The sequence below is a fragment of the Dendropsophus ebraccatus genome, unplaced genomic scaffold (genome assembly GCF_027789765.1).
Source record: "Dendropsophus ebraccatus isolate aDenEbr1 unplaced genomic scaffold, aDenEbr1.pat pat_scaffold_820_ctg1, whole genome shotgun sequence".
In the NCBI taxonomy this organism is placed as follows: domain Eukaryota; kingdom Metazoa; phylum Chordata; class Amphibia; order Anura; family Hylidae; genus Dendropsophus; species Dendropsophus ebraccatus.
The window spans coordinates 2,831-73,983 of NW_027210419.1; the positions used below are offsets into that span (position 1 = coordinate 2,831).

Here is a 71,153-nt window from a genome sequence, read left to right on the forward strand (position 1 = left end):
CACCAGTTGATTTGAAAGTAAAAGATTTTCGCTGGACAACGCCTTTAAGGCCAAGTTCATACAATGTTATTGTTTATTAAACAACGGCCGTTGTTGCACATTAACCCCTATGGAATCCCAGCTATAGTGTATACGCTCTGTATACACTACGGCCGGGATTCAATGCGGCCGCACAAAATAACTTACATTGTGTGCTTTGGCTAATTAATATGCGGGTACAACCGAATATACTCGCATTCCAATTAAGTTGAAGTGATGTTCAACCGGTCGATACTGCAGTATCGGCCAGGTTCGACATCTCAGAGAGAGGCTGTTCTGTGACGAGGCCGTGTCACAGAACGGCCGCTGTTTTGCCATGTGGAAACATGGCCTTAAAATGTCTTGCACATCTCCCTGTGTTAACAGGAGACGTGTGGATGATAACAATATATTTAAATGGACGCGTGAACAATACAGTGATCGTCTGTGCGGCCCAGCCCGGGCAATTACCTGTGCTTTCTAAAGGCTCTCCAAACGAGCAATGGAATCCGCAGCAAGTTATCAGTGTGATTTCCGTAGTGTGCCCATATCCTAAGGGTATGTTCACACAGTGTCACGGCTTTAAGGCCCTATTCCACCAACAGATCCGACGACAGATTATCTGCCAAAGATTTGAAGCCAAACCCAGGAGTGGATTTGAATAGAGGAGAAATCCAGTCTTTCCTTTATGACCTGTTCTCTGTAAATAGTCTGTTCCTGGGTTTGACTTCAAATCTTTGACAGATAATCTGTCGTCAGATCTGTTGGTGGAATAGGGCCTTTATTCTATGAGCGGAGAGCGACGTAAGCGGAGGCTCCCCAGCCCTCCTATAGAGACACTGTGTGCCATTTAGACACTGGCGGAATTCTGCCGCTTTTACTCAGTGTGAACATACCCTAAGGGTAGCTTCACACGTACTGGTTTTGCAGCGGATTTCCTGGTACTGTCACTTCAATGGGGTTACATACCCGCAGCAGTATTTTCAATCAGTGCACGGCACTGTTACCCCATTGAAGTGACAGTACCAGGGTTCACAGCGGATTTCGCAGCGTCAAATTCGCTACGAATCTGGTATGTGTGAAGCTACCCTAACTATTCCTGATCTGGAATAATGGGCCTATTACACGGGTCGTTAGAGGAGCAAACGAGCGCTCTCGTTCCCCGCTCGCTGCCGCCGCTATTCAGCGTGGCTGCAACGAGCGGGTGAGTGCGGGAGGGGCGGCGGGGAGCTGCGGGGGGGGCTGCCCGGGGGATCGCTGATCGTCCGGGCAGCCCATAGGATATAGCAGCGCCTGCTGCCGACGCTCCTATTCAATGGAGCGACAGCAGCAGATCGCTGCTATATCAGTCGCTTGTTTTTTCAACATGTTGAAAAACAAGCGACTGCAACGACTGAAAGATGTCGGCTGATCGTTGCACTCTATTCCACGGGACGATTATTGTCCGTAGCGGCCAATATCGGCCGAATACGAACGATAATCGTTCCGTGGAATAGGGCCTTAACTCTTTTTCCTGAGATGATGTATTGGAATTACATAACATCTACCAGCCTTTGGATATTCTGGTAGACCCCAGATAAATTCCATAAAGGGTTAAACAGGGATTGGAAATAAAATGTTATTAGCAATAAGACTATAGGGACAATGCAGATGACCTGTCCTTATTGTGCCAAATTTTACAAAGCCATTTTTCCTATATTAAGCTTGTGTTTTATATATTCTAATAAACTTTATTTTTTTTTTTTAAGTCATTTCGTAGTAAAATACCTGCGTGTACTGGTTAAATATTCATTATAAGCCATATGCATTGAACCTTATAACATGAGAAATCATACGGTCTGGCTGCTAATGGTTATAATGTTCCTCGCTAGGTCACAGGAAATACGGAGGACTCTGTTGCTATGACTTTCCCCCATACACAATAACAGGTATGAAGTAGATGGAGACATGATCAGGATCACAGTCCCTGAGGATGCAATTAGCTCCCAACTATTTACATCTATGAACCACAATTATCTCCAGCATTAAAGGAAAGTCACGGCATACAGACATTAGATGAGACCTCAGAATGGGAGCAATGATCCAGAAAGATTAGATGAAGGTCCCTCTAATGCCGGACTATCAGAGATTTACTGGCGATCTCTGGATGCTACTATCGGCTGTGCAATTTGTTGTAGGAATATCTATTATGATCTGTCACATTGAAATGCAGTCCTATCTGTGGGTATCCTATTATAGAGAAAGAGAGCTGTACAGATGGCTGCCGCCAAGGAGAGCGCTATACAGCAGCCACTGTGGCCTTTGGTGGTTGTGGTATTACAGTGTATAGGGCTGGTGTGTCTACCCAATACAAAACTGTCCTACACTTTGTGAATGGTACAGGGATAAGCCCATACTACTTGTATAACATCATTAATCCAGTCATTGTGTCTCTGCATCAACAACACAGGCCTAATATCATCTTCATGGAGGACAAGGCTCGAGGTCACACTATTATGCAACAGGACGCTGGTTGACCTCAGGGAGATCAACCAAAACTCCGCAGAGACACCATCACGTGTCTCGACATCAGTGTATTCTAGGACGTTGCCCCCTGGGAAATCAAATATGCAAAAACACTGCAGAGACACCATCAGTAAACTAGCCAGACCTTCCTCCGGGAAGGAACAACCGAGCCAAGGAATATCTCCAGACAAAGAAACCACCAAAGCAAGGTATCCATCCACAGACAGCTGTCCTTCTCTTGGTTGTTCTTTCCCGGAGGAAGGTCTGGCTAGTTCAATGACGTCGAGACTCGTGATGGTGTCTCTGCAGTGTTCTTGCATATTTGATTTCCCAGCGGGCAATGTTCTAAAATACACTGATGTCGAGACACGTGATGGTGTCCCTGCAGTGTTTTGGTTGATCTCCCTGAGGTCAACCAGCATCCTTTTGCATGCACTAGGCACTAGGTACTAGGCATTGCTCCCACTAGCCAAAATCCTATTCCACACTGATGAGGGGCAAATACCCCAAAACAGCTGTCTGTAGATGGATACCTTGCTTGGGTGGTTTCCTTGACTGGAGACATTTCTTGGCTTGGTTGTTCCTTCCCGGAGGAAGGTCTGGCTAGTTCAATGACGTCGAGACTCGTGATGGTGTCTCTGCAGTGTTCTTGCATATTTGATTTCCCAGCGGGCAATGTTCTAAAATACACTGATGTCGAGACACGTGTTGGTGTCCCTGCAGTGTTTTGGTTGATCTCCCTGAGGTCAACCAGCATCCTTTTGCATGCACTAGGCACTAGGTACTAGGCATTGCTCCCACTAACCAAAATCCTATTCCACACTGATGAGGGGCAAATACCCCAAAACAGCTGTCTGTAGATGGATACCTTGCTTGGGTGGTTTCCTTGACTGGAGACATTTCTTGGCTTGGTTGTTCCTTCCCGGAGGAAGGTCTGGCTTGTTCACTGACGTTGAGACACGTGATGGTGTCTCTGCAGTGTTTTTGCCCACTATTACCGAACGGCTGCGGGAGATTGGCTGACCTCACACGGAGCGGCCTGCATGTCCTCCAGACCCGAATCCCATAGAAAACCTAAGGGAGTCACAGTGTAGAGTCTTATAACTTTGTACCCCAGAACCTCAATGACCTGGGGACCGCCCCTCAAGAAGAGCAGGATGTCATGGGCCGGCGGCAGCACCCGGCATACTCGGGCAAGTGGCGGGGCCCACGACCGCCCAAGGGGCCCCGACACTTGCCCCAGCAGTGAGCCAGACGCCCGCCGCATCACCGACCCCCCGGGGGGGCGGGTGCTGCCGACCCCAAGTCCGGGGGAGGGCTGGAGGGGCTGGGGAAGGACCTGCCGTGTTTGCTGCACTGGGGAAGGACCTGTGGTAACGTCATAAGGGGGCAGGGCTGAGAACGGGAGAGGATGCAGGTGGATGAAGGACCTGTGATCATTGTCATGTAACATGAGGGGGCGGGGCTCACTTATACCTTCCCTCTGTATGCTGTGAGTTTTAGTCCTACTCTTATATCTCCTCCTGTAATGGCCTCTGATCTCCCATAATAACAGGTTGTCCATGCAGGGAGGTTTAGTACTCCTCTTAAATCTCCTGTGATGTCCTCTGATCTCCCATAATAACAGGCTGGATATGCTGGGAGTTGTAGTAATCCTCTTAAATCTCCTCCTGTAATGTCCTTTGATCTCTTATAATAACAGGCTGGAAACGCTGGTAGTTGTAGTCCTATTATATCTCCTCCTGTAATGTCCTCTGATCTCCCATCATAACAGGCTGGACACGCTAGGAGTTGTAGTTCCCCCTGGTATACCTCATGTAATGCCTCCTGATTGTAACTCCATTCTAGCCTGCTCTATGGTGAACAAGCTAGAATACAGACTCCAGGGGGGCGACCTCCTTCTAGCAACTCCATTCTAGTCCATTCTAGCATGGATGCGCTCTCACCAACAGGCGCAGAGCGATGACGTCATCACGCCTGCTGGTGGATCCACAAGGCGCACACAAGGGAGAAGAGGACCCGTCCCCCGGATTAGTGAGTATGATTTAATTTTTTTATTTTCTTGTGCTGAGGGAGATAAGGGGGCATTTCTATGGGGGCAGGGGACATTACTATGGGGCAGGCAGAGCAGGGGACATTACTATGGGGCAGAGCAGGGGACATTACTATGGGGCAGAGCAGGGGACATTACTATGGGGACAGAGGGCATTATTACTATATGGAGGGCACAGCATGGGGACATTATTACTATATGGGGGGCACAGCACGGGACCCACAAACCTCCTTACTGTACTGCACATGACACCAAACAGTGGAGTTACTACTATATGGGAGCCTATGGGTGGGAAAAAGGGAAGGAAGTTGCTGGAAATGTGCGGAGCCTAAGATGTTTATCTGACAGGTCCTGAAGAGATGAATTGCAGCTGGAAGAAATCATCATGGTGGTCTGGGCCAGGTGGAGAGGAAACGGAGAGCGATCGCCTCAGATCAAAGAAGACGTCACCTGTGAGTTACTGAATTACGTTTTTTTTTTCGGTATTTTGTCAAACTTTATTTGGTAGGTGTGCTCCGAGGTGTGCCCCGAGATGTGCTATACAAAGGGGCCCGCTGAGGCTCTCTCGCCCGAGGGTCCACAAAAACCTGGAGCCGGCCCTGCATATGCCCCATGATATAATATCACTGGAGTGGAAACTTTTTATGTTTTCCATAATTCAACAGAACTAGTAATTTATTCATTTTACCCAGTGCTAATTCTGGAGTCCAGTAGGCGGTCCTACTAAATGATTGGCTCTAAAACACGGCTCCTTCATACTGGAGTTTATCTTTATGTTTCTATAGAGCCACCCACACACTACAGGCAGTCACTAATAGTATTGATGGACAGGCTATTAATACTGCACTCCTATCTAAATTCTGTATTTCTATTTAACCCTAGTATTAAATCTGTAATAATAAATGTAATCTTAAAGGGGTATTAACATCTCAAATTTATGTAATGTTTACAGAATGAACCAAAATGTGTATTAAATTCAGTTTCCACCTCTCTGACCCATACCTATCTGTAGAACTAAGGTCCTCCAGCCTGGTTGAGGGTGCATAGATTAGAAAACAGCCAAGCAGACTATTTTACACCATGTCAATAACTCCTATTGATCTGTCGGCTGTAAATCATGCTCAGGACTGCAAATAGCTGGGAGATAGCGCAGATGATATCTGTCTCTTAGCTGTTGGCTCTTTGCAGGGTTATAAAATCATATTTTCCTTCTAAGCTTATAAATTATAGAGGCTAGGCTGAGCTGCAGCATGCAAGCATCCTTCCTGCCCGATCTCTACTGTCATGAGTGCTGTAGGCCAGGCAGGGAGGGAAGAGGTGTGCATGCTGCAGCTCAGACAGGCCTCTACAACTCTTGGGCTTAGAAGAAAAATGTGATTTGACAACTCTGCAAAGGGTCATCAGCTAAGAGACAGATATCATTTGCATTTTCTGCAGCCCTAAGCATGATATAGAAAGAACAGATTTTCTTTAAGGAAATGGTTAATTGGGCTACACTTGTACCACAAATCCCATTTACTTCTATGAGAGTTATAGGAGTTACAGAAACAGTGTAAAATAGCCCCCTTGGCTGTGGTTGTAATCCCAGATATTGCAGGCTGCCTCAACTATAATGGATGAAGCCAGGGGGCGCTAGTCCCAGACACAAGTGTGGGTCCCAGGTTTCTACATTACACCTAATGTACGCTTATTCCAGGAATTGCTCCTAAACTGCTATTATGAAGGTGTTCAGCACCTAATAAAGGCAAATGTCTGAATCAGTGGCAGAGAAGCAGCCGAGGGGCTATTGAATTCCCTGCTTTTGTTTTGTACGTAGAATCACGGACGCCAAAATTCCATTCGGAACTCCCACCCGCTGACTCCCCGCCAAATCCCACCTACAATGTCTTTCAATAGGAGGGCCCGTGTGCCTCCTCTCTCCACGCAAAGAATTGACATGTCAATAGGAGGTGGGATTCGGCACGGAGTCCGCGGCCGGTGGTTCCGAGTGAAATTATGGCACTTTTTTCCGAAGTATGAACGGGCACCAAGATGAGGATAAAACACTTGCGCACTATATTGTAAACCACCAGCCTCAGTGAAAGCCAGGGGCATAGTTAGGATTCATGGGGCCCCATAGCAAAGAACTGTAGGCAACCCCCTGGGTAAAAAACACATACTCACCAGGCTTGCCCTGTCCTAACTTCTAACTTCTCCACGAGCACACGGATGATGTCGCTAGTACACTGCCAGAGCACTGGGGGAGGGAGCAGCCTCTTGTGACCAATGGCCCCTCACTGGGACAATCGTGGTGCAGTTTTTAACTGTGAGTGCTCTGAAACACAGAGTTAAAAGGCCCACTGCACAGGGGCCTGGGGTGCTGAAGCACGTAAAACTGGGAATATGGGCAGTTTGGGCCATGGGCCCCCTGGGAGCTGTAGGCCTGGAGAATAGCCCGAACAGCCCATATTATAATGCACCACTGGCCAAGCGAACCCCCCTTAGTGCACGGGCCCTTCAGCAGTTGCATGGTCTGCCTTCAGGTTAGCTGCGCCAATGATGGAAGCGATATATATTCCTATATATTACCCTTTAATAAAAGAATCTTAGAACTAACACTAAACAACTAAATACATAACAATCTCTGGAACTATAAACATAAAATGTGACAAATAAAACAACACAGGTTTAAATAGAAACGCTCATCAAACTCAGGAAGGACATATGGCTTACAGAAGTAACAAGCAAAATTTAAAGGGGTTATCCTGAAATAACAAATTCATAAATTAATAAACAAATTCAATAAAAACACCAGGGACAGCACGAAAAAAAAGCTACATTCATTCAGATGTTCGCCGGAAGTGAATAGGGAAATGTAAAATGCTTTACCATGCTATGTTGTTTTTAATTACCTTTTGGAGTCATAGACCTTTATAGGATCGAAAAAACACAATGAAAAGATGCATCTGTATATGTGCATTGGTGTTTTTTTCTAGTCTATTTTACTCCCACACATTTTTCACTAGGAATCCTAACTTAGAACACTATTTAGAGGGCAAAACGCCACAAAAATCCTAGCGGTTGGACCTCAAATGAACAAATAAGATACGGGATGACTCTTAATGTTAGGATAAAAAATTTAGGCAAAAAAAAAAATAATAATAATAATAATAATAATAATAATAATGATAATAAATACTCATATATAATAAAAGGGGACCATGGTTTAAGGTGTTGAATTTGGAGGAGAACCCCGCCTGCATACTGTACATTTCTTATAAAACTTAAAAAAAAAATCCCTTTAAGGATAAAATTGGACTGGCCCTTTAAAAAGCATCACTCTCTCTTGAAGTCCCATTGAATCCCCCCTGCTAACCATTCCACAAGACACAGAAGCAAAATAAGGATGATATTCACACTGATCCGTGTTTATAAGCAGCGTTTTATTGATTACCGTGCCGGAGCTGTTTCTTCACGTCACCCACGTAGTGCTGAGAAGTTCTTGTCACTTTCACGGGGGCAGCCATCTTGGAGCAGAAATGTTTACATAGTAACCAATCGCAACGAGGTCGTTCTTTGTTGCTAAGGGGCGGGGCTACTCGGCAAACGGTTGACCAATGACCGTCGTGCACCTGTCAAGTTCGCGAAGAGCAGGAGAAGACTGCGCATGCGCGTCATCCGGGATGATATTTTAACTCTTACAGTGCCGACGTTCCTGAGCTGTGATAGGTGCTTATGATTCTATATCTGGGACGGGGAACCCTGCAGGACTGCGGCTGTGACATAACTACAATTTCCATCATAAAAGCTTTGGATATGCAGACATGATGGGAATTGTAGTTTTGTAACAGCTGGAGTGCCGCAGGTTGCCCATCCCTCTAAATCAGCGCCAAACTACAACTCCCAGCATGCCCTGCATACGCCTAGTAGAACTAGTGAACTCAGCTATAAAATCACACATTATAAACAGTGTAATGCAAAGGACATATATCATGTATGTCAACTTAGGAACCCCCAAACTCTTCCAGCATGGTCAGTGCTTGAAATATACTATGTACATTACATGGATAAGAGGTGCATTACCTGTGTAGAATGTAAATTATTCCTTTGGTGAAGGGGGAGGAAACCTTGGCTCTCTAGCTGTTGCAAAACTACAACTCCCATCAAGCCTGGACAGCCAAGGCTGTCCAGGCATGATGGGAGTTGTAGTTTTGCAACAGCTAGAGAGCCAAGGTTCCCTACCCCTGTTTTGGTGGATGCATGAAAGGGTGTATAAGGTCAGGTAGTCATAGGATAGATAGGGAGGTCACATGATGCCCCAAGCAGGGTGACACTGACTGAGTAAAAGAAAATAATAAATGTGTGCTGGTCCAGTCCAGGGAATGAAGAATCCCCCCTAAAACTTCAGCTAAACAAGTGAAAAACAGCCATTTCTATTTCTGATGTTAACATTTCTACCTGCCACTAGGGGGTGCCCAGAGCATGAACAGCGCCTCTGCATGGTGGCTAAAGGCAAACAGAACTCTCAGCATTGGAACTGGCATTTTATGGGGGACCTGGGGAAAGGCTTTTTAAATGCAGATAATGCCATATTTGCCTAATAAACCCAATTACAGAGTTTCTTAAAATCACCTGTACTATTTATTTTGGCAAAAACAAACAAACGACAGTGACACTTTAATCTATGACTGGTTTGTACAGAAATGGTGAGGTGCTTCAGTGAGTGACATATGTATAGAACCGACTCTCCGACTCAAGAAACAAAACTTCTTATTTAATTATTAAAAACATGGATTGGCCGATGGGTTTCGAGTCTACTGACCCTTAATCACGGCTGTGGTGAGAATCACTTATTAGACGTTGCATGCATACATATGCCCCACCATATACCAATGCAATGCAGGTTAAGGGACTACCGGCAGCAGCAGCACATGGTACACATGCCACAGTGGGGGATCAGGTCCCCTTAACCTGCATTGCATATCTACAAGGTGGGGCATATGTATGCATGCAACGTCTGATAAGTGATTCTCACCACAGCCGTGATTAGGGGTCAGTAGACTCAAAGCGCATCGGCCAATCCATGTTCCAATAAAGATGTAAGAAGTTCCATTTGTTGAGCTGGAGAATCAGTTGTCGTTTCTACTGTTCTTTCTAGGCCCTAGTATCCTCCCTGCCTAGCCGAGGATGCTTGCATGCTGCATCTCAGCCTAGCCTCTACAATTTTTAAGCTTAGAAAGAAAACGTGATTTTATAACTCTGCAAACAGCTAAGGGAGGGATATCATCAGCGCTATCTCCCAACTATCTGCAGTCCTGAGCATGATTTACAGATGACAGATCAGTAGGAGTTATTGACATGGTCTATCTGCTTGGCTGTTTTCAAATCCCAGCACCCTCAACCAGGCTGGAAGAGTCAGAAAACCCGTTCTTTTGAACACATTTTAGATGCTATAACCTAAGTTAGACCAGGTAGGTAATGTATCTGATCAGCAGCAGTCCAACTGCTGAGAGCCCCACCCAGTGCTTCTCAATTCCATTCCTCAGGCCTCACCAACAGGTCAGGTTTTATCACCTGTAAAATACTAAGGAAATCCACAAAACATGACCTGTTGGTGTGGCCTGAGGACTGGAATTGAGAAGCACTGCATTAGATCATACTTACCTGTCTGGGCTCCCTCAGTGCACTCCTGATTGCCTCTCTGGGTTCCCGGCTCAGCCAATCACTTCACTGTCTTGCCGCAGCCAGTGATTGGCTGAGCCGGCCGTCACTGAGCGGGGACCAGGAGACACAATTTGGAGGGCGCTGGGGGAGCACAGAAAGGTAATCATGGTCTCTTTATAACTTTTAATGTGATAGAAGCTAAGACGTTAAAGAGGTAGTACCACCAATAGTAGAGATCACTGACAGGCAGGGGGATGTGGGAACATAATAAAAAAAAAACGTTCTCATGCCCCTCAGCGCCCACTCCATTCTCTTCGGCAGCCGCCCGATGACATTTTCCCATCCGGGTGTGTCACATGCCTGGCTCCTAAAATGTCACAGCCCGCTGATGGATTGCCCGTTCAGCCACTCAGCGGTGTCCTGCCCCTGTCATTGGTTGCCTAAGCGTGAAATCCATCAAGGGGGAACATGACGGTGCAGCCACAGGAGCTGCAAGAGGCCGGCGGCGGGAAGATATCAGTAAGGCAGCGCTATGGGGGCACGGGGATAGGGAAGTATACGGGGATAGGAAAGTATACAGGGATAGGGAAGTATATGGGGATAGGGAAGTATACAGGGATAGGGAAGTATACGGGGATAGGGAAGTATAGGGGATAGGGAAGTATACGGGGATAGGGAAGTATATGGGGATAGGGAAGTATACAGGGATAGGGAAGTATAAGGGGATAGGGAAGTATATGGGGATAGGAAAGTATACGAGGATAGGGAAGTATACAGGGGTTAGGAAGTATGCGGGGATAGGGAAGTATATGGGGATAGGGAAGTATACAGGGATAGGGAAGTATACGGGGATAGGGAAGTATACAGGGATAAGGAACAGAGATGAGAGAACCGGGTTCGGGTTCGAGTCGATCCGAACCCGAACGTTCGGCATTTCATTAGCGGTGGCTGCTGAACTTGGATAAAGCTCTAAGGTTGTCTGGAAAACATGGACACAGCCAATGACTATATCCATGTTTTCCACATAGCCTTAGGGCTTTATCCAACTTCAGCAGCCACCGCTAATCAAATGCCGAACGTTCGGGTTCGGATCGACTCGAACCAGAACTCGGTTCGTTCATCTCTAATAGGGAAGTATACAGGGATAGGGAAGTATACGGGGATAGAGAAGCATACGGGAATAGGATAGTATAAGGGGATACGGAAGTATACAGGGATAGGTAAGTATACTGGGATAGGGAAGTATATAGGGATAGCCAAGTATACGGGGACAAGGAAGTATATGGGAATAGGGAAGTATACGGGGACAGGGAAGTATACAGGGATAGGGAAGTATATGGGGATAGGGAAGTATATGGGGATAGGGAAGTATACGGGGATAGGGAAGTATAGGGGATAGGGAAGTATACGGGGATTGGGAAGTATAGGGGATAGGGAAGTATATGGGGATAGAGAAGTATACGGGGATAGGGAAGTATACGGATATAGGGAAGTATATGGGGATTGGGAAGTATAGGGGATAGGGAAGTATACGGGGATAGGGAAGTATACAGGGATAAGGAAGTATATGGGGATAGGGAAGTATACAGGGATAGGGAAGTATATGGGGATAGGGAAGTATACGGGGACAGGGAAGTATATGGGGATAGGGAAGTATACGGGGATAGGGAAGTATATGGGGATAGGGAAGTATACGGGGATAGGGAAGTATACAGGGATAAGGAAGTATACAGGGATAGGGAAGTATACGGGGATAAGGAAGTATACAGGGACAGGGAAGTATACGGGGATAGGGAAGTATATGGGGATAAGTATACAGGGACAGGGAAGTATACATTCTTTATTATGTTCCTGCCTTACGGCAATTTCTACATTTCATGGGACTCCTGCTTTATCTTACAAGCCTATGACACTATATACCGCGTTTTTCCAAAAAGAAGTCAGGGTCGTATATTGTTTATTTTATTTTTTAAAAAAGGGCTAGTTCTGCATTTGGAAATGTCCCGCGGACCCATAGGATATGAATAGGGCGCTGTCCACACACACAATTTTAGGGATCTGCCAGGGTTTCAGCAGTCCGATCAGCCTGTTATGTCCTATGCTGCAGGTAGGGAACCCTGGCTCTCCAACTGTTGCAAAACTGCAACTCCCATCATGCCTGGACAGCCAAAGCGTTAGCCATGGCTGTCCAGGCATGATGGGAGTTGTAGTTTTGCAACAGCCGGAGAGCCAAGCTTCCCTACCCCTGTGAAATAGAAACCGCATAGGACATGAGCAGAGCACACAGGAGCCCAGAGTAATCGATCACTGTGAGGGCGCTCGGCTGCTTCTGTCTGCAGGTGGGCGGGGCTTGTGACGTGTAGCTTCAGGGGCTCTCGGCAGTTCCGACTCAGACAAGAGAAGACAGGTATGAACCACTCAAGCGTTTTCTGATATCCAAGCCCAGGAAACCGCACCTGTAGCCCGCACACACCACTCTGCCGCCATGTATCCGTGTACACAATAGACGCTCGTTTCATTTTCCGGCTAACCAACCCTCGCCCTGCCTCGTCGGCATATACCTTACGACAGGCGGAAGTGAGTTGGTTAGCGCTGAGGCATGCTGGGAAGTGTAGTCAAACGGTGTATTTCCGTACGTTATGATTCGGTGCCGGAAAACTACATTACCCAGATGTCACTGCGCTCTTAGGGGAAAAAGACTTGAGCTCACCCTATTCTGTGTGAATATTCGGGGTAAGGCTGCTGGTATGTCGTGTTACTGTCGGGGATGTGGTGTCCTGGTGATAGGGTGACATTTGTAGAAGGGGGTGTAGCTGGAGGGGGTCCACCTAGGCACATGTAGGGTGTCATTGCATGTGACTGACCTCCAGTGCTGTAGCCCAGCTTCCATTACCCATCTTACTGTTTGTATGGGTGACATGGGCGGTGTATATGCCCTTTTGACCTTCAAGATACCACATTTAATGACAATTTCTATTATTTTGATGTGAAATGTGAGGCTGCTGGGTCATCCTGTGACTGAGACCTCATCAGATGCTGATGGCGAGGGCTACGGGTCAATGGCTGCCGTCTGGGGGACGTGTGAAACCATGGCATTGGTGACCGGAGCCTGTGCCTCCAATGTGTTCTGTATATTCAGCTCACTGCCATGGTAGTCATAGGTGGGTACTAGCTGGTGACGCCAGAGCTTAAAGTGACTGTACCACCAGGCCCAGGCTGAAGTACTGGAGGCGGCCGACCCACCCTTAGTGGGAAGAAACCCCAGCCCCTCCATGACGTGACTACATTAGAATCAATGGAACCCTATCATAGAGACGCTAGGGTTTCCTCCCATTAAGGGTGGGTCGGCTCGCCTCCAGTGCTTCAGCCTGAGCCTGGTGGTACAGTCACTTTAAAGGGAACCAATTAGCACATTTTTGCTGATTAAAGTGACTGTACCACCAGGCCCAGGCTGAAGCACTGGAGGCAGCTGACCCACCCTTACTGGGAGGAAACTCCAGCCCCTCCATGACGTGACTCAATTAGAATCCATGGAACCCTATAATAGAGGGGCTGGGGTTTCCTACCACCAAGGGTGGGTCGGCCCGCCTTCAGTACTTCAGCCTGGGCCTGGTGGTACAGTCACTTTAAGCTTCCAGGGGTGCTGCACTAGTCATGTGGGTGGTGTCCTAGTCACAGCTCTCAGCCTATGAGCAGGTAGAGAGGCCTGTTAGAGGCAAATCACTTTGTTAGCTTATCAGCGTTTTAGCTCCTCTCGGGTGCCTGGAAAATCTGGATCCAGTCCTAGGAAACTTCTTCCACTTTTCCAAGACTGGATCCAGCTTTTCCTGGCACCTAGGGGGCAGTGGCAATGAGTTAAAGGGGAACTATAAGCAGGTTAGACAAAACTAACCTGCTGATAGCCCCCTGATTGTGTACAGGGCATTGAGGAGGACGGTATGTTTCTTACTAGAGATGAGTGAATCGGGTTCAGGTCCATCTGAACCAGTATGATCGGCATTTGATTAGCTGGGGCTGCTGAACTTGGATAAAGCTCTAAGGTTTTCTGGAAAACATGGATACAGCCAATGACTATATCCATGATATCCACATAGCCTTAGGGCTTTATCCAACTTCAGCAGCCACCGCTAATCTAATGCCGAAAGTTCAGGTTTGGATGAACTCGAGCATGCTCCAGGTTCGCTCATTTCTATTTCTTACCTTCCTCCTCGGTGCAGTTAGTTGAATACACAGCCTGGAACCCTGCACCGCCCCATTGCACCTAGCTGGCCCACTCCTTCTAATGATAATCAATAGATCGGGCCGGATTGGCACTATGGGGGAGGGCCAGTGCGCCTAACAGTGCGCCGAGACGTGGATTCAACTACTAACTGCACAGGAACAGTGCTAAGGAGGAAGGTAAGAGACATGCCTTCCTCCTCAGCGCTTGTGCATTAGGAGGCTATCAGCAGGTTAGATTAATCTAATCTGCTGATAGTACCCCTTTAAAAGGCAGATGGCTGATAAGCAGACTGCCAAGCTGCCAAAGCAATTTGCTTTATTACTGTATATTTGCTCATGTCTGTTCAGCACAGATGGGTTGATTGGTTCCCTTCAAGGGTGCCTTTACACGTCCAGGATCTGCAGCGGATTTCACACTGCAAGTTTGCAGGGAAATCCGTTGCGGATCCATGTAGTGTGAAGGTCTATGGGGGTTACATATCCACTGAGGATATGTAAGCCGGCCTTTTTAACCGCCCACAGCCCCTGGCCCGGAGCATACATTACCTGATCGGGGCCGCGTCTGTGCGAGGCTTCCGACTCCCGTTGGTCCCTATCAGCCAATCAGTGCTGATGGGGAGCGAGGGGAGCCGGAAGCCTCACACACATCTGCGGCGCCGAGCAGGTAATGTATGCTGCAGGGAGTTAAAGGGGCCGAGTCACATACTGGCAGCGGAATGAAAATTCTGCGGGGGTATGTGACCCATTCACTTCACACTACATGGTTCCGCAGTTTATTTTGCTGCAAACTCGCACTTGTTTTTTCTGAGATCTTAATATTATTTCTGGTGTGAACATACCCTTACAGCGATGGATAACCGCTGAGATATTAGCATGTGTAGGAACTGCAGATGTGTAAAAGAGTCCATAGGAATCAATGGGTACTATACGGTCTGCAATATCGGACAATATACTGATGTGTGAAAGTTCACTGAAATAGGTCTGTCTAGGTCTGTGCAGGTGGGTCCAGGTTCCATGTGTTGTGCTATTCACTCACAAGGACAGAGATAATGAAAATGGAGAAGAAGCTCAAACCGGGTTTACACCTATTTTGCAGGCTCCATTTGTTGTCTCTGTTGCAGGTTCCAGTGGTGTATCCTTTCCAGTCTGACACAGTGCTCTCTGCTGCCACCTCTGTCTATGACACAAACTGTCTAGAGCAGCAGCAAATCCCCATAGAAAACCTCTCCTGCTCTCCAGACTGGAAAGAATACCACTTCCTGCAGGACATACAGCAGCTGATAAGTACTGGAAGACATGAGATTTTTAATAGAAGTAAATTAGAAATCTCTGGCAGTTTCTGGCATCAGTTGATTTGAAAGATTTTTTTTTTGAGTACCCCTTAATATGAAAGTGCCGATCCAGACAGGGATTGGTAATAAAAAAAAAAAGAACAGCTGTGTGTATGGGGCAATCGCGGGCAGTGTGAAAATGTGGCCATGTAAAGGAAGCTGTATATAGCAGCATGCCTGTGGGCTTTACTAGACTCGACACAGTTTACCTTGGACTGCATGTGGTTTGTTGTATACCAGTATACATTATATTTATGTAGCAGAATAGCTTGGTAGTATTCCCATGACACAGAAGTAATATATGCTACAGTTGGTATAAGATAGATACAGTGCAGTATATGTTGTTGGTATTCTGGTGTCAGTAACATTGGATCTCCCCCCGCAGTGTACAGGGATGTGACACAGGGGCCTGGCTGTTCAGCATTTCTGGCGTGTGTGGACCACGCTGGTATTTGGCTATGCTGCCCTCCATTATAGGTTCCGGCTAAGTGACAGCTCCTTTACAATGGGATGTAAGCATGCCTTCAGTTATTCCTGCCAGTCAGTGTCATCATAGGGAACGCTGAGATCAGAACCCCATTGTAATGGTCCTTTTACACGTGCGGATAAATCGCTGAAGCACTTGTTTAGCAGATGACAGGCAATGATTTTTTTTTCTTTGAAATGATAAGTATTTACGCAAAAAGATAAACCGCTAAAAAAAATGTTAACAAGATTGATATATAATACTCATCGACCGAACAGTGAGGTTTTCACTCAACTTTGAAAAATGATTGGCGTGCATGGCTTGTAATGTATACTGGAGCCAGTATACATGCATGACTATAACAAAGCTACTATACATAAAACTATTCTGCATATAGGAGAGTATAGCTCATCTTTATGATCAACATAAATGTAGATTTTGGAGCCAAAATGTATGGATCCTGTTTTCTTGCATATCACGTAGACAGCCCTGTGTTGGCAACACCTACGTGGCAAAGCGATGGCACCAGGATGCACTGTGAGAAGACAAGTCAGCGGAGGCAGTGTGATGCCCTCTGGGCAATGCTTTGCCTGGGTCCTGGCATCATGTGGATGTTTTATGACATGTATGACCTACCTAAACATAGTTTAGACCACCTAGTGGTATTACCTAATAGCCGTGCTCTCTTTAAGGCGAATGTACCATCAGGAACATTTGCTTTAAAGTGACACTGTCACCCTTTTTGCATTCTGACTCCTTTACACAGGTGTAATGGGTAAATTTAGCAGTTTTCATACCTTTTTTTTATATGCCTATGCGCCAATGACGTCATGGAGGGACGGGGCTAACTGGCGCTGTTGCTGTGAAGCCCCGCCCATTTAGCACAATCTGCAGATGATAAAAGATCACTTTGTACTTGAACCATGACCTATGATATAAAATAAGGTATGAAAACTGCAAAATTTACCCATTACACCTGTGTAGAGATGTCAGAATGCACAAAAGGGGGTGACAGTGTCACTTTAAGTGTTGCACTTGAATAGAATAGCACTGCAGTCCTTTTTTTAAACCACGGCCCAGTTCCCATGCATGGGGCTGGTCTGTTACCGAGCACCGGCCTGGGCTGAAGCACTGAAGGCAGGCCGGTCCTCCCCTCTATGATAGGGCTCCATTAGAATCAATGGTGCCGTGCCATAGAGGGACGGGGTTTCCTCCCACTGGGGGTGGACCTGCCCACATCCAGTGCTTCAGCCTTGGCTCGGTAATAGACCGGCACCGTGCGCAGGAACCGGGCCATGGTTCAAAGTAAAAGGACAGCGGCACCTGCTTCCCTGCGCCGCTGTTGTTTTATTCATGTGCAACACTAAAAGCGAATGTACCTGATGGTATATTTGTTTAAATCAGGATGATGCCCCGGCCTCACTGTAGCCATTTTTCAGAAATGAGAAATGTGAAAGTTGGTGACGACTTGGCCTCTAAATTCCCCAGATCTCACTCCCATTAGGCATCTATGAGATGAGGTCTTACCACTTAACTTACAGGACTTAAAGGGGATATCCTGAGAGCCACAAAGGTCCTACTTTTTCTGCTCTCCAGCGCTCCACTTCCTTCGTCTGCTTCTGAACTTCTGAAGATAATAGGGGTGCCGGAAAACCCATTTCCCCACACAATGTCCGATAGCTGCCCGAGCAGCAAAATAAGTATCAGCCTGGACAGGCCAACGGAGGAAGGGCAGCGCTGGAGAGCAGAAAGGGTAGGACCTTTCCCCTTTTAGGATATCCTCTTTAATGGATCTGCTGTTCTTATGTTGCTGTCAGATGCTGCAGGACACCTTCAGAGATCTTGTGGAGTCTATATATATCGATGGGTGAGACCTGTTTTGGTGGCATGCACAATACCAGGCAGGATATTATGCCTCATAGACCTCCAGGCTAGACTGATCAGCCTCTGATGGTGGACAGTCTACTGCATATATAGACTAGCTTTCTGGTGAAGTCAGTCAGTCAGTCAGTCTCCCTCTCCATAGCAGTGGTGTTATTGACAGCCACCCACACACATTTTATTATAATATGTGTGCCAGCTAGCTGTCAGCAGCACCACTGCCCTGGAGGGTGCTAGGGAGGAGGTGAGGGAGGACGCCCCTGTATTTCTGCCCAGAAAGCTTCAGCCGCAGTGTTGGCTGTCATCTCTCCATGTTTTATTTGGCATATAACACTACGTTTTTTAGTGGCCATATCGGACGCCTGGCGATCAGCTGGTTGGCATCCCCCTTCTGGCTGTTTTCACATGCGGCACGTTTGTTGCAGAAATTTCTGCAAGTCACTTGGATGCAGTTTGCAGAACTCCCTGCACCTGCTGCAGAAATAATGCGGACATTCACATCTAGAAGATCTGTGGCCGGATCCCCACCACTACGTGTACACTATAGAGGAGCTAACAATACACATGCCGGACATTTTTATCATGCTGCTTGTAGACTGGAATGAAACTTCTGGGTGGCGCAGGGCGGTGATGTGTGTCTCCTGTCACAGAGGAGCAGGGGGGGTTCTCATGTCACCTAGGAAGTGAAGCGTGTCCAGCCAGTTTAACTGCTTCCTTATATCATTGTATTTGTCAGCGTGGATTGGAGGGTTTTCCCATCTGGGAAGTCTGACAGATGAGGGTGTCAGCTCTTGATCGAGGACCCCTTCACGCTATGTCTGGTCTCTTTACGTAACTCTCATATCCTGTGGATATCCCATAAGTGTCCAGATGGCAACACTGCTGTTCCCAATGACAAGCGGCAGAATTGTGAATACAGCTCTGGGGTAACAGGATCAGTACAGGATAAGGAAGGCAAAGGGGCCCGACTTCTTATGGACATTAATGCTATATATAAACTGTATAGGTGGATATTCCCTTTAAATGATGCAAAGTGGCCTTATACTATCTCGCTATCTGCCAGATTGTGCGGCCTTTTCTTTCTCTTGTATTTCTTGTCTGTCCGGTTCTCGGATATGACGCCCATAAGAACGTCTTCTTTTCAGTGCTGATTTGCCGGCTTACTATTTACATGGGAGTTTTCTTTGCCACCTTCTATCGCTGCCAGGACTCGAGAAATGTCACAACTCTCTGCACAAGCTTTTACTACCGTGTAACATGGTGTGATCAGTGACTAATCTGTGTCACCACGTAAGATGCCAGCAGCCATTTACGGGCAGGAGATATCTCTGTAGATTGGGATATAGAGGTGATCCTTATAGTTCTGTGATTTTATAGCTTCGGTTGGACGTAGAGCAACTCCTGGAGCCCCTTCATTGAGCCATATGGAGACTCTGTGAGTCATCGCAGAAGGTGTCTGTCGAACTGGCAGTTCAAGGACGTTTTGACATTGGAAAGTTTAGGGTATGTTCACATCTTGTTTTTGGCCCCACGTTGGGCTACATGTCAGGAATCAGTGAAAAAAGGATGCTGACGTGCAGCCCGGTGAGTGGCTTTTTATCACTGATTCCTGGCGTGGGGCCAAAAATGAGATGTGAACATACCCTTACTGATCGCACCAGGTCTCACTCCTGAGATCCACTGCAGTCCTGATGTATGGAAGGGTAGGGTGCAGGGCAGTGCACATCACTCTCCGGCTGATAGGGAGATGCAACGCTTTTAGGGTGCCTTCACACATAACAGATCCGCAGTTGATTTTATGCTGCGAAATCCACTAGGGATCCAGAGCCATTTATCACTATGATAGCACATATATTGACATCCCGCTGTGAGTATGTGAGTTAACCCCCCCGCAGCCCGCCGCCGAGAGCATACACAGCAGTACTGATTGGCTGAGCGGGAACGGAGCTGGGAGCCTCACATGCAGCCGTGTCGTCGAGCAGGTAATGTATGCTCATGGCTGCGGGGGGTTAAAGCACTACAAAAACATGGCCACTTTTCTCCCTACTGTTGTCTCCAGTTCAAATGCGGTTTGCAATTAAGCTCCATTTACTTCAATGGAACTGAGTTTCAAAACCCCACCCAAACTGGAGATAACAGTAGGTAGAAAGTGGCCATGTTTTTGTAGCGCTGGATAACCCCTTTAACCCTTTCACGCACAAGGACGTAACTGTACGTTCTCGCGCGGGCGTTCAGAGCGGGGCCGCGCGGTGATCTCGGGTGCCGCTTGTAGCCCGGGACCGCCGGTATTAGCGGGTACAGTCCGATCGCCGTGCCCGCTAATACAATAATCAGATGCAGCTGTCAAACATGACAGCTGCATCCGATTACCGGATACAGCATTTCCCTGGTGTCTAGTGGCGGAGATCGCTCCTCCGGGATGTTGTCCCGGAGGAGCAATCTCCCTGTCTGATGCCGGCTGGGGACTCGTCCAAGATGGCGCCGTCCCTGGCTCGGCACTCGTTTGTTATCGGCTGCAGCAGCCGAAAGCAAACAAGTGCCGATCTCATTGATCTTTGCTGTATATCTATACAGCAAAGATCTCAATGAGAGATCAAAGTGTATATACTAGGAGTCCCCCAGGGGGGCTTCTAGTATATGTATAAAAAAAAAAAAAAAAAAAAAGTGTTGTTATTAGTAAAAAGCCCCCTCCCCTAATAAGTCTGAATCACCCCCCTTTTCCCAGGTTATAAATAAAAGTAAACAAATAAATAAACATGTTTGCTATTGCCGCATGCGTAATCGCCCGAACTATTAATTAATCACATTCCTGATCTCGCACGGTAAACGGCGTCAGCGCAAAAAAATCCTAAAGTGCTAAATTGCGCATTTTTGGTCGCATCAAATCCAGAAAATTTTTTATAAAAAGCGATCAAAAAGCTGCATATGCGCAATCAAAATACCGATAGAAAGTAAACACCATGGCGCAAAAAATGACACCTGACACAGCCCCATAGACCAAAGGATAAAAGCGCTATAAGCCTGGGAATGGAGCGATTTTAAGGAAGTATATTTGTTAACAATGGTTTGAATTTTTTACAGGCCATCAGATACAATATAAGTTATACATGTTATATATCGTTTTAATCGTAACGACTTGAGGAACATGCATAACAAGTCAGTTTTACCCCAGGGCAAACGGCGTAAAAACACATTCCCCCCCGAATAAAAGAAATGCGTTTTTTTTTTACAATTTCACCACACTTAGAATTTTTTTCTGGTTTCGTAGTATACTTTATGCAAAAATTCAGCCTGTCATTGCAAAGTACAATTAGTGACGCAAAAAATAAGGGCTCATGTGGGTCTGTAGGTGTAAAAATGCAAGTTCTATGGCCTTTCAAGCACAAGGAGGAAAAAACGAAAACGCAAAAACAGACTCACAGCGGGATGTCTCTCATAGGGATGAATGGCACTGGATCTGCAGCAGATTTCGCTGCGAATTCGCAGTGTGCAATCCGCTGCGGATCTGTTACGTGTGACCTTCAGGCTGCGTTTACACACACAGATTTAGCTAACAGATTTTTGAAGCCAAAGCCAGGAATGGATCTGAAAAGAGGGGAAATCTCAGTCTTTCCTTTATGCCCTGTTCCCTGTTTATAGTCTGTTTTGGCTTCCAAAATCAGCCAGATAAATCTCTGTGTAAACGCAGCCTAACTCCCTAGACTCAGGGGTGGAGCGCATTGCTTCACACTCCACTGTATCTTGGGATCAGGAGTGAGGCCTGGTACAATCAGTAACTTTATTCTGAGGAAATGTAAAGGTTACTTGAAATGACAGTAATGTTTTAAAGGGGTACTCCGGTGAAATAAGTTTTCTTTCAAATCACCTGGTTTCAGAAAGTTATATAAATTAGTAACTTCTGTTTAAAAATCTCAGGTCTTCCAGTACTTATCAGCTGCTGCAGGAAGTGGTGTATTGTTTCCAGTCTAAACAGTGCTGTCTGCTGCCACCTCTGTCCATTACAGGAACTGTCCAGAGCAGGAGAGGTTTTCTGTAGAGAGTTTGCAACAGCTTTGCCCAGTTCCTGACATGGACAGAGGTGGCAGCAGAGAGCACTGTGTCAGACTGGAAAGAATACACACCACTTCCTGCAGGACATACAGCAGCTGATAAAAACTGGAAAACTTTTTGAAATGATTTTTTTTTTCATGTAAAGGGGGCTGGGGACGGTGTCATTCGACACTGTTCACCATGCTGTAAAACTTACACTTAATTCAACCCCTATTATCTGTTTCCCTTTTTACTCCATCTATAGAGCTGTGTGAGGGCTCATGGTTTTTTTATTGACAGCTTTTATGGGTGTAGATAGGACTATTTGATGACTTCTTGTTTTAGGGATGCAAGCACAGCAGATAGAAGCCACTATCCTGATTCACATGGTAGCTTAGCCTAGTGATCAGCTATGTTGGAAAAGCCATTGTTCAATACATTTTATTAAAGCGAATGTACCAGCAGTACATTCGCTTTAAGCTGCTCACATGGATAGTACAGCGCCGGCAAGGGGAAGCCGATGCCGCAGTCCTTTCTTTTTTTTTTTTTTTGAAAAGACACTGGCCAGGGCTGAAGCACTGGGGGCAGGACAGCTGGTGCCCAGAACTAGAACGGCGCTGTACGCAGGACCCAGGCTGTGATTCAAAAAAAGGACTGCGGCATCGGCTTTCCCGCGTTGGCGCCATTCTATCCATGTGAATAACTTCAAGAAAATGTACTGCTGGTACACTCGCTTTAACTTTGATCAATTGGTTTCTAGATTTTCAGACCGCCAATGATCACTAGAGCCAGGTGAAGCGCGCAGCTCAGCGCTTCACTCTACAGCTCTATTGCTATTTCATTTTTGCTGCACACTGTGCAGTTATTGGACGACCAGGCAGTTTGGTCATTGGCTGTCATTACTTTATAAAGAGTATATTCCCATTTATATATCATTTAGAATGAACTGGTGCTTAATATTAGTAGTAATAATAAGGTTCATTATTAGAGATGAGCGAACCGGGTTCGGGTTCGAGTCCATCCGAACCCAAACGTTCGGTATTTGATTAGCGTTGTCTGCTGAACTTGGATAAAGCTCTAAGGTTGTCTGGAAAACATGGATACAGCCAATGACTATATCCATGATTTCCACATAGCCTTAGGGCTTTATCCAAGTTCAGCAGCCACCGCTAATCAAATGGCGAAAGTTCGGATCGACTCAAGCATGCTCCAGGTTCGCTCATCTCTCTCTCTCTCTCTCTCTCTCTCTCTCTCTCTCTCTCTCTCTCTCTCTCTCTCTCTCTCTCAGTATCTATCTATCTATCTATCTATCTATCTATCTATCTATCTATCTATATATATATATATATATATATATATTAATTAATATAATTTTTTTTTTTTTACATTTGAATGTCCAAGTAAAACTCGTTCTGTGGCTTTCCAGACTTGGATTGCTTCTACTTCCTCTCATCCCATTGACTTCCATTGTGTTTTCACAGAAATAGAATGTCTGAGGGAGACAGTATCGGAGAATCAGTACATGGCAAGTCCTCGCTGATGTATCGCTTCTTCACAAGGCTAGGGCAGGTAGGTGACATCTCTTTTGCTGTCGTTTTCCCTGTACTCTGATATCAATTCCATTAATTTGGGAAGGGTCGCCGCTACTTAGCTGCCTGTAAAAAATAAGATTATTTAACAGGTTCTCTAGGGGCTCTAATACATGGGACGATAATCTCCCTGTGTGTTATGGCTGAAGAATCAACAAACGTTTGTTCATCGGCTCGTCGCTTAGTTTTAACGCGCAACGAATGATAGAGGCAAAAGTCTTTACAAATAATCCAGCAATGGTTTTTGCGCCCGGCCCTCCCCTTCCCTGCATGTTTGTTAAACCATCTAATAGGCTCTTTAAACAACCTGCACCATCACAAGGTCGGGTTAGCACCTCAAGCCAGGTTGTTTCCATGACTCAGTTATATGAATGATCTGCCACAACAATGCCCTGACGCTATGTGACCTGTGCAGAGGTCATTGTGCAGGAAGGAGAAGCTGTTATCTCCCCCCCCCCCCCCCAGCTTTATTATAGGGCTGTTACCTGTCACTGTAATCCTGCCTATGATGATTATAAGATGACTGCTGGCCTTTCCTCTAGTAAACGCAGCTGTAAAGTGACAGGAGATATCAGCCTGCTGTAAGTGGTTTCAGTCTGGTCTCTGGCTCATAGGGATGTGCGAGCAGATCAGGGACCCCCATCAATGCAGAACCAGCTATTGTCAGCCAGACGCCGGTGTAACTTTAGGATACTTGTCTTGGCTAGTGTCTTCCCCTACAGTAGGGATTACTATATGAGATGTGCTGTCAGTGTGATTTTCATGGGACACGCTGTTCCTGCCTATCTGTGTCACTGTACGGCAGCACTAGGATTAGCCATTACTATCGCTAAGATGTCAGAAAGGCTTCAGGCTACCAATTATTCTTCACGTCTTAGTCTGAGATTGAATAATATAAAGTCAGAGCGTGTGAGCTGCCAATATGGATATCTGCTCCCAAGCAATAACTTCATAGACATGATACGTCCCCTATAGGAAATCTGGGATGAAGTGCAGCAAGGATGGCGCTCACCATGTACAGGGGACCACTGGGACCCCCATCATCATGAGAACAGTAAAAAAGCAGATATGTTGCCCACCTATAGTCGGTGACTGTTTTCCAGGATTTCTGTAGGATGATCACATGATGTTGTCAGACTGTGATACATGGCGTCCTCCCGCGTCGCCTCGTGCGCACTTGTTTTATCTGGAACGTCTAACTTCACATTTAAGGTTACTTACAGGATTATGTTTTGGGGGCCTCCACCCTGTTAGTTTAGAACAATGTGTTTGCTTGGGGGATTTTAATAACGCGGATCGTGCGGTCCTGCCAAGGATTAATTTCTACAAACTGATAGTCGAGCCGTTCAAGAATTTAACTTCATTATCAAGAACTTTCTCTTCCTAATCCTATTTTCTGTGGATGGCGTCTGTGCAGAAATTAAATTTGGCATGGTAGAGGGTAGTGCTGGGTTCTTAAAGGGGACCTATACTGTAACAGCAGTGCTCTATGTACCAGCATCTTATGTCCCTCCAAGAAAAGTTCCTCCAGCAAACGGGAAATTGCTGAACTCTACAGCAGAGGTTTTTCAGTGTAGGATTATAATGGATACCTGCAGAAAGAAAATGTATACAGGTCATATAGAACAGAAGTAGTAGCTTGCTCTTTTCTTATCCTTCACTATGACGGAGGGCTCTAGAGAGACGCTTGGTTATACATGGCATTAAAAGGTATAAAGTTCCTATACAATACCATTGAATTCAAAATAGCTTTAATGTAAATCCATTAAAATAAACAACATGCAGGCCAAAGCAATGGTCCAGAATGGAGCTAACACATGTTAAATGGGTGACCCTTCTGACTCAATAACTTAAAGGGGTTCTCCAGTGAAAAAAAAAAGTTTTTAAATTGACTAGTGTCAGAAAGTTATACAGATATGTAATTTACTTCTATTTAAAAAACAAACAAAACATAAAGCCTTTTAGCACTTATCAACTGCTGTATGTCGTGCAGGAAATGGTATAATCTTTCCAGTCTGATATGGAGCTCTCTGCTGCCACCTCTATCTATGAAAGCAGCAAATCCCCATAGAAAACCTCCTCTGCTCTGAACAGTTCCTGACATAGACAGAGGTGGCAGCAGAGGGCGCTGTGTCAGACTGGAAATAATACACCACTTCCTGCAGAACATACAGCAGCTGATGAGATTTTTTACTGGTGGTAACTTACAAATCTATAAAACCTTAAACCGGTTAATTTAAAAACTTTTTTTTCTCCAAAGTACCCAGTTAAATAAGTATTCAGTTCCCTGCAACGTCACCACAGGGGGGAATAAGCATTACACAGTGCTTATTCAAATGAGTGGGTTGTCTGTGTAATACAGGATGGGCCAGGTCCTCCAGAGGGGGAGACTCTCTCGCTAGGTGCAGAAATGAGGACGCAGAGATCTAATGGTGCGTTTACACAGACAGATTTATCTGGCAGGTTTTGGAAGCCAAAGCCAGGAATGGATTTGAAAAGAGGAAAAATCTCAGTCTTTCCTTTATGACCTGATCTCTGTTTATATTCTGTTCCTGGCTTTGGCTTCAAAAATCTGTCTGATAAATCTGTCTGTGTAAACACACCATTAATGAATGAATTCAGCTCTATCAACTAAACCCAATACTAATATAATATATGTAACTTGCATTTCAGATTTACCAGTCATGGCTAGACAAATCCACACCTTACACAGCGGTACGATGGCTGATGACCCTTGGCTTAAGCGGACTCTACATGATAAGAGTTTATATACTACAGGTAAGTTGTACTTTTATCATTAACAATGTATGATGAAATGTCCTCTAATCCAGTGCTAACATGTAAGATGGCTTCAAGGCTCTACATCCAGGTGGAGCCTGTACAATGGCTTGTGAGCATCACTATGGAGCCCTGCCCTTAGAGACTAGAATATTGCCTAATCTGAACTCCTCAACCATTCGTTTTTTCAGATGAAAGGGACCCTTCAAAATATAGTGGTGTGAATGCCTGTATACGAATACTTTTATTCTAGACCATTAACTCACCTTGAATACGGTGAAGGCCTATTTGATGGTTAAAGTAATGTAAAGAATATAGAGGTCATTGACCCCCTACAAACAAGTAATTGTCAGTGCTGCCAAGAGTCTAAACACTAAATGATTATAAGCTTTACCTGGCCAAACACTCAGGCCTATAATTGTTTAGTGTAATACTGCGTTTACACGGAACGATTATCGTTCGAATCTGCACTATAACAATCGAATTTGAACGATAATCGTATGTGTAAACGCAGCGAACGATCTAACGACGAACGAGAAATCGTTCATTTTGATCTTAAATCGTCGTTCGCAAAAAATTTGCAGATCATTCCGTGTAAACAGTTGTTTACCAATTTAACCTATGTGCGAGATAGGCTTAAGCGATTGCAAAACGATTTTTCCGTACTATATATCGTCCCGTCTAAACGCTGATCGTTATTAAAAAAAATGTTAGTTCAAAATCGTTAATCGTACGTTTGGGCCAATTATCGCTCCGTGTAAACCCAGCATTATAGGACATCATCATGCACAATGTCGGCTGATCATCATCTTTCAACATGTTGAAAAATCCCGATTTGTGTGGTAACAGTCTGCAGCACACTGCTCCGAGTAATAGGAGTGGTGGCAGCAGACTGCTGCTGACTTCAATAGATTGTTTGTGCGGCCCCTCCCGCTGCTCCCTGGTTGCTGTCTGTGCGTGTAATAGCGGGTAACGAGAAGGAAACAAGCGCTAAGCTGGCAGGTCGATGCTCGGTTCCCCCAGATTATCATGCCATGTAATACGGCCTTAACTCCCCCCTTGCACCAGTTTGATGTTGATGGCCTTCTGGTCTCTGAAAACCCCTTTAATAACACAGTATTGGCTTTGCACGCTCTAGTATTTTCAGCTGCCCTTTCCTCTGCCTCATGTTTTAGAGGGGAAGTGGATATATAGGACATTGGAAGGAAGAAGAATGAGAGAAGCCATTCACCTTCAGTGTCATCTGTGACTTAGGCATCAATAATAGCAGATGTGGAGACAGGGAGCACAAGGTCTTAACAATAGGAGGCCAAGTCCTAGTATTTCTCACTTATCCTTGAGACGTGCAGGGGATATATATGTCATAGAAGCACAGCTAATAAATTCACTACATACTTATATATTATTGCATTTTCTTTTTTTTTTTTCCAGGGTTGGTATATAGTAACGTATGCCTTGGGTATCTACCATCTAAATCTCTTCATAGCATTCTTATCGCCGAAGGTAGACCCGTCCTTAATGGAAGACTCAGGTACAGTCTGATAACATTCTCCTTACTATTAACTTATCCTTTTGTTTAGGGTATAAATATTATTCATGGCAGATGCCCCAAAGTGTGTGCTGCCGATAGGATGTCATGTTGGCATAAAATATCTATTTAAAGGGACACTAAACCATAAACGGGCATCATATAAATGTATAGCGTATAGATAGAGCTGCTGCTGTCATTACAACACGTGTATGTAAATATGTCCGAAGATTCTCAGAACTAAAGATACGTGTGAAAAAGTAGTGATCATGGGGGCAGACATCATTGTGGATTTGTTGACTAATCCTGTAGAGGGATATGACAGTCAGCCCCTTTCCCGTATGAAATAGCTGTAAATAAAAGAGAATATTTAACTACACAGTATATCAGTGAATGGCGATGTTTTTGACTGAAAGTTTGGTGTCCCTTTAAGATAAAGTCTGATAACCCAAGTCATGGATGGGGAACCTTCGGCCCTCCAGCTGTTGCAAAACCATAATTGTAGTTTTGCAACAACTTGAGGGCCGAAGGTTTTGCTATGTTGTACACCAGTGTGCGTTTTTTTTTTTATTATTTTATTTAATTTGTAGGACGTGTTCTCAAACTTCTGTTTTATACCCCTATTATTCTTCCCTTGTAGATGAGGGGCCTGCGTTACCCACAAAACAGAATGAAGAGTTTCGTCCGTTCATCCGGAGGCTGCCAGAATTTAAGTTTTGGTGAGTGTTACCTTTTTTATTGATGGAAAACACAAATCAGACGTTTCATTGTGTAGTAGAAATCACAATGGATCCTGAATGAACAAACCAAGGGACTCACCAGACGGTGTTGTGCAACAGGAGGCACAATGCTCAATGGGCACATATCAAACGAGAAATATCCTCCTGTATGCCACATGCTGCAGATCCACCCAACTAGGCCCCGTTAACACTACGGAATCTGAACCAAGAGCCTCCTGATTCTGTAGTGTGAACGGGCACTTAGGCTGTGTTCACACATTTTGCGTTACTGCAGAGCTTTGTAAACTAAAACTATGCAGTATTGCAACAGTACTGCATTGTGCAGATACATCCATAGTCTGTCCAATATACTCATTACTCCCATGGGTGGTCAGCAGAAAGCTGCCAGGTCCTGATCGGCAGAAACACCTAATAGTATGAGACTCCTTAAAAAAACACTTTATTAGTGCAAATACTTGATATTTATTGGTTCCAGACCTGACCAGGCAGTTCTCAATTGATCATCCCTTCTTCTTCTTGTTGTCTATTTGTATGGCTCTTGTCATTAAATATTCTTGTCACATAGTCCTTAGGACGCCCCTTACTGTCACATTATTCTATTCTATTCAAGAATTCTATTCAGCTGCTTCCGTGTAGGTTTGTAATTCAAAGCTTTAAAGGGAACCTGTCACTCGGGACATGGGCGCAGAGCCCGCCCGATCCCCCGGTGCAGCCCATTTCCTGCAAGTCCCGCTCCTGGAGCCTGTCCCAGGACGAAGATATCCCTGTCGGAAGCGGTGCACGTGCGCTGCTGAGATGAGTCCGACGCCATAGAGAATGACAGCTCCAGTCATTCTCTATGGGCATTGGAATCAACTCTGCTGATTAGCATACAGCGCGCGCACAGCTTCGGGCGCCGATATCTCCGTCCTGGGACCGGGTGCAGGAGCGGGACTTGCAGGAAACGGTAAGTATCCTGGGCTGCACCGGGGGGTCAGGCGGGCTCTGCGCCCAGGTCCCGGGTGACAGGTTTCCTTTAAAGAGGGTGTCCAGCTTTAGGCAACGTTTAATTATTTTGCTGCTGTTATGTACAAAATAATAGAGAGCCTGCGCTTACCTGGCCATGTCCCCTCCCCCCCCCCCCTTGTCCTCCACCTCGGGAGTGACAGCTCACTCAGCCAATCACTGACTGAGATGGGACAGTGCCACAGCCAGTGACTGGCTGAGCGGGCTGTCTCTCCAGAGACGAGTTTGTCTAGGAAGTGGAGGTATTGGAGTCAGTGGGGGAAACTGGCGACACCACAAAAGGACACCGAGGGAGCCTGTGATCTCTATTTGTTACTATAGTGCAGCTGATTTTTTATGTAATTAAATTCAATAGAGAGGTGTCACTTGTCTCTCTCCATTCTCCATGGCTATGGGAGTTATGGAGGGAGCCACGTATGGCCACTTCTGAAGTGATTTCATTGTTGGAACAGATAAAAATAAATGTGGTGAATTAATGTCAATGGCAGCTTTAGCTGTGGCTGTCCAGGCATGATAGGAGTTGTAGTTTTGCAACAGCTGAAGAGCCAGGGTTCCCTACCCCTGGTCTATGGTAATACTCAGGTCGGTATATAAGCCTCTTTTCCTTTGTTATTTCAAGGCATTCAGCTACTAAAGGGATCGTTGTGGCGATGGTGTGCACCTTCTTTGACGCATTCAATGTCCCTGTATTTTGGCCTATCCTGGTCATGTATTTTATCATGCTGTTCTGCATTACTATGAAGAGACAAATAAAGGTAAGTTTTTAACCCCTAATAATACATGACCATGGTCTGTACAAGTCATTATTGCAGGGTAGCAGTAATGTAATGGTGAGACTGTATAAATGCATGATAGCACATTATAGGAGGGCTGCCACCCAGTATATGCATGATAGTACGTTAAAGGAGGGCACCCACCCAGTATATGCATGATAGTACATGATGGGAGGGCACCCACCCAGTATATGCATGATAGTACATGATAGGAGGGCACCCACCCAGTATATGCAGGATAGTACATGATGGGAGGGCACCCACCCAGTATATGCATGATAGTACATGATGGGAGGGCACCCACCCAGTATATGCATGATAGTACATGATAGGAGGGCACCCACCCAGTATATGCAGGATAGTACATGATGGGAGGGCACCCACCCAGTATATGCAGGATAGTACATGATGGGAGGGCTACCACCCAGTATATGCATGATAGTACATGATGGGAGGGCACCCACCCAGTATATGCATGATAGTACATGATGGAAGGGCACCCACCCAGTATATGCATGATAGTACATGATAGGAGGGCTACCACCCAGTATATGCATGATAATAGATGATAGGAGGGCACCCACCCAGTATATGCATGATAGTACATGATAGGAGGGCTACCACCCAGTATATGCATGATAGTACATGATAGGAGGGCTACCACCCAGTATATGCATGATAATAGATGATAGGAGGGCTACCACCCAGTATATGCATGATAATAGATGATAGGAGGGCACCCACCCAGTATATGCATGATAGTACATGATAGGAGGGCTACCACCCAGTATATGCATGATAATAGATGATAGGAGGGCACCCACCCAGTATATGCATGATAGTACATGATAGGAGGGCTACCACCCAGTATATGCATGATAATAGATGATAGGAGGGCTACCACCCAGTATATGCATGATAATAGATGATAGGAGGGCACCCACCCAGTATATGCAGGATAGTACATGATAGGAGGACACCCACCCAGTATGTACATGATAGGAGGGCACCCACCCAGTATATGCATGATAGTACATGATAGGAGGGCACCCACCCAGTATATGCAGGATAATACATGATAGGAGGGCACCCACCCAGTATATGCATGATAGTACTTGATAGGAGGGTTCCCACCCAGTATGTACATGATGGGAGGGCTCCCACCCAGTATATATGCAGGATAGTACATGATGGGAGGGCTCCCACCCAGTATATGCAGGATAGTACATGATAGGAGGGCACCCACCCAGTATATGCAGGATAGTACATGATAGGAGGGCACCCACCCAGTATATGCAGGATAGTACATGATAGGAGGGCACCCACCCAGTATATGCAGGATAGTACATGATAGGGCACCCATCCAGCCTTCAAAGTTATACTTGTCTGAGTGCTGTTCTAGAACAGATGAGTACTACACACAGTGCACTAAAAACATGTAACATAACGCTACCAATTACCCCGATGAGTGTCAGCCTTATACTTTTTCTGTGTTTTCCCCCCCCGTTTGCAATGTCTGAGGGCTAACATCCGGCCTCTTGTCTTGCAGCACATGATTAAATACAGATACATCCCATTCACACACGGCAAGCGGAAATACAAAGGAAAGGAGGAAACCGGGAAGCCATTTTCCAGTTAAAAGAAACTCTCACCTTCTTTTTGACTTTCTTATGTAAAAATTAAACCAACAAAAAAAAGAAAAAAAAAACAGTTTTGAGCCATTGTAACAATGCCTTTTTATCCATATATAAGCATAGGTGATTTTAAAGCGACATAACAGAGACGGTAGCCCACCTTTTCTTTCTTTCTTGCTGAGGGTGTTCTTACCTTTGCACAGTGTACCATCACAGCGCCGTTGAGTGTATGTGTGCAATTCAGAAGTAAAGACACCTTGCCATCCGCACATTGTGGGGGCAGCCATTTTGAGGCTATAGAGCCACAATGTGACATCACAGCGTCATGAGAGCTGGCATATACAAATGTCAAAAATGGCTGCATCTACTATGTATAAGAGGCAGGTTCACAGTGTGTGGGATGCAGTCTGTCACTGGTGGTATTGCCTTTAATATTTCTAAAACTTAGCATTGGTTACAGGGGTGTTCCAGCCTGAGGCATTGATCACTAAGGGTCCTATTCCACGGGCCGACGGGGGCCCATCAATAATGTAAACGAGCGCCGATCTGCTAGATCGGCGCTCGTTTACTGGGCCTATTCCATGGCCCGATAATCGTTTAGCGAGGGCTGCAGGGACATCGTTACTGATGTCCTTGCAGCCCTTCTTTAAACACCATACATTACCTAAGCATGTTGTAGGGCTTCTTCTGCGCTCCTTCTTTCTCCCGATCCCGCGCGCAGCAGCAGCAGCTTCGGTCCAGGGGGCCGTGGTGGCCCTGGCCAGTGATTGGCTCAGCAGTCTGTCAGCTAAGACAGGCCGCACCGAAGCTGCTGCTGAGCGCGGGATCGGGAGGAAGAAGGAGCGCAGAAGACCTGCAACATGCCTAGGTAAAGTATGGTGCTTGTGAAATCATTGGTCACCCATTGCGCATCGCTATTCCACGCAGCGACACGATCATCGGCTGATCGTTGTCTCTGTTCCAAGGATCTGTCAGATTATCACTCCGTGGAATAGGACCCTATGAGTGGGGGTGCAGCTGCTGAGACCCCCCACTCATCACCAGTCCCCTATTTACTCTTAGTTTTTAATCGCTCTCTTGCATCTGGAGTGTTGTGGAAATCAGCAAATAGGTGATAAGTGCTTCAGGGGGAAAAAAACCAATCTGGCCACATGAAAATTCCATCCAAATTCGTTCACTACTCTATCTTATTTAGTCATTTTAAGTCTCGTGTACAAATTAGATAAAGATGTGATTCTGGATTTTGTAAAACCCCTTGAGGGTGCTTTCACACCTACAGGATCTGCAGCAGATTTGATGCTGTGTTCAGTTATTTAAATGAAATCTGCTGCAGAAAATCAGCTGCAGATCCTGTAGGTGTGAACGCACCATAAAATGGACTAATCTTTTGCCATCTCCTGTCGCCTTGTACCAAGGTTGTACTTTGTGCACAGGACACCTGCCATAATGCATGTGCGGTGAATCGTTTATGCTGTAGACCCCACATTTCCCTTCTTTTAACATTGTTTTTCACAGTTTTCCATCACGGTTTAATAAAGCAGAATTATATTGGGTTAATTTAGCCAAGTGTCCTGTCTGTTTGGCCATAGACTCCTGTGTAGTATGGCGAAAGTGACCATTAAAGGGGTATTCCAGTGAAAAACTTTCTATCAAATCAACTGGTTTCAAAAACTTATAGATTTGTAATTGACTTCTGTTTAAAAATCTTAAGTCTTTTAGTACTTAACAGCTGCTGTATGTCCTGCAGGAAATGTTGTTTTCTTTCCAGTCTGACACAGTGCTCTCTGCTGCCACCTCTGTCCAAGACAGGAACTGTCAAGAGCAGGAGAGGTTTTCTATGGGAATTTGCTACTGCTCTGGACAGTTCCTGACATGGACAGAGGTGGCAGCAGAGAGCACTGTATCAGACTGAAAAGAAAACAACAGCCTATGTTCATTCAGGACTCCCTAGGGCTGCATCAGACTTCTTCAGCCACCGGTATTCAAATGCTTGAATGATCAGACTTGAGCATGGTTGAGTTGGGCTCATCTCTACTTGATACAAATCTGAACTCACAGACTTTTAACCTGAGTGTGCGCATAGGCTTAGTCTGTATACCCATCAGTCTGTTATAGTACACAAGTATTTTACCATATTTTACCTCCTGGTCTGTTTGAAGTTACCCACTAAATTCAGTCGGGTCTGTCAGTGCAGGGGTCCATTCGGCTTTGTCAGCAGTCGGGACAGAAGCCGCTGGTGGGGGTAGATGGGTATGTTGTACTCAATGGATATGATTGAAACGTGAGATGCCCACAGCAACCAATCAGATTTCATGTACTAAACTGCACAGGACTCTAACATGGATTCTGATTGGTTTGCCCCTATACGATCCTCTCCTACATCAGAAGCATAATTCAGGGCTTGGAGGTGATGGCTGTAAGGTTTTCATTGTTATAGTAGTTTGTTGGATGAAAGTTTATTGGGACACGTCCTGGAGGGCTACTTGGTGTTTGCTTGCTACTGTTTGCATTCCCTTTTATTATTTATAGTGTGGTGTCGGGATGTTACCTTCTCTTTACCAGGACCTTATGTATCAAAACGGTTAAAGAAAAATGTCCGCCTCCACTAGGCTGTTTTTTTCATTTGGGGTTTTCCTAGATATATTTTCCTAACCAATGATCACTTATAGTGAGAAGTAATGGCGATGAGCTGCTCCTTTCTTACTATACTGCATTTTAGACTTTGGTCTCATACTTAGAGATGAGCAAATTTACCGTACAAACTAGGCAAACCGCTCGGCAATCTGTTTATTAGCCTGCTGCCTTTGAAGTCCGTGCTGCTCGGAAAAGCTGGATTCAGTCCTGGGAGAAGTTTCCCAGGATTGGGTCCAGCTTTTCCAGGCACCCCGAGTAGAGCAGCAGGCCGATAAGTAGATTTGCGATTCGCTTAGTTGGTGGTCTTTTTAGATGTAGTTGAACTTTTGACACTCTATTTTCAGAGAAAGACACAGCTGCTTTCTTTCAGCAACAGCACCACTCTTGTTCTCAGTGTGTGTGGTAAATGCAGGAGAGTTGCAATACCACATGCAACCTCAGGACACGGGTGATGCTGTTTGTGAAAGAAAACGACTTTGTCTGTCTTTTTCTGTATAACCCCTATAACTGATTTGGAGTTTTATAAGATCCTGGGTCTGGTGCCATCTTGCTTATTTCTTTAGAAGGATCTCCTGCTCTTTGCATGCCCCTAGGTCAGCAGTCCACAGCCTGTGGCTCCCTGACTTCTCTAAAACTACAACTCTCAGCATGTCCTTACAGCTGGAGACCTATGGGTTGCAGCTTAGGCTTAGGGAGTCCCGATTAGGACCCAGATAAGTCAGCTTGACCATTCATAAATATTCAATCATTGTCTAGTCACATGTAGATTGCTTGTACAGGTTAAAATGATGACTGTTTGCTCCAATAAACAGTGCCACTCCTTTTCACAGGTCGCGTATAGTATTGCAGCTCAACTCTGTGGCCACATACGATGTAATAGTTAACTTTTTTTTTTTTTTTCATTTCACTGGTTCAAAACTTTTTTTTTTTTTTTTAGTTTATTTGAAAACATAAAATTTATAGATATATATTTTTAATTATTGGTTGAAATTAGTTTTGAAGTATTTTTCTTTTTCTTGGCATTTTTGTTCCCTAGGAACAGAACGGACCTCCTGTATCAACACTGTCTCTTGGAATGTATGGTCAGTTTATCCCTAGCAACCTAGGGAGCCTGTGCTTCATTTATCACCTAGTGATGGTTGTTAGGATAAGTTAGGCCACACACCCCTCCCATAAGGCTGTTGATACAGGAGCACCAGTACCAGCAGGGTCGGGGCAGACTTGTCGGGTATTCCATTTTTCCTTTTGTATATACGTTGATTTGCATGTTTTGTTCATGATTTTAGATGTATGCAGCTATTAAAGATGACAATGTACCTTATTAACCCCTGGTTGCTGCCCCTGCCAAATAAAGAAGGTGAAGAGACATCACCTTTCATTGCTCTAGTGCAGCGGTTTCCAACATGTTGCAAAAATACAACTCCCAGTCTTGGCAGTAGTTTTGCAACAGGTTGGAAACCACTGATCTAGTATAAGTGGGTGGAGTATGGAGGTCAGATGGGATCTGATTGTACTAAGATAGTACTTGTAAAACTGGTTACAGCTAATGGCCTGACTAAATAAAGTTGAATTTTCAATTTAGACGCGTGTGGAGGACACTCTGTTATGAATATAGCATCCACCATGGCGGCGTACACAGTGCCACTTACAGCAAGACACGGAAAAGCAAACGCCAGCAGTTTACAGAAACAGCGATTTTTTTTTTTTTTTTTTTTTTTTCATGGAGATATGGCTTTGGCTTCAAATCTTTGGCAGATAATCTTTCTTTGTAAATGGACCGTAAACCAACCTTATATATAGTTTTATATACGGTAGATTTGTAATTTACTTCTATTTAAATTCTCAACTCTTCCCATACTTATTAGCTGCTGTATGTCCTGCAGGAAGTGTTTTATTTTCAGTCTGAGACAGTGCTCTCTGCTGACATCTCTGGCCGAAACAGGAACTGTTCAGAGGAGGAGAGGTTTTCTATGGGGATTCATATAGAAAGCCTTTCCTACTCTGGACCGTTCCAGATATTTGGCATGTAATAGCCATTACTATAGGCTGCAATTGTCACTGTGCATGTAGTCAGAGCATATAGGTCAGGGGTGTCAGGTACATGGCCCTCCAGCTGTTTCAAAACTACAATTCCCATCCTGCTCGGACAGCTAAAGCTTTGGCTCTCCAGGCATGATGGGAATTGTAGTTTAGCAACACCACTGGAGGGCAGCGAGTTTGACACCTGTGTTATAAGTGGTAATAGTCATAGCCTAGGCTTACACAGTGAGGAGCACAGAACGTCAGATTTACAAACCGGTTTTATTTAAACAGCATTAATACAATTAAATATTAATTCTTTAATTGCAAAACAATTATTGGAAAAAAATCTCACAGAAAAGATTTATTAGAAATACAGTCAATCTTAAAATAAAGATCTTTAGGCCACGTTCACACAGGACAACCAAACCAGCGCTCAAAAATAGACGTTGGGCACTGTTTTTAGCCAGAGCAGAGATGGCTAAGGATATGGCTGGCTCTGGAGGACTCAATGCATTTCTGCATTACATGGGCAACATGTTACCCTTGTGTTGGTGCAACAGGGTAAATATTAAATCCAGTTATCCAGGATTAGAAAAAGCACAGCTGCTTTCTTGCAAAAACAGCACCACCCCTGTCCCCAGGTTGTATGTGGCATTACAATTTAGCTCCATTGACTTCAATAGTTCTAAACCTGGATAATCCCTTTAACATTCGCTGTTAGTTGATCCAACACTTATTTGTGCATTGTGTCCCTTAAAGGGGTTAACACAGCACTGTATGAAGCCATGACTAGTTTATTTCCAATGCTAATCAACTACTAAGGGTCCATTTACACAGAAAGATTATCTGCCAAAGATTTGAAGCCAAAGCCAGAAACAGACTATAAACAGAGATCAGGTCAAAACGGAAAGGCTGAGATTTCTCCTCTTTTCACATCCATTCCTGGCTTTGGCTTCAAATCTTTGGCAGATAATCTTTCTGTGTAAATGGACCCTAATGGTGCGTTTAAACAGAGATTTATCTGACCAATTTTGGAAGCCAAAGCCAGGAATGGATTTGAAAAGAGGAGAAATCTCAGCCTTTCATTTATGACCTGATCTCTGTTTATAGTCTGTTCCTGGGTTTGGCTTCAAAAATCTGTCAGATAAATTTGTCTATTTAAATTCACCATAAGTCTACACCGTGAACAGGCAATCAATAGTTTTTGCTCAGAAAACCCCCTTTAAAATGGTGCAGCTGCAGATTTCCAGGCGTGGTTCTGTTTCACCCATCAGGTTCTTCTGTGGAAGCATTATAATGGAAACATTGTCCTATATACAGCATCGGACCGGCCATGTTACAATAGCTTATCCACCAAGTTTTGGATACTGTGCAATATACTGTTGTGCATGAGGCCTAATACATACACAAGGCAACTTTCTACAGTCTGACAATTCCACAAGTAAAACAATACCCTGTGTGAACATTACATTTATATATTAATCAACATTAAATCACAGTTCATGTCAAACAAGAACAATAAAACATAAGTAGATGCAGTGTGGCCAACGCCTGGCACCGATCACTAGTAGTCAGTGGCTGAGTATGTGCAGCTCCATAAAGTACAAGCAAACTCTTATGTCTGCATTATTAGGGCCCTGCTCAGTAAGTGCTGGATATCTACATTGCCTACTGTGTATACTAACCCCCCATCATGGAGCAAAGTCGTATTCTGAAACGCTATTGGCATTAGCTTATCTGATAAAACAGCCACCTGCAATGCATGATCAATACCTATCTGCCAAGATTAAAGGGTTTTTCCCCCACCTGAAATCTTATTTTTTTTTTTTTAATAAAATACATTATAGAAATGTGGAATTCTGGTTGGAGAAAAAAAAAAATAAAAACTTTATTCCATGACTTGCACCACATGTATTATGGGGGAGATTTATTAAACATGGTGTAAAGTGAAACTGGCTCAGTTGCCCCTAGCAACCAATCAGATTCCACTTTTCATTCCTCATAGACGCTTTGGAAAATGAAAGGTGGAATCTGATTGGTTGCTAGGGGCAACTGAGCCAGTTTCACTTTACACCATCTTTGATAAATCTCCCCCTATATGTGTTAGCCACTTTTAGTGCCTCACCCATCAAGCAGTATGACCTAGAAGAAATGGATGGGGTGGAATATACTGCCCAACTCTCAGGCACTGTAAACTTAGCCTAAACACACTCTAAGGGCGGGTTCACACTACGTAATTCTCGCGGACAATGTCAGCGGAAGTCCGTCAGCTGTCCGCCTGCACGGGCACGCGCTCTTCCGCCAGCCCCATAGACACCATTCTATGGGCCGGCGTATTCCGCGATCCGCTAAAAGAATTTACATGACACTTCTTTCAGCGTATAGCGGAATACGCCGGCCCATAGAATGGTGTCTATGGGGCCGGCGGAAAGGCGCCCAGATGTGCGGGCGGACAGCTGACGGAATTCCGCGGACATTGTCCGCGAGAATTCCGTAGTGTGAACCTGCCCTAAGGCTGGGTTCACACTACGTATATTTCAGTCAGTATTGCAACCAAAACCAGGAGTGGATTAAAAACACAGAAAGGATCTGTTCACACAATGGTGAAATTGAGTGGATGGCCGCCATATAACAGTAAATAACTGCCATTATTTCAATATAACAGCCGTTGTTCTAAAATAACAGCAAATATTTGCCATTAAATGGCGGCCATCCACTCAATTTCATCATTGTGTGAACAGATCCTTTCTGTGTTTTTAATCCACTCCTGGTTTTGGTTGCAATACTGACTGAAATATACTGACTCAAATATACATATACTGACTCAAATATACGTAGTGTGAACATAGCCTAAATCAGGGGTAGGGAACCTTGGCTCTCCAGCTGTTGCAAGAGTACAACTCCCATCATGCCTGTCCAGGCATGATGAGAGTTGTAGTTTTACAGCAGCTGGAGAGTCTTGGTTCCCTACCCCTGCTGTAAATGCTCCAGATTCATTACAGTGGCTCAGGCTGTTTGATAAATATGATGCATTTGTACACTGTCTAGTGTAATGCTGCGTTTACACGGAACGATTATCGTGTAAACGCTGTGAACGATCAAGCGACGAGCGAGAAATCGTTCATTTTGATCTTTCAACAAGTTCTCAAATCGTCGTTCATCGTTCGCAAAAAATTTGCAGATCGTTCCGTGTAAACAGTCGTTCACCGATTTACCCTATGTGTGAGATAGGCTTAAGCGATCGCAAAACGAATTTTCCGTACGATATATCGTACCGTCTAAACTCTGATCGATATGAAAAACACATTGTTACTTCGACATCGTATGATCGGGCCAATTATCGTTCCGTGTAAACGTAGCATAAGTCTGTGTTGACCATTATCTTGCTTTGAGTGGCAACTAGTTTTGACCGAACTTGCCAAAACTTCCTCCGAACCTGACAACACGCCATTAGAATCCTGACGTCTGGAGAAGTCAGATGCTGCACTGGGACTGCCAGGAGATCGTGGATGTAGCCTATCGCTGTGCCCATGTTTTCCAGCACTCCCTAGGGCGGCATCCCACTTCTCCAGACGCCAGGAGTGAAAGGCCGAGCAGTCAGGTTCAGAGGACTATTGCTAAACCCGAACTTTCAGCAGGTTTGCTCAACACTAGTGCCAACATCTTGGCACAGTTTTTGCCTACTGTTGCATTATAAACTAAGCTCCCTTATTGGACGATGTGGATTTCCTATTCTTTTCACTGCACTGTGTATAACAAGTGTTTAGAGATTTTACCTACTTCATAATTCTAGTGCATCTGGAGCAGCTGTCATTATAACGCTAGGCCAATGTGTGCAAAACCAACTATTTTGGTGCAAACCGTTGTCGTAAAAAGTACGTCACCCAATGCGTCGCTTGCAGCTCGACAAATGTAATGCATCTTACTAGACATGTTAGAAACCGCTGTTGTAGTGTAAACTGTGAGAAGTTTGGTACATCTTTAGGCTGCCTGGTCTAAGCTTCAAAGGGGTTATCCAGTGCTACAAAAACATGGCCACTTTCTTCCAGAGACAGCCCCACTCTTCTCTCCAATTTGGGTGGAGTTTTGTAACTTCGTTCCATTGAAGTGAATAGAGCTTAATTACAAACCACACCTGAACTGGAGACAAGAGTTGTGCTGTCTCTGGAAGAAAGTGGCTATGTTTTTGTAGCACTGGATAACCCCTTTAAGGGTACAAACACACACAGCAGATACGCAGCAGATTTGATACTGTGTTCAGTTATTTAGATCTAATCTGCTGCGTATCGCAGCAATAAATACGCAGCGTATATGCCGTGTGTGTTTGTACCCTTAAGGGGTTATCCAGCGCTACAAAAACATGGCCACTTTTCCCCCTACTGTTGTCTCCAGTTCAGGTGCAGTTTGCAATTAAGCTCCATTTACTTCATCGGAACTGAGTTTCAAAACCCCACCCAATCTGGAGACAACAGTAGGGAGAAAGTGGCCATGTTTTTGTAGCGCTGGATAACCCCTTTAAGTCAAGTATTAGGCAGCATTAGTAAATGCTGCCCCACTGTGCACAGCAGCTCCCCTAACTCTTATTCACTTCAATGGGAATTGAAGTCTTTACTTGTAGCTGCCAACTTATCAGGTGGGATAGGTGTAAAGCAGGGGTAAGAAACCTTGGCTCTCCAGCTGTTAAACTCCCATCATGCCTAAAGCTTTGACTGTCCAGGCATGATGGGAGTTGTAGTTTTACAACAGCTGGAGGTTCCCTACCTCTGGTGTAAAGAGTAGAGATGAGCATAAAAGTAAAAGGCCGAGCGTTCAGGGTTTCACTCCTCTCTAAGAAAGAAGTTGATATTCTGGGTAAAGATGTGGGACCTGATTCTATCCATCCCGTGGATATGCCATCCAGCTCTAAGATGGATATAACCCTTAGGGTCCATTTACACAGAGATTATCTGCCAAAGATTTGAAGCCAAAGCCAGGAATGGATTTGAAACGAGGAGAAATCTCAGTCTTTTCTTTATGACCTGATCTCTGTTTATAGTCTTTATGGCTTTGGCTTCAAATCTTTGGCAGATAATCTTCCTGTGTAAATAGACCTTTAGCTGCTCTGATGAATGTCATGTGGACAGGACTATCCCATTATGTCTCATATCTAGCTGCTTAGTGGAGTTTACTTTTTAATTCCCTGGGTTACAGAATCAAAAGGGTCATTTCTGTAATATTAAATGCATTTTATGCCCCACTTTAAAAAAAAAATATATATATATTAATTCAAGAATTCAGAAAATGATGATATGTTGCTGGAAGAGAACAGAAGTGTTTGTTTCTTCCAGTCTAATATTTATATTCTCTATAAGATAGCTGTAGGACATCACATAGGATAATACATTTATAATGGCATCTTGTGACTCGGGTGGGAAGATACATAGAACATGAAATAACCCCACGAGAAAACACACATAAGCCAAATGTTTAGGCTACGTACGTCCTGTTAATGTCAGGTGCGGCCTATAAATAGGCAGTGTCATTGAATAAAAACTAGGAACATCTCCTAAACATATGGCAAAAGACTGATCTTCAGCGACCAACTGATCACGAGAAGCAGTCACTGAGCGTGTACTCTTACTGGTCTGTCTTCGTAACAGCAGATGACTTCTATAGACGTGTATTGCCTATCTCCTGCCACAAGATGGTCAGCTTCATGCCTCCGATTCAGGCAATTGGTGGGGGTCTGAACCCCCAGACACCAACCAATCATTTTTTTGTATATCTTTAGGGTATGTCCAAAGATTTTTTTTTTCTAATAAAGGACAGGCACTTTTTTTAAGCTGGGACTACATGATCACGTAGTACTTTAATTATTCCCTATGGAGAAGCTGCAAGTTATCTTTTAACAACTGCTAAGCTTCCAGCACTGTTGACTTTTTTGCAATAGACTCGAAATCACTTAAAGTTATTTTTCAGAAATCAATAAATATCAATAGTACAAGCAATTTCAAGAAACTAACATGTTTTATTAAGCAAAATAGTTTCCTTCTGTACTCAAAAAGCTGTTTTCCTAACACCCCCCCCCCTCACTTCAGAAGAGGCAGTATTTCTGTGTCCATTATGCCCTATGAAGAGGGGAGAGGCCGAGGGAGGTGGGTGAGCGTGGAGGGGAGAAAAGTGGGGCTGTATAAAACACCACATCCTGCAATCTTCTCTCACCAAGCTCCCAGATAAGCACTGACCCGTGAATCCAGCGTTGAATGTGCCCTTACAGTCTCCAAACTGGACAGCTACTTCTCTGCTCACTTATCCCCCCCCCCTCCATAGGTTGTAATGCACTCAGCAAACTCTTCTTCACTTTGCTCCTCTAATGTAGAGGCTTTTCCTGATAATGAGCAGATAGGAAGAGAGGGGTTAAGTACGAAATAGCTTTTTGATTACAGAAATAGGCTTTTTGCCTTCTAAAACATATTACAGAGTTTCCTAAAATTGCATTTACCATTGATTTCTGCAAAACAAACAGTTACACTTTAAGGTCCCCATACACTGAATAATTCTGTCAACTATACCCACCAGGGTAAGGTGTATGAGGAACGTTTGGCTGTCAGTTATTGAAGGTATATGGCCAGCTTTAGGCTGGGTTCACACTGGTGTAATACAGACGCAATCCCAGCCTAAACCTGGTCATCAGATCCAGAGTCAGAATAGGATTTGTGGCTGTTAGGGCGGGTTCACACTACGGAATTCTCGCGGACAATGTCCGCGGAATTCCGTCAGCTGTCCGCCCGCACGGGCACGCGCTTTTCCGCCGGCTCCATAGACACCATTCTATGGGCCGGCGTATTCCGCGATCTGCTAAAAGAAGTGACATGACACTTCTTTCAGCGTATATAGCGGAATACGCCGGCCCATAGAATGGTGTCTATGGAGCCGGCGGAAAGGCGCCCAGATGTGCGGGCGGACAGCTGATGGAATTCCGCGGACATTGTCCGCGAGAATTCCGTAGTGTGAACCTGCCCTTATACAGATACAAAAATGTGTCCGTATTTCACATGCTTCAATAGGGCACAACAGGACTCACCATGATTTGATGGTACCATATAGCCCCAGGAAAGCTGATCTCCATAACTAATATACCAGCCAACATCTTGGGATGCATTACATGTATCCGAGCTGCTAAATCATATTGCGTAGCAAGCAGCACATTACAATAAAGCCCATTTCACTGCAACCAGTATACAGACCTACATAAAGTTCAGCACAAACAACAGACTGGTAATATCTGCTTCTTGTTAGACTTTTGATTCACGCCTAGTATAAGTTTATACTATATACTTTGTCAGATTTATGTCAATTCAATCAAGTCAGTAGAGTATTATGGTGTCAGGGATGCTGTAAACCTCACACTGTTAGCCTGGGCTGGAGTAGTTGTGCTTTTATGTGATGGGTTAGAGAACCGCATCCCTAAACGTGAGTAGTAACGTAGCTGCTTAAGACGACGTCCGGTGAAGCCATTGGGTTGGCGGAGGCATTTAGGAAAGTCATCGGTAGTGCCTCAAGTAGACCAGCTTCTGCGGATGGAACTTCTCCCGACATAGTGGGCACTCGGCCTGTAAAAGAAGGGATTGTATAGTAAGTACGGAGGATATAGATATAACAATATAATCGATACTGAATGTACTCCATTTACTATGTTCAGCAACTTTACCATAGTTCATGGATCAAACAACTTCCCTCCATTTGAAGCCCGTGTGATCTGTAATGTATTTGTAATTCACATCATTTACATAAAATTACTCATAACCTCAGCAAAGCAGTTCTAAAGTCTTGACCAATCGATGTCTCACATTTCCGCGGTCCACTGCCAGTTGTTAGATAAAATCTGTCTCTGGTAACACACGACAAGATGGAACACAGGAAGTGTGATGGGGCTTAGTAATGATGTGCACGGCTGGTGGACAGAGAAAGAGAGAGACCCTGGACTGTGTGCATGCAAGGTAAAGTTTTTTCTATTCTGCAGAGGATTTCCACTGATCACAAAAGTTAGATGAAGGCTTTCTTCTTATACCAGGTGCAGTTAAGTGCTTTATGTAACCCCTTCCTTGCTGTGCTGCTGCTGTTCTTTTCCTTTTTGATTACACGTTGAAAATAAGTGCAGCAGTAATGCAGACCTTTAAGGGGTTTACCACTCAAACATAATCTCAATCTTCAATCTCCTTTCCCTAGTTCTGAGCTGCTTCTTTCTGCTAAAGACACAAAAAGCTGTGTGTGAGCCTCCTTCTCTGTCTCCCCCTCTTCCCCCCTCCCTTCTAAGATGGCTGATGTAAACAAATCCCTGGCTGGCTGTATCTGCAACTTTGAAGCTTCTTGGTAAAGCTGAGGTCAAGTTGCTGATGAATTCACTGTGATTAATCCTCCCAGAGGAGGAGGGGGAAGAGAAAAGCTCACACACCGATTTTTGTGTCTTCACCAAAAAGCAGCAGCTCAAAACCGGGGAAGGAGACTGAACAAGGATGGAAGGAATTGTTTGTCTTACCATGGGCAGCAACAAAAGTGACAGTGATCGCAGCAGTGGCCGAGCATGCACGATCCCACCTATAAAAACAGTGTGATCCCCCTTTCTTTCCTCTATACCATTAGAAGATATGCCCCTATCCTGTTATGAATGAACACATTTTTACGTATACAGCGCCGCAACTAAAATATCTGTCCAAGCTGTAAAGCTTCTGCCGTCAGAATGTTGTAACTTAACATTCATGTTCTCCAGTCAGATCTGACATGATCAGCTGATCGCAGTGACTTGTGATAAATGGGCTATTTCCATGGTGTTTAACATTAATATAAAGCTGTTGTTATTTCCATCTTGTTCTTTAGTGACCCATTTAAGTCAGGACTAGGATGCTCATAATAAACGTGGAGCGCTGTAAATCAGGAGCACAGATGGCGTGTCACTTGTTTCCAGACACTTCTTACAGGAATTAATTAGGCGATTACGGCGCGTTCTGCATACAACGTCATTTGCGATGTAACGGCATCAGTCATGAACAAACAACACAGCGCGCATGAAGTAAAGCGAGACATACGGCTTCCATAGTGTGTCACTGTCACCTTGTAGACACGTCGCTGACGTCTGCCATCCTGTAAGATCAGCGTGTGTGTGTAGGAACGATGGTGGTTGTACACAGACAGGGAGCGTGGGGATGTTTGCTGAACAACTGCGAAATGTACCAGAGTGCAAAAGCAGGAAACATTTATATCTGAGATTTCATGGGCTCGGGATCTTGGACAGGGTGTACAACATAAGGATCATTTAGTTTATTTCTTTTTGCTTAAAGGGTATTTATACCACTACTGCTAACTACTGACTTTACGCTGCCTGAACAACATGTGGCTTCTCCCTGCCTCATCGGCCTTGATCAATAAATCCCTATACTTAACTCTTAGGAGGACCGGGCCAACGTCTCTGAACGCCCGTAGACTATCCTGGACGTATGGGTATGCCCAGGGTCGTCTAGGGGTTAAAAGCGACTCTGTATCCACCAACCTGCCCCGCCAAACCACTAGGACCATCTTTTGATGAGAGTAAATTCTTACCGGTCGTGTCTTTTAAAATGTGCCCGATGCCTTGGTTAGAGCAAGAAATTATCTTTTAAACTTGCAGCACTGTCTCATACTGGCATGGCCTAAAGTGTCTTCGCCCCAGGTCTGCAACCCCTCTCCTTTCTTCCCCCCTAATATGATTAGGGATGACCCCAGGCAGGATTTCTAAACAGGATATCTAAACAGTGCACCTATGTCGCTATGTCTCTTATGCAGTGTTTAGACAGGTGATAAATAGGAGAAATCCTGCCAGGGGGTGTTCCTAATGAGGAGGAGGGTGGGGAGAAAGAAGAAGAAGAGGCGTCGCAGACCTGGGGCAAAGACACTCTAGGCCACGCCAGTATGACACAGTGCTGTAAGTTTAAAGTTTCAACCAAGGCACTGGGCACATTTTAAAAGACACGACCAGTAAGGATTTACTCTAATCAAACGGATGGTCATAGCGGTTTGGTGGGGTGGGTTGGTGGATACAGAGTCATTTTAAAGAAGAAGTCCGGCGCAATTTAAAATTTTCCAGCAGGCAGGGAGGAACATAATAAAGAAACGTAACTTACCTCTCCTCGTGCCCTCGACACGCTACCTTGCTGCTCCGGGATCCCCAGCTCCAATGTCAGATGTGTGCATATACAACTAGCATATACAGAGCTGCGGGTCCAAGTGTCAAAGCCCCGTCAAACTGCTGATCAGTGGAGAAGTCAGGGGTCAAACTAGGGCTGGGCGGTATACCGCAAAAATACCGATACCGTCTCTGGCGTCGGTTAACCGACCTCAACTTGGCCAGGACGGTATCTGCGGTATTTTTGTATTTTTATCTCCTGGTCTGAGCTGTCCGACCTGTCGGAGCGCCTCCTCCCCGCTCCAGTCCCGGCTTGTCAGTACCTTCCCCCTGTCAGAGCGTCCCCCAACACACACACACACACACGTGCGGCCTGGCGTGAGCGCTGCACGTTATGTGCAGGGACACCGGTATCAGAGCGGGAGGTGGAGGAGGAGCAGCAGTGGTGAGAGTGTCTGAGTGCCCCATCCTCCTGCACCCGGCCCGTACAAGCGCCCCCCCGCCCGTTACCAATGCGCCTGCACCCGTCCCAGTATCCCCTCCCGAATCAGTACCGTACGAACGCCCCCGCCCCAGTCCCGTCCGAGCGCCCCCCCCCCATCAGTCCTGTCCCGTACTAGCGGTCTCACACCACACACACATGACCGGGAAGCGCTGCACCTGTTGTCCTGTGTGTGCAGGGAGGACACGGGCAGGATATGGTGGAGCAGCATTTGGGAGGCTGCCGTACTGTAGTTCCATCAGCATCATTACAGCAACAGTACAGTGCTGCAGCTTAGGAGGAATGAATGGGCTGCAGCACACAGCAATGTCTCCTATAAGTTATGTGTGTGGCATCCTGCCTGCTGCAGCCCATTCATTCCTCCTAAGCTGCAGCACTGTACTTCCCATACCTTCATCCCTATGTGCCCCTTATATAGTAATAAAGCCCTAATCCACCCCTATAGTCATACACCCCTATCCACCATCTATCCCTATGTGCCCCCTATATAGTCATACACCCCTATCCACCCCTATGTGCCCCCTATATAGTCATACACCTCTATCCACCCCTATGTGCCCCCTATATAGTCATACACCTCTATCAGCCCCCGTATAGTCATACACCCCTATCCGCCCCCCGTATAGTAATACACCCCTATCAGCCCCCCGTATAGTAATACACCCCTATCAGCCCCCGTTTAGTCATATACTGCTATCAGCCCCCCCTGTATAGACTTACACTGCTATCAGCCCCCCGTATAGACATACACTGCTATCAGCCCCCCTGTAGTCATACACCCCTATCCGTCCTCCCTGTATAGTCATACACCCCTGTCCGTCCTCCCTGTATAGTCATACACCCCTATCCCCCCCCTGTAGTCATACACCCCTATCCGTCCTCCCTGTATAGTCATACACTATCAGCCCCCCTGTAGTCATACACCCCTATCCGTCCTCCCTGTATAGTCATACACCCCTATCCGTTCTCCCTGTATAGTCATACACTATGAGCCCCCCTGTAGTCATACACCCCTATCCGTCCTCCCTGTATAGTCATACACTATCAGCCCCCCTGTAGTCATACACCCCTATCCGTCCTACCTGTATAGTCATACACCCCTATCCGTCCTCCCTGTATAGTCATACACCCCTGTCCGTCCTCCCTGTATAGTCATACACCCCTATCCCCCCCCTGTAGTCATACACCCCTATCCGTCCTCCCTGTATAGTCATACACTATCAGCCCCCCTGTAGTCATACACCCCTATCCGTCCTCCCTGTATAGTCATACACTATCAGCCCCCCTGTAGTCATACACCCCTATCCGTCCTCCCTGTATAGTCATACACTATCAGCCCCCCTGTAGTCATACACCCATCCGTCCCCCCTGTATAGTCATACACTGCTATCAGCCCCCGTATACACATACACCCCTATCTGCCCCCCGTATATCATACACCCGTCCGTCCCCCCTGTATAGTCATACACTGCTATCATCCCCCCTGTAGTCATACACCCCTATCCACCCCCCTGTATATCATACACCCCTGTCCGTGCCCCCTGTATAGTCATACACTATCAGCCCCCCATATAGACATACACTGCTATCAGCCCCCCTGTATAGTAATACACCCCATATCTGCCCCTCCCTTTACAGTCATACACCCCTTTCCCTATGTAACCCCCTGTAGATACACGTCCAGGTCTCTGCTGAGACCCCCTAATAATGACGACATTACTTTTATTTTTTTTTTTACTTTTTTTAATCAAAATATTGCTCGTTTGGCATAGCAAGTGGGTGTGGTTTGCAAAAAAATGGGTGTGTCATAATTATCGTTCAATTATCGTTACCGCAGCTACAACCGCGATAAACCGCGATATTGATTTGGGCCAATATCGCCCAGCCCTAGGTCAAACCCCAATCTAATATTGATCTCCTATCCTTGGGTTAGTCCATTCATTTTATAAGGCTGGATACCCCCTTTAAGATCAGTTGTCACTCTGCTCCCATTGCTAGCTTAATGATTGAGGCAAATGTCCTAAAAATGAAATTATGATGGGAAAACAAATTTAATAAATGAGTAAGGTGGTTCTGCAGTTCCCTGCATAGCTAGGAGGCACTGGGAACCATTGTACAGGCTAAAGCTTAGAAGGGGAGCAGCAGCACACCAACACTAGGACCCCCTTCATTTTAGGGATGTGTGGTAGTCCTAGAGATCAGTCACCTGCTGATCATAACAAGATAACATGTCATGGCAATATTTCATGACTTTGTGAAATAAGGAAAACCCCTTTAAAAAGGGGGCTGAAATCATAAGAAGATTTTTCTGGAAGAAAGTGGCCATGTTTTTGTAAGCCAGGATAACCCCTTTAAGGCTTCTAAAGAAGGTGGTGGTGGTCATCCTTACCTTGTAACTGACAGCAGCGGATAAAATCGATCGCCTACCACTGAATACTATGAGACATACAAAACGCAGGACATGGCTGGACCATACTGCTGGTACTTCTGAGGGGGTTTAGAAATAATATGGAAGTAGCCCAAATTTTTTAAGCTAGCCTTGTAATCCATTGAAGCAATCTTGAGGTAGCAGCTTTAAAGAGAATGTCAATGTGGCTAGCTCCAGATCAACGAGACTGATTTATCAAACATGGAGTAAAGTGAAACTGGCTCAGTCGCCCTCAGCAACCAATCAGATTACACCTTTCATTCCTCACAGACTCTTTGAAAAATGAAAGGTGGAATCTGATTGGTTGCTAGGGGCAACTGAGCCAGTGTCACTTTACACCATGTTTGATAAATCTCCCCCAAAGTGTTTAGCTTTTGGGGGGGTGTAGGTTTATCTACCTTAAGGATGCCTTCACACGTACTGGATCCGCAGCGGATTTCACGCTTCAAATTCAAAGCGAAATATGCTGCGGGTCCAGTGCCATTCATCCAACCCCCTGCTCGGCGCCGTGGCTGCATGTGAGGCTCCTGGCTCCGGTCCCACTTTGGATCCGGTGCGTGTGAAGGCACCCTAAAAGCAACGCTCTGAAGTTGATAATGGCCACATTATTCAGTATACTGTTATCAGTTCAGAAAATACCTAAAAGGTCAAGGTTTCCACAGTTACATGCAAATGCACTCTTACCTTAGGACTAGTCATTTCCATGTGGATCGACACCCCATCTTCACAAGTCTTACACAAATTATAATACCTTTCTTTTTTTCTTTTAATAAAGGGATCCAGTTTATATTACAACCTGGGCTGAGGGCGATGATATCCCACACAGGAATACAGTATGAAAATTAGGTGTGCATGGTCCTCTACTCCTGGTGTGTAAATGTAAATGGAGTGTAAATGTAAGCGTTGACATCTTGACGTTCCTACAAGCCCATAAAAGCTTTGCCTATGCACAATGTTACGTATACTACATTCACATCTATAAAGTAGGTTACACTACCAAACATAGTCTAGGACAGTGCTTCTCAATTCCAGTCCTCAGGCCTCACCAACAGGTCATGTTTTGAGGATTTCCCATACAAAGATCACCTGTGGTAATACCTGATGCACTGAGTATAATTATATCACCTGTTAAATACTAAGGAAATCCTCAAAACATGACCTGGGCGGGGGTTATTTTTAGGGTATTGTTGGGGAAGGGGTGGAAATAGAAGCCGCCAGTCACTTACCTCCCCGGTTCCAGCGCCGGGTCCCGGAGGTCGCGTCTCAAGCCGCAGCTCAGACCAGGAAACGGCGGCCGGATGGGAGAATGGGGCCCCTGCGATCCGGGACTAGACGCCGCAACCGGGGAGGTAAGTGACAGACGGCCTCTATTTCCACCCCTTCCCCGGCCATACCCTAAAAATAACCACACGCCCGAAGTACCCCCTTTAATCTCTGAAATGGACTAAATCCAGTCACTAGTAGACTGTTCACTGCACTGAAATCAATGGACCCCTTACATGTATAAAGCCGTATCTGTTGGCATATTGTTTGGTCAGTCTAGTGACCTATAGTGTGAATGTAGGGTGAACATAGCCTTGTAGTGTATTTAGATACAGAAAATTGGGACGTGCTGTAGAGGAGGAACCCCGACTACCACTAAGGTAGAGGTATGTCTACACAGCATTAGTGAGTAAACATTTCCAATCATCCGGCACTGCAACAGACTTATCATCATCATACAATATGCTGCAGCTCTGGAGAATATAAGTGGTGGATTATGAGATTTAGCTTTTTAGTTATATAATGCCAGATTAAAGGGATTCCCCTGCATATATACAGTCCTCACTGTAACAAGGGACTCTGATTAGATTGGAGATAGATAGGTTAGATAGGCTGGAGATTCTGGTAGAAATATCTGGTAGGTATCGCCTGAGGCCTTACCTTGGTGTTACACCACTCGGTGATGCACTCCCAGCAGAAGAGGTGCCCACATGGGGTGGCCGTACTGTGCCGCCGGTGTTCTAAGCACAATGTGCATTTAGAAGGCCGCTGGTAGGATTTCTCATGTGGTTGGGATCTAGGAACATAAACCAATTTCTACATCAATTTCAACATTTTTGGTATTCCGGGCACAAATCCGGGTATTGCTGTTGAACCATGGAGGGACCAACAGGGGAAAAAAGACCTGGTCCAGCTACTCCACCTAATATTTTTCTTTTCTTATTATCTTCTGATAGATATATGTTCTTCCCAGGAAGGTTTACCTACCACATCTGCTGGAAGTTTGTTCCTACTACTCTTTTAGTAAGGTAATATTTTCTGATCTTTCTTCCAACTAACTTCTCCTCTTGTATTAAAATGTGAAACCAAAACGTGGCCACAATAGCATTTGGAGACAAAAACTGTTGTCACATTGCAAGATCCATAGTGTCCTTACCTTTTGTGTGTCGGAGATGGTTTTGCTCTTTTTTTGCAGTAAGATAAATAGTTTTTATTGATACCAAGTTTTACACACACACACACACGATTTTTTGGTCTCTTATGATTTTTTTAGGCAAAATACAGCAATTCTGTTTTTTTTCCCGCTATGCGGTATAAATAATGGTATTGTTTTTTGTGTTTTTTTATGTTTTATGTAGCAGTTTCTTTTGAATGGGGAGTACAAAGTAATTTTTATTATGGGGGGGGGGTTATTTTATTATTTTTTATTTTACAATTATTTTCACTTTTACACTAAAGTACATTAAACAGTGATCTTCTGACCACTGTTACAATACACTGCCTGTTTACATTATGCTGACAGGCAATCTACACAGCCATGCCAGAGGCGTATCCATGGCAGGCCCAGGGGCTTTAAGAAGGCCCCCAGGATTGCCATGGAAAAGATCGGAAGCTTGGACCTCGTTGCTGGTAATCAGATCGGTAAGTAAAACCTCATCACATGACTGTTACATGCCCCTGGTATGATTTGTAGGGTGGTTACAGCAGCTGTCATACTGCGATGGAGTAGTGCGGCAGCTGAAGATAAGCTGTCATACTGCGATGCAGTAGTAGGGCAGATCCTTTTTCTGATCCCGCCATAAGAGGCCAACGGGATCGGAATAAGGCCTAGTAGTGACCACCGTTAAAAGCCATATCAGTGGTCACTAAGGGTTAATAAAGAAGATACCATGATTATAATCTTTAAATGAGGCACTGCTAATGGACCAACACATGGGCCTAGCTATCTATAGGTCCATCAATAAAAGGAAAACTATTGGGTGAAGAAATGAGCCATAGCTGGGGGTGGTCCATAAGGTGGAGACCCTTACCTCTGGTAGGACATTCTCCGATGCAGCTTAAACTTCTGCTGAGCCTCCTGCTTGTGCTGAACGCTCTGCATCTGAACAAAGACCAGCAACAGGAGATGAACCATCGACACGGCACCAAGGAGGCTGTAACTCTTGCGCACAACACCGTCATCTCCAGGTGATCCCCGCACACGGAGCTGCGAGACATGAGGGAAAAAAATCCTTATACAAATATGTATATGGAACGTGGCTGCATGCATTACCATTCCAATGGTAAAATATATGTGGTATGATGCTAGCAGATCATTGGCACAGCTCAATACAGTACCCTAGGCACCAAAATGGAATACACCTTTTGAGCCCTGCAACTGATCGGCTATATTTCAATCCACCCTGTTGTACCCTCTTCTGCCACCAGGGGACAGTAGGGCGGTGTTATAATAAATCACATCTCATTGTCCATAGAAGACTGAAACATCAGATACTTACATAGCTGATACCAGTAATCCTTTTGGCAATATGGTAGAACGTTCCATTCATGTAGAATAAAGCCAGATGAAACCTTCGGAGGAAAGTAATACTCTGTCTGAATATATACATGGCCTTTACCAATGTCTTTTTCTGTTGGTCGGAGAAAGCCGCAATCTTTCTGTGCATCCACTTCCACATCCATGAGCGGTGATGGGATCCAGAGGACAGGTTGCTGTGCGGGACCCGTACTCCATCTATCTCTATCTGCAGCTCGTGCTCCAGCCGCACCAGCTCCTTGTCCAGTAGGTAGGGGAGTAGGGTGTGACAGCAGATGAGTAAAGTGCGCTGCAGCAGAGAAGGCACCTTCCTCTTAGAGGAATCCACCTGCACAATATTAACATACTCCTCTCCGAGAGTCTGGTAACCTAGAAAATAAACACACAGTCGTATAGTTATAGTGTGCGAAATCCAATGGACCTCATGTGAGAAGGGAAGGAGCTGCCCATAGAAACCTTTCCTCTTGTTTTATCCTGAACAACTCCTTTAAGGGGGGTATCCAGAATTAGAAAAACATGGCCACTTACTTCCAGAGACAGCACCGCTCTCGTCTCCAGTTCAGGTGTGGTTTGCAATTAAACGCCATTCACTTCAAATGGAAGAGAGTTGCAAATCCTGCACCCAAACGAGAGACAAGCGTGTTGTTGAAGAAAGTGGCCATGTTTTATAAGGGTGCATGCACAAAATACTCACAAAATTCAGCCAGTTAAATTGCAACATTGCTCTTTCCCATCGATTTTAATGGGCTTTCTGCCCATTAGTGCACACTGAGGAACTTTCTGCCGTAGGAATTGACATGTCACTTCTTCCACTAGAGGAATCCTATAGAAGTCAATGGGGCTTGAATTCTGCTTGAATTCCGCTTGCATTCCACTCGAATTTTGCTCCTATTCTGCTCTGGAAGGGCGGGTTCAGAATACGGAATTTGCGCGGATAAAATCCGGCAGATTTCGTTGGTCGTACGCGCTCACAGCTGCGCACCTTTCCACCAGCTCCTTAGACACCATTCTATGGGCAGGCCAATTCCGCTATCTGGCGAAAAAATTGACATGTCACGCGGAATCCGCCCGTGCATAGAATGGTATAGAGGGCGCGCGGCCGTGTGCGCGTACAGGGCAACAGAATCCGCCGGATTCCGTAGTCTGAACCCGCCCGAATAGCAGAAATCTTTCCTCTTCAATTCCTTGCGGCATCCGCGAGAATTGCTCAGTGTGCACGCACTCTAATGCTGGATAGCCCCTTTAAGGCAAGTCTGAACTTTCACATAACTTTTCAGTATAAGCGTTACATGCACATTAAAACTCACTAGATAACTTGTATATGACATTTTAAATTAGTTTTCCCCTAAGAAAGCACCAGCTCTATTATATAGGTTGTTCCTAAGCTAGAGAGTGGAGCCTAGCCTCTATGATGTCTCCCATACACTGCACACAGAAGGGGGAATCCTGCATCCCTCTCTCTTTATAACACACCATCAGAAGCAGCAGCATGAAGGACATTACAGAGAAGAACTGAGCAGTGTAAGCTGTGACTCAAGCCCTAAGGTAAGATCTAGCTAATACCTGCAACAAGTTCCCGCAGTCTGTCTCTGTCCCCCTCTCTAACAACTTCTATGGGCAGCTGTAACCCAATCTCTCAGCGCACTGACCTGTCTTTTTTTTTTAGGAAAATTAGGAGTATGTGGGTGGACAGCATTTTTATCCGATAAGATACGTTTCCTATATACTATTGATTTATGTAAAATAATTGAAGTATTAGTGACCATTACATTAAAATAGGACAAGTGAAACCTCCAAAACTTTCAGACACATCTCACCTAACAAACGACTTACCTGAAAACGTAGTCAGTGTGTAGTAGGCGAGATCGCAGGACAGTTCTATTTCTTTCCTCCACTGCAGCCATTTTTTGGCACCTTTAAGAAGAAGAAAAAAAAAAAAAAGCTAAATATCTAGTCATCTACTGGCTGCAGAAGCATTGTAAATGCAGGAGGATACATGTATACAGGCATTATTATTAGTCACATAGGACATGCCTGGATACAGGGTAAAATCTGACTATTCAAGGGTACAGGGGGCATCATAACAGGCTATAAGGGGGATTATTACTGGGACGTACAGATCAGTCACATTGTTATGGGGGGGGGGGTCTGATCTGGGAAGGAAGTGGTGACAGACATTAGTAGGGGAGCCGTCCTTTCCTCCCTGGCTGCAGGCTGGTATATACATTTACTATTGATGATCGGCTTCCTGTGGCGGTATGGCGTTGTTCAGGTGACATCACGATTTTTCAGAACCTCTTTTTTCCCCATTGATTTTGAGCACCGGATGTTGGGGTCTCCATTGCACCTCTATGAGAGCGCTTCCATAGCGATGCATTAAAGAGTATGAGTCTCATTATCTGCAGGCCAGCCGGAGAAGGTGGCACATGGGCGCCAGCGGGACCCCAAAGGTGCCTTACTACCAGAATGAAGCCGTGCCGCAGGAAGCCGATCATTAATGGTGAGTATACACGTCAGCCTGCAGCCAGGGAGCGAATATATATATAAATATATATTGGACTCCTCCTTTAAAGTGACTGTACCACCAGGCCCAGGCTGAAGCACTGGAGGCGGGCCGACCCACCCCAGTGGGAAGAGACCCCAGCCCCTCCATGACGTGACTCCATTAGAATCAATGGAACCCTATCATATAGGGGCTAGGGTTTCCTCCCACTAAGGGTGGGTCGGCCCGCCTCTAATGCTTCAGCCTGGACCTGGTGGTACAGTCACTTTAAGCAGCAGTGTGAGTGTGACCATATGTGTATAATGGGGTGCCTGGTTGGCACATCTCATCACATGGGGGTACTAGAGACACTGGTCTGGCTTGTCCATAGATGTACTGGCAGGGGCAACACTGATATTAAGGGGCCAAACATCATCTACCATGGGGTCACTTCCTGCACATACACATCATTTCCCCATAGCACCTACACTCGGCAAAACCCGACCCGACTACATGTCTGTAAATTGCCCTCCTTTCTTGACCACATGATCCCAGGTCAGTGATCCCCAACCTGAGGCTCTCCAGGCTGCAGGGCATGATGGGAACAGTAGTTATGTAACAGCTGGAGGGCCCCAGGTATGTGATGAGACAGTAGCAGGTGCAAAGCATGCTGGGAGCTGTAGTGTGATAGTGGCGGATGTAGCCGCAGGACTCACCTGTGAACGCCTGGAAGGCCTCGTGTGCCCGGCCCCGCAGGCTGCCCTGGAACTGCTCGTCCTTCTGACAGCTGCGGATGAGCTGCGGCTGGTTGGCGGCGGTGAAGGCCATGTGACCTCCGCGTCCCTCATCCCCGGCCGCCCCCAGCCCAGGTACAGGATACCACTACAGTCGGGAAGGACCCGCTGGCGTCACAAGGTCATGTGACATCCACAGTCATGTGACTCGGCAGCGTGGGCGGACTCTGGACTCGTGCTCACTGCAGAGAACTACAATTCCCATCATGCCTGGACAGATAAAGCTGATCTTTGGCTGGCTAGGCATGATGGGAATTGTAGTTTTGCAACAGCTGGCGGGCCGAGGTGCTGTACTTGTGGGGGGCTGAGGCAATGTGGGGAGAGTGCAGGGTGACACTATGTTGGGGGAGCTGAAAGGAAAGAAGTGATGGTATTTACATGGGACTGTGTGCTTGGGGCTCAGGAGTGGAGATACAAGGGAGGGGACTGATTTAACATGGGGCATTGTACACGGCTCAGGGGAGATGAGTAACTATGTACTTGTATGTATTGTGGAGGAGGAGAAGGGAAGGATTTTTACACAGGACTTCATTTTGAAGTGTTAAAAAGAGGGGGCAATGCTATTTACATGGGGCTGTGAGTTGAAAGGGTGAGAGTTTTTTTTATTACATGGGACTGCATGTTGGGGCTTAAGGGGGGGAGGGGGGTTGATGTTATTAAATGTAAAACAATGTTCTTGTAAGCACCAATTTCAGATCTCCCTTACCGAGAGGTTATAAAGAGTTCAGGAGCCTCCTTTAAAAGGGGTATTCCGGGAAGAATGACTTTTCCCTATCCTGTAGGAGATCATGGGGGTCCGACCCCTGAACCCCCGGCAATCTCTGTATCAGACCCCACCAGCTGTTATGTATAGAGCCCAGGGTCAGCTCGCAACCCGCGCTCTATTCATGTCCTATGGAGCGACAGAGAGACAAGTACACTGGAAGAGAGCTTACTCGCCTCCGCGATCGAGCCGGCGCAGGGGGGCTGCGGATGAGCGTGGGGGCCGGGCTGTGGATGAGCGTGGGGTCGGGCTGCGGATGACCGTGGGGTCGGGCTGCGGATGACCGTGGGGTCGGGCTGCGGATGACCGTGGGGGTCGGGCTGCGGATGACCGTGGGGTCGGGCTGCGGATGACCGTGGGTCGGGCTGCGGATGAGCGGGGGGGGCCGGGCTGCGGGTGGGCGATCTTAAAACGATTGCAAAACAATTTTTCCGTACGATATATCGTACCCTCTAAACGCTGATCGTTATGAAAAAAAATCCTTACTCCGACATCGTTAATCGTACAATCTGGCCAATTATCGTTCCATGTAAACGCAGCATAAGGGTCCATTTACACAGAAAGATTATCTGACAGATTTTCTGCCAAAGATTTGAAGCCAAGGCCAGGAATGGATTTGAAAAGAGGAAAAATCTTAGTCTTTCCTTTATGACCTGATATCTGTTCTTAGTCTATTTCTGGCTTTGGCTTCAAATCTTTGGCAGATAATCTGTCAGATAAACTTTCTGTGTAAATGGACCCTAAGGACATGACAGGAAATGCCAAAGCCGAATATCCAAGAATCCATTGGTTCACCTTGGATAACGTACATTACGGTCTCATTGCACGTTGGTATCTAGGGAGACTCCGCTAATCCAGCAGCGGGCATCATGACAGGTACGACATGGAGAGAAAGGAGCGGCTGCACATCCCACCTATGGCTGATACCAATGCCGCTAGGCCTATTTTAAAAAACAACGCCAGGATGTTGGTATATAATTTGATCAAACCATATTTCCCCGTGTACCACGTGCAGGTCCCCTGGTTCACACGGGTCCTTAGGCTAACTCCACACTGTCAGTGACCGCCAACCCCGCAAAGCTTGCACATGCAGGGAAGGGGGGCCATGGAACGGCCCTGCAACCCCTATGTCACAGGACCAAACCCAAAATGCCCCACCAAAACCCAGCCGGCACACCGGTGGGGAAGGATGCCCCCAAACAACACAAGTATGGATATCGTCAACATATAGAAAAATGCAAGGGCACTCACCGATCCGTACTTGTACTTTATTGTTCCATCTTATTAAAACATAGATTAGCAGCCAGCGAGGACGCCAAACACCTTCAGCATGACAGCTGTTTCGCGTTTACACGCTTCGTCAGATCGCATGTAAACGCGAAACAGCTGTCATGCTGAAGGTGGTTGGCGTCCTCGCTGGCTGCTAATCCATGTGTTAATAAGATAGAACAATAAAGTACAAGTACGGATCGGTGAGTGCTCTTGCATTTTTCTATATGTTGATGATTTAGAGACTGTACCTTCATCTTCAGCAAGAGAGCACCACATATAACCGTACATGGGAATACTCCACTCATCCAGCATTTAGTCCTAACTACATGGCAGTAGTGCCGGTGTCTGTACCTTTCTATAAGACAAGTATGAATATGGTATTGCACTCACCACTGCTGCTCACACAGAATGGGGAAGACATAAGGTACTGACATGTGAGCACAGGCATATCCTGACAATTTGGGTCATGACAGGTACACCTTAATGATATGTAGTAGGGCGGCCCACTGTGGAGCCCCCAGAAGTCAGCCATCTAGGGTCTGGAGAGCTGCAGTATGGATCACTGCCATCTTTGTGAACACACATGAGGCTGATGCTCATAGGACGGGCAAGTGAACTGAAGATGAGCCCCAGGCTGATGAAGGAGAATGGCTATTCACAGGAACTTTTCATAAGTTCTCAGAACTGGAACATGGAGATGTAAGGTGACTAGACAATCTTTCTGGATACTGATGATGCCGTATAGACTCCATCAAGTTATGGATAAATCACTAACTAGACGCCAGTCTCCTACGGCCATGAACTGAATGTAACTTTTCCCATGTAAGTTTATAGGACGCTCATTGGCTTACAATTAGTATTGAGCGGACTTGCTGGCTGCTCGGGTCCGGCAGTTGGATGACTTAATCGCACCAAAGAAAAGTTAGAGATGGTAAACTCCTGTGGCGTCTGCCATATTGGAGCACTTGAGTTGTTGCAGCACTTCCATGGGGTGGGTCTGTGTAAGGCACTGGTGCAGCAGAAAGTGACAATGAGAAATGGGAATGTATATACATAGGGAGCCAAGAATGCTCCCTGTATACAAGAAATTACATTTGCCAGGGACAAATAGAACTGGCTGTATAGAGGCAGGCACCTGATTCTTGAGGCTATGTTCACACAGTGTATTTTTTTCAGACAAGAATGGCCACAGAAACATGTCAAACAGCAGCAGTTGTTTGGCGTTGTTTAATATACAATAAATAAAATAAATCATTTATCAACACATGCGGCAAACTACGACTTTCAAGGTGAGTGAAAAGGCTACCGAATAAAATTTCAGACAAACAACATAAAGTAGTATGTCTTTATATTTGTCAATGGGGCTGCAATAATACATGATTGCCACTAGAGGTCGCAGGTTTGCCATCACTGCACTTCACTGACTGTACAAAGCATGCAGTACATAAAGTCACCACCAGATGCCCTCAGAGTACAGAGGGATAAGTTTTATGTATTGGATTTAGGATTGAATAAACACCAAAGAACCACACAATGCATGCCAGATATGAAGAGTCTCAACACTTCATCTTGAGGGGGAGGCACAAGAAGTATGCAATCATAGCAGGTAAAGCTAAAATAAAAACTTATATGTTAATGATTTTTTAAAATGTCATCTGCCATATCCTATACAGTAGTATGCTTTAACATTTAACAAAAAACAAAACACATTCCAACTCTTATGTGTTTTTGCTGTATACAGTAGCGTAGTTGACCATCCTTTTGTATATGGTGAGAATTAAACATGATGAAATGAGAATAGTGAAACACATAAAGCAGTTGTAAACCCAGCCAAAGAGAAAGTTTTTTCTTTTTTGCAAAGAACTGCCCAGGGAAAAAAGAATAACTACATACATACTAATTTACAATTGCACTAAGTAGAAAATCATTACACACGTTGGCAATCAGTTATGGCTGTAGTAGGACCTATTGGCCAATCACAGTGTTGTCCTTATAGTCTTTGGACTGAAAACTGCAGTTGCCAGAGGTGTTAACATTGATGTGTCCACTCTTGAGGCTGCATCCACCAGGTATTTTCATCGCAGTAATTAACCATTTAATTGCTGTCCTTCATTGTGTTAATGCCAACATGTGCGAACATTTGCTGGACTGGATTGCATTTTAAAAGGGTTGTCCAGAGAAAATATTTTTCTTTCAAATCAACTGATTTGAGAAAGTTATATAGATTTGTAATTTACTTTTAAAAATCTCAAGTCTTCCCATACTTATCAGCTGCTGTATGTACTGTATGTGTATTCTTTTCAATCTGACGCAGTGCTCTCTGCAGCCACCTCTGTCCGTGTCAGGGAACTGTCCAGAGCAGCAGCAAATTTCCATAGAAAACCTCTCCAGCTCTGCACAGGTCCTGTCTCTGACAGAGGTGGCAACAGGGAGCCCTGTGTCCGACTGGAAAAAAAAAACATTTCCAGCAGGACACATAGCAGCTGATAAGTATGGGAAGATGACATTTTTAAAATTAAATAAAAGTAAATTAGAAATCTAAAGATTTCCGCTGGATAACCTCTTTTAAAGATGCTGTAGTGTATTCAGGCAGAGGATGAATTGATACCTGGGGATGAAGCTGGGGTGGCAGAGATCCACTGGGTGAGTTACAAGGCTGCAAAGGCTGAACCATGTCATGGAGCATCTGTTCTTTAGCTCTGAGTAGTGTCATTCCTCTGTTACTCCTCCTGGAAATATGATATATGACTAAACAGCCATTGGGGGGCTTCCACCTAAGGGGAGGGGCTACACTGTCTGGCTGTATCCAACGGCTCTGATGATGCCAGACAGTGCACAGCATAACCTTACTGCTTACACCGACTTGGCTACTTAGTCATGCATTTCCAGAAGGAGCAACAGAGGGAATAGCACAAAGCTTTAGATATGTTATTATATCACAAATACCATTTTAATACTATTATTTAGGTATTTAGCAAAACAGAGATGTAAGGAGCAGCCTCTAAAAATCCACAAATGTGTACATGTATCAGGCCTGTACAGCCCTTATTTCTAGCATGTACTTTAATTGACTTAAAAGTGACTCTGTACCCACAATCTGCCCACCCCAAACCGCTTGTACCTTCAGATAGCTGCTTTTAATCCAAGATCTGTCCTGGGGTCCGTTCGGCAGGTGATGCAGTTATTGTCCTAAAAAAACAACTTTTAAACTTGCAGTCCTGTGTCTAACTGGCGTGGCCTAGAGTGTCTGTGCATTAGGCTGGCACAACCCCTCTGTCCCTCCTCCCCGCCCTCCTCATCATTAGGAATGCTCCAGGCAGATTTTCTCATATTCCTCACCTGTGTAAGCACGGCACATGGGCTGGATTGTTCCTGAGCCACAATCCTGTCAACTGTGAGATTCCTTACCTTACTCCCCTTATGCAGTCCATTGGGGAGGAAGGAAGGATTGGTCGTGGTGGCCAAAATGTCAGAGCACTAGAGATGAGCGAACCGGGTTCGGGTTTGAGTCAATCCGAACCCAAACGTTCGGTATTTGATTAGCTGTGCAGTGCAGGGATCAAGTGCATCCAGGTGCAATTCTAAATGTTTCTCCATAAAAGACCTGCAGTACATCTGTGAACTGCACTACCTTTATTTTGCCACTAGATGGGGCCTAAGGACAATTTTCAAACATCTAATTTTCTATAGTTTATAGTTTTATGATCCAACTTGGGCCCAGAATATGCTGTTGCTGCAGTGTATGGTTATGCTCATTTGCATAATTGCCTCCCTAATGTACTGGAATACACTACGCATTAAACAAATTAAACTACACAGGTTAGCCTTGATTTTGCAGAGAGAAAATCAATGAGGGTATCGCCCTTCATATATTTCACATATGTGAGGACTCTGAAGGGACAAAGATAGAACAAGATTCATTATAACAGGGGTAGGGAACATTTGCTCTCCAGCTGTTGCAAAACTACAACTCCCATCATGCCTGGACAGCCACAGCTAAAGCTTTGGCTGTCCATGCATGATGGGAGTTGTAGTTTTGCAACAGCTGGAGAGCCAAGGTTCCCTACCTCTGCATTATACAGTAGGATTCCTTATATCTGGCACATTCCACTCTGCCAAGCTTGGTATCGGAATGGATGAAAAGTATTATACAGCTATGCAGAATTATAGGTCTCTCGAAAAGTATGTGAAAATGTGAGTTATTGTCACCTGTCTACCTCTTGTTCTGGAAGATACTGAAGAGGATGTACAGTGCTGTAAGGAAGTAATTTCCCCCTCCCAGGTTTCTTTTGTTCTGCTTATCACACTTGAATGGTTCAGATCATCAAACTGTTACTTTTAATATTAGAAATGTGCAGAAACGCTGCTAACTTAAAGCGAGTGAATGTACCGGTTCAATCATCGAATTAAGCTTTTCATATGACCCGAGGGATGCTGCCGCGCTGATTCCGCTTATGTGGTCCTCTTTTCAATCCGCCGCCAGTTCCCGAGATTTTTGCTGTTTTTTTTAAATATGCAAATGAGGTCTTGGTGCACTGGAGGCGGGACCAGTGCATTGATATCCCCTTCCTGTGTGATGTGCTAAAGCAGAGCCAGGCAGGGGCCGGACTTGATTTTGAAGGTGCACCTCATCCAAGGGAGGGGATATCAGAGCACTGGGGGGGCGCAGGGCCCGCCTCCAGTGCATATTTAGAAAATGACTCAGCTGGCGATTGAAAAAAGGACCACAGTAGCGGATCTGTGCCGCAGTGCTGATGAAGTCCTATGAAAAGCTTAAAGCGAATGTACCATCAGGTACACAGCTTTTGGTTTTTTACCTTAACGGATCGGCGCAGGCATGGTGATGCCAGCGGTACGGTGCTTTAATTGAACTGCTGCCCAGTTCCCACGCATGTCGCCGGTCTATTTCCAAGCACCGCTCTGCCTCGGAATCCTCTGTGGCAGACACCAGAGCAGCATCTCCCCCAGACCTCTCTCTGCAGGACCTTACATAGGTATCCTTGGTCTGGGATACTTTGCACCCAGTATTCCCACCTGCTTCTTCCAATCTGAGTGGACTCAAATTGATTGCTCACAGATTGATTACAGGTGGTTGTGATAGTGTGTAAACCATGTAGGATAGGGGTGTCAAATCTATGGTCCTCCTACTGTTACAAAACTACAATACTCATCGTGCCTGGCAGCCAAAGCTTTGTCAGTCCAGTCATGATGGAAGTTGTAGTTTTGCAACAGCTGGAGGACCGCAGTTTGACACATATATACAGTCTAGTGATATCCCCGGTTTCTATTCTGCTCTGAAGAATGATAGCATCTGTTGGCTCTCGGAGGGTTTGGAGTTGTAGTGCGCTTGGGCTGTACTTGTAACATGGTTGAGCTGTAGTTTCCTATCCCAGTATGCAGGTCTGAATGGACCCATGACATGCTAACCACAAGTACTTGTCCTGCATACACATACAGAGGTCCAATTCAGGCACCAGGCAATAGCTACTGGGTTCTTATGAAATATCCCCCTTACAGACTGAGATTTGTAGTGTTGTAGTTGTGAGTGGATACTTAAGACAGGGGTGAGGTGAGTACTTGGATTTTTGAAGTGCTCCATATCTAGTCTCTGTCACTCTAGGCTCCGATTTGCAGGGATAGGCTGCCATTTGTCATAGAACAATGCCTGTATTACTGGGCGCTTATTGCCGCATTGTCTGCAGTGAAGTGGTTAAGTGTTAAAATTTCCAAAATTGAGCTTATGTTGTTTAGCTGTGAAACAATGTGACATTTCAGCTGTGAGGATTATGATATGACTTCACATCAGAATGCTGCAGTGTAATGTCTATTATTCTCTCTGTGTTTGACAGATTTCAATAATGCATAGTGCTTTCAAGCCTTGTACTTTTCCATTCTTAAATCCCAGATTCGGTTATCTCAGACATGTCAGAGTTTGCTCGGCTCCCCGTATGAATAGACTTTGTGTGAAATTCTTTATTTCCAAGTCGGGAAACCGTTCTCAGAAATGTGATATTCGGCAGAACTGTTCTCTGGTCGTTTTAAAAGGATATTTTGTAGATGGTTGAGAATTCACAACCACTGGGTATAACAAAAGGTTGGGGCCATAGCTATAGGGTAGGGATTGGGAAGTCCTCCGCCCTTCATTGTCGGGATCCTTTTTTTTGCAGAAATCAATAGTATAGGTGATTTTAAGGAACTTTGTAATTGGGTTTATTAGCTGAAAAATACATTTTTATCATGAAAAGCAGTTTGAAGCTCTCTCTCCCCCCTGTCTTCATTGTTCTCCTATGGAGAGAGGGAAATAAAACACCAAAACAGGACAACCAAGCGTTAATCTACAATACATCACCGGCTATCTCCTCTGACAGTCAGCACTGACCTCTCTGACCTCTGAGTACAGCTGTCACCCAGCTCGGGGCCTGTAATCCTTTGTTCTCTGCTCTCTGCTGCCGACTCATGTCCCTCCTCCCCCCTCCCCTCTCTATAGAACAGACAGGTTGTGTCTGATGCAACAAGTCACAATTTCCTGATATTTTGCAGTGGATGACAGAAAGGAGAGAAGGGAGGGGGGACCTGGGAAAAGTCTTTTTAAATGCAGAAAATTGCATATTTGGCTAATAAACCCAATTACAAAGTTTCTTAAAAATCGCCTGGACTATTGATTTCGGCAAAAAAAATCACGACAGTGACTCTTTAAAGGTAACCCTTTGGGCAAAATAAAAGTTGGCCTAACTCAACAATGTAATGTATAGGGGTCTCCAAGCTTCCCCCAAAGACAGATATTAGGAGAAAGTAGGATCTGGCATTTTGGATTTCCTCTTTTCCCACTGAAATAAATTGTAATTGTAATCTCCATGACTGGTGTTATATCCTGACTATAGTGGGTTTTCAGTCATATTAGTCAATGATGCTTAAAGGTGTAATCCAGTAATAACCGTTTCTTTGGGTACCTACTAGATTGGTGGAAGTCTGACTACTGGGAAGGGTTGGACCTAATGCACGAAGCGATAATCTGTTGAATCAGGCCGATTCAGGCAGATATCTCTCTCTTTTAATGACAATGATCAGCTGAAGAGCCAATAATTGACTGATCATTGTCTTTCAGCAATTTTAAAAATCATCAGCCACCGGTCGCACGTTGCTCCGTGTAATAGGAAGTGCGTGGTCGGCTGCTGATTGAAAGGGGTAGTTCACCAAAAATGTTTCTTTTACTTCAACTGGTGCCAGAGATTTGTAAGTGGTGTATTCTTTCCAGTCTGGAGAGCAAGAGATTTTCTATGGAGATTTGCTACTACCCTGGATAGTTCCTGTCACAGACAGGGTTGTCAGTGGAGAGCACTGTGTTACACTGGAAAGAAAACGCCACTTCCTGTAGGATATGCAGCAGCTGATAAATTACAAATCTCTGGCACTTGCTGGGACCAGTTAATTTGAAATCATTTTTTTTTTAATTATTTTTTCAGTTAAATACCACTTTAAGTATATAGAAAATATAAACACTATACTTACCTTTCCAGGATCCCTGATATCCTCCTGCCTGTTCCCTGCCCACCGCAGCGGCATGCCAATAGGTTCACCGGCTGGCCCTTATACGTGGATATGTCATATGGAAATCCCATTGTGGGTGCATTGGGAATGTAGACAAACAATTACAATGTCTATGGAATATGTCGGCAGTACATAGACTTTCACATGTATTTTACATCCTACCATTACTTAATACACATAGACACAGGAAGCAAATATTGTGGTTACCTGATATAGGACCTGGACTTTGATGTGGTATTAGGGTTGTGTACTTATCCGATGTACTTCCTATATAGGGTGCATTCAGTTCTTTCTGAAAATTGACCTACATTGAAAACAGCAGATATATAGTATTTGCACAGTGATAACGCAGGCTTTGTAACTATTAGTTTTAGTGTTTATAGGCTGTAAATCTACCTGGTCTTGTGTTCTTATGAAATATAATGTAGAGCATAACCGGGATATTAGAGGAACATTGAGGGGACTAAATGCAGCTCAGCCTCGTTCACTTTAAGGGGCATTTTCTTTGCTAAAGCTTTGTTATAGGGGTTGTCCAGGATTAGAAAAACACAACTGCTTTTAAGGGGGAGGGGACAGCACCTCCCCTGTTCTTAGGTTGTGTGAGGTATTACCACTCTGCCCCATTCATGTCAATGAAACTGAGCTGCAATACCACACACAAACTGAAGACAGGTGTGGCGCTGTTCTGGGAGGAATGTAGCAATGTTTTTCCAATTCTGGATAACCCTTTTATAAGCTGACTGTCAGGGATCCCACTGCTAAGACCCCTTCATCAGAAAAGGATGTCAGTGCCATAATGTTTTCCATGTAGCACCAAAATTACAGTGTAACATGGTTACATGCTCAGTTCTTTACAGTGATTATTGCTGCCTGTAGTCTGCTCTGGCTATAAGATCTAAATCTAAGTAACGTCATTCATTTTGCATCACAGCTTCTGTACAGGCTTATGTATCTATGGTTACAGACTACAAACAAACCCTGTGTAGTCTGACACTGCTGTCTTAGAGTCCTATTTGACAAAGGTGTTTTTAGTTTTCTCTGATTAACGATAAATTATCGAAATTGTTCACCATAATACCCGGAACGATAGTCATTAGTTACAATCATTCGTATACTCTATACTCCTTCTGATCACAGCGAACGAATGAACCATGTGTTCATACACCGAAAGATTTGCAAACAATCAACGAGTCATCAATGACGATTTTATAGTCAGCTCAAAAGATGCGATCAACGACGTATAAACAGATTTTTGTTGCCTGCATACACACAGATGGATTATCTCTTAAATTTGAATGATATGACAATTTGTTGCATGATGATCGTTACGTGTAATAGAACCCTTAGTCCCTTCCCTTTGTCCCCAATTTGTGATAACATATATGAAGGGTAGCACGAAATAGGGGACTGATGGAAGGAAAAATGACTGCAGATCAGACTACATAGTTTGTAGTCTGTAACCATGGAGACACATAGGTCTCGAATCTTTGCATGCTACAACATGAAAGGGTTTGTGAATAAAAAAAAAATTGGAATTTGCGAAAATGATATGATGTATAATGCGTGAGGGGGGTGGGGCAGCACATTTTTCCTTCAGTATACAAAAAAGAAAGGCTGATGCAGGAGAATCACGGATCACCCGACAGATCTGTATCACCTTACATTCCTTTGACATGGATTGCTCAGAGAGCAAATAACAGACAATTGGATGAGTTCTTCTCTTTCAGAATATAAGTTACACTAGGTAGAGAAGCTGGGGCCCCATGTACACAGTAGTCATGCTTACAGAGCCTGTACACCAGCACAACCTTCCCCATCTCTTCTCGACCACACCACCCAAACATCATCTTCCAGGCTGCAATCACAATATTGGTTGATGCTGAGAAAATAAAACTGTAGTCTGCATTAAATTGATAGGAGAACACAGTGATTTATGTTACCATGTGCATGTATGTTGGGGAAAGGATCCTTTATGTACATACATTTACATAAAGAAGCTGGAAGAGTCACTGGCATCCCCAAGGACTAAAGTTACCCATACACCTTCAGTAGTGGTGGGCTGAAGGAACATTCAGCTGAAAGCTATCTCTTCTACTGATCGCATACACATGTACATTCGGCACGGCCCAGTCTTCATGTGTTCTGAATAAGGAGAGGGAAGGCAAGCCGCTGCCAGATAGCTCTAGACGGCTTATCCTCCTGGAAACAAAAGGGTCGGGCAGTTAAAATCCAACACGTACGAACCTTTTCTCTTCCTTCATCATTTATCAGTGGAGAGTCAGGAGGCCCCTATACAAATTTGAATGTGTATAAATTTGATGTGTATAAACACCTTAACAGCAATTGTCCAATACTTTTAATATTCTTAAGCTTATATTCTAGACATTTCATATCTTACCGTATAAAGGATTTCTTGGTGGTCTTTCCCCTAAAAAATACAACTTATTGTTGGTTGACAGTGCCGTATGGGCAAGGCTTCAAAGGCATTGTGCCCAATATCCCTGCCTACAACGGCGCCATAAATCACCCCTTTGTGACATCATTACAAATTGGGTCCCGCCCCTCAGCGGCATCATTGGAATGAGCCAATTTAGAGGCATAGGTCCCGCCCTCTGTGATGGGCGGACTAGAGGGGGCAGGGCCTAGGCCTCTAGGTCGGCCCATTACAATGATGTCGCAGAGGGGACAGGGCCTATGGTGCCGATGTAGATGGGATATGGGGCACAACAGCCTGAAGCCTCGCCCATACTGCACTGTCAACCAACAATAACTTGCATTTTTTAGGGGAAAGACCACCAAGAAATCCTTTATACAGTAAGATATGAAAAGTCCAGAATACAAGCTTAAGAATGGTTCTGAGAACTCATATGGAAAGGGGGGGGGGGACAATATCACTTTAAACCAGGGGTCTCAAACTCACGGCCCGCGGGCCAACTGCGGCCCTCGGGACACTAGTTTGCGGCCCCCACGTCAATGGTAGCTTTCCTGTAAGTGCGGCCCTGACACTGTGCTCGTCTTCGAGAGGCCAGCCGAACTGCTGCAGCCGTCCCTGATGCCGGCCCCCCTCTGCGCCGCGTCATCAGCTGCTCAGCCGCGATTGGCTGAGCTTAACTTTTTTTTTACAGTGCAGACCCCCAAACTGCTTTACAGCCCCAGGACTTGTGGCGATGCAACCACCTCACCCTGCATCCCCGCGGCCTCCTCCTCCAGAGATGGAGGAGCTGCATGTGTGGCTGAGAGGAGAGCGCAGGTGCCGGGGGTGAGAGGAGGAGGAGGGGTGTGTGCCCAGCTCCCCCCAGTCCACTCTCAGTGACCCCCAGCTCCCCCCAGTCCCCTGTGTCACCCCCTGTCCCCTCTCAGAGACTCCCAGTCCCTGTGTCACCCCCAGTCCCCTGTGTCACCCCCTGCTCCCCCCAGTCCCCTCTCAGAGACCCCCAGTCCCCTTTGTCACCCCCAGTCCCCTGTGTCACCCCCCTGCTCCCCCAGTCCCCTGTGTCATCCCCCTGCTCCCCCCAGTCCCGTGTCACCCCCTGCTCCCCCCAGTCCCCTCTCAGAGACCCCCAGTCCCCTTTGTCACCCCCAGTCCCCTGTGTCACCCCCCTGCTCCCCCCAGTCCCCTGTGTCACCCCAGCTCCCCTCTGTCACCCCCTGCTCCCCCCAGTCCCCTGTGTCATCCCCCAGCTCCCTTCTATCACCCCTGCTCCCCCCAGTCCCCTGTGTCACCCCCCTGCTCCCCCAGTCCCCTGTGTCCTCCCCAGCTCCCCTGTCAACCCCTGCTCCCCCAGTCCCCTGTGTCCCCTCTCAGAGACCCCCCTGTCCCCTCTGTCACCCCCAGTCCCCCGTGTCACCCCCTGCTCCCCCCAGTCCCCTGTGTCACCCTCTCCTCCCCCCAGTCCCCTGTGTCACCCCCCAGCTTCCCTCTGTCACCCCCTGCTCCCCCCAGTCCCCTGTGTCACCCCCAGTCCCCTCTCAGAGACCCCAGTCCCCTCTGTCACCCCCAGTCCCCTGTGTCACCCCCTGCTCCCCCCAGTCCCCTGTGTCACCCCCCTGCTCCCCCCAGTCCCCTGTGTCACCCTCTCCTCCCCCCAGTCCCCTGTGTCACCCCCTGCTCCCCCCAGTCCCCTGTGTCACCCTCTCCTCCCCCCAGTTACCTGTGTCACCCCCCAGTCCCGTGTCATCCCCTGCTCCCCCCAGTCTCCTGTGTCACCCCCAGTCCCCTTTCAGAGACCCCCAGTCCCCTCTGTCACCCCCAGTCCCCTGTGTCACCCCCCCTGTTCCCCCAGTCCCCTGTGTCACCCTCCTCTCCTCCCCCAGTCCCCTGTGTCACCCTCCTGTTCCCCCCCTCCAGTCCCCTGTGTCACCCTCTCCTCCCCCCAGTCCCCTGTGTCACCCCCTGCTCCCCCCCAGTCCCTCTGTGTCACCCTCTCCTCCCCCCAGTCCCCTGTGTCACCCCCCTGCTCCCCCCAGTCCCCTGTGTCACCCTCTCCTCCCTCCAGTCCCCTGTGTCACCCCCTCTGCTCCCCCCCAGTCCCCTGTGTCACCCCTCTCCTCCCCCCCAGTCCCCTGTGTCACCCCCC

At 45.6% G+C, this 71,153-nt stretch overlaps 2 protein-coding genes across 4 annotated transcripts; one reads left to right on the plus strand and one right to left on the minus strand.

The window, feature by feature from the left end:
- The first annotated feature begins 12,537 nt into the window (after positions 1-12,537).
- LOC138780362 (protein RER1) lies at positions 12,538-32,415 on the plus strand. Of its 3 annotated transcripts, none has more exons than XM_069956701.1 (7): positions 12,538-12,626; positions 23,629-23,716; positions 26,410-26,514; positions 27,946-28,045; positions 28,683-28,761; positions 30,407-30,542; positions 32,110-32,415. In XM_069956701.1, exons 2-7 carry the CDS (start codon positions 23,636-23,638, stop codon positions 32,197-32,199), a joined length of 591 nt encoding a protein of 196 aa, XP_069812802.1. In that variant the 5' UTR covers positions 12,538-12,626; positions 23,629-23,635; the 3' UTR covers positions 32,200-32,415. The 3 variants fall into 3 exon arrangements, with proteins under 3 accessions (XP_069812802.1, XP_069812805.1, XP_069812806.1); XM_069956704.1 differs by lacking the exon at positions 12,538-12,626 and adding an exon at positions 12,848-12,952; XM_069956705.1 differs by lacking the exon at positions 12,538-12,626 and adding an exon at positions 12,860-12,964.
- An 11,312-nt stretch (positions 32,416-43,727) lies between these two features.
- On the minus strand, positions 43,728-57,120 carry LOC138780361 (peroxisome assembly protein 10-B-like). The gene is made up of 6 exons (XM_069956700.1): positions 56,916-57,120; positions 55,551-55,631; positions 53,680-54,086; positions 53,212-53,387; positions 51,842-51,977; positions 43,728-44,442 (listed from the first exon to the last, which is right to left on the minus strand). Exons 1-6 carry the CDS (start codon positions 57,025-57,027, stop codon positions 44,374-44,376), a joined length of 981 nt encoding a protein of 326 aa, XP_069812801.1. The 5' UTR covers positions 57,028-57,120; the 3' UTR covers positions 43,728-44,373.
- Positions 57,121-71,153: the final 14,033 nt, after the last annotated feature.

Bases quoted from the DNA above. Each gene is read 5' to 3' on its own strand.
- LOC138780362 (XM_069956701.1), top strand. From the start codon at position 23,636: ATGTCTGAGGGAGACAGTATCGGAGAATCAGTACATGGCAAGTCCTCG. The intron at 26,515-27,945 runs GTAAGTTGTACT...TTTTTTTTCCAG, and splicing joins TAAGAGTTTATATACTACAG to GGTTGGTATATAGTAACGTA. The intron at 30,543-32,109 runs GTAAGTTTTTAA...CTTGTCTTGCAG, and splicing joins CTATGAAGAGACAAATAAAG to CACATGATTAAATACAGATA.
- LOC138780361 (XM_069956700.1), bottom strand. From the start codon at position 57,027: ATGGCCTTCACCGCCGCCAACCAGCCGCAGCTCATCCGCAGCTGTCAG. The intron at 55,632-56,915 runs GTGAGTCCTGCG...TTCTTCTTAAAG, and splicing joins GGCCTTCCAGGCGTTCACAG to GTGCCAAAAAATGGCTGCAG. The intron at 51,978-53,211 runs GTAAGGGTCTCC...TTATGTTCCTAG, and splicing joins CGGAGAATGTCCTACCAGAG to ATCCCAACCACATGAGAAAT.